This window comes from Boleophthalmus pectinirostris, unplaced genomic scaffold, assembly GCF_026225935.1.
Source record: "Boleophthalmus pectinirostris isolate CB_2022bp ecotype Guang Dong unplaced genomic scaffold, ASM2622593v1 HiC_scaffold_18, whole genome shotgun sequence".
NCBI classification, from domain to species: Eukaryota; Metazoa; Chordata; class Actinopteri; order Gobiiformes; family Gobiidae; genus Boleophthalmus; species Boleophthalmus pectinirostris.
The window spans coordinates 16,698,296-16,770,384 of record NW_026571133.1 but is presented as its reverse complement, the minus strand read 5'-3'; the positions used below and the strand labels follow the sequence as shown (position 1 = coordinate 16,770,384).

The 72,089-nt window shown below is 38.6% G+C and overlaps 1 protein-coding gene across 1 annotated transcript; it reads right to left on the bottom strand.

Moving 5' to 3' along the window:
• Nucleotides 1–42,337: 42,337 nt before the first annotated feature.
• On the bottom strand, nucleotides 42,338–47,115 carry pim3 (Pim-3 proto-oncogene, serine/threonine kinase). Its single transcript, XM_020926394.2, has 6 exons — nucleotides 46,558–47,115; nucleotides 46,222–46,331; nucleotides 46,047–46,097; nucleotides 45,538–45,901; nucleotides 44,561–44,737; nucleotides 42,338–43,969 (listed from the first exon to the last, which is right to left on the bottom strand). Exons 1-6 carry the CDS (start codon nucleotides 46,643–46,645, stop codon nucleotides 43,755–43,757), a joined length of 1,005 nt encoding a protein of 334 aa, XP_020782053.1. The 5' UTR covers nucleotides 46,646–47,115; the 3' UTR covers nucleotides 42,338–43,754.
• Nucleotides 47,116–72,089: the final 24,974 nt, after the last annotated feature.

The window sequence follows — 72,089 nt, the reverse complement described above, 5'->3', positions numbered from 1 at the left end:
CCGCTCTGACTACACATGCTGCCAAGAAGAATCTGAGCAGTTGACGTGTCCAGACTCCCAACAAGATATTCACTGGATCCTCTTCAAACTCTAGCCTCATGTGCACAAGATTTTGGAAATAAGATAGATCAAAAATGCATTTCTTGTTTTACTTCATGTTTTAGTTAATTTATCACACAATGAATCCCAATGAAAATGAATGTGTACATTGTAGACTTTTTTCTTATATTTGCTCATAGATTTTCGAGCCTCTTTACCCAATTTACCCAGGATTGTCAGCCAGAAGGTTTTTGACAAAAACAATCAAAGCTGACACATTTGTTGAGCTTTAAACTAAGTTATACTAGTTTTCTCATATCTTGAGTGGTAATCTGAGTGATTCATGCATTTTTGAGCAATTTGCTCAGAATATTTCTGTTTTAACAACCCATCTCCACTCACTGATTTAAACCTACTTACAGTTTAAAAAAAATGTCACACACATAGAATAAACAGGATCACATGGTAATTGTTCCAAAGGAAAAACAAATCCTACTACGGTGAAATACCATTATGAGAGGTGGAGCCTCTCAATTCTTCAGTTTTAAAGAGGACATTAACAGACCTGTTTCTATTATTAAGGCATTTTTAGATCTATATTGTGCTATTGTGAGGGATTATCAGACTACGTCACTTTGCGCTCTGCTGTGCATGTCTCTTGTCTGATATCATGTCAGTGTCTTGTAGGATTTCAACAGATTTCAGGCTATCCCAGCAGCTAGGCTAGTTGTATTGATCAGGTGAAATGTCCGGCTACTGAAGTTTGAGACATTTCTTCTCATCATTTACTCACTCACCTGCATTTAACACATACAAGTCATTCAGTCATATTCCACTCACTAATGTTAACTTATTTTATCACACGGTGATAAACTGTTTTAGTGCTGACAACAGCACTAGCTAATGTTTTCTGCACTCCAGTTGTGCGCACATCTGCTGTGTTGATATACAAATAATCCATCCATACATTGAAAAAAGAAAAAGAATGACTTATGTGAAATCTCTGTATCTGAAAATCTTTTAGCACATCAAAAACTTGATAAAACCTTCAATTTTCAAAGAAGTAACCGAAGTTAATTTATCAGTTGTAGAGCAAGGTGGCCCTGACATTGGTCCAAGTTTGAAATCACTTTCTCACAGAACACATTAGTCGACTTTTGGCCCACCAGTATCTCTCCTCACTGATGCTCTCCTCATTATGCAAAATGGAAAACAGTGAAAAAGTTCAAGAACACAGTGTACTGGCATTCTCACAAAAGGCAGGCTGGCATCCACTGTGACATGACATACTCCCAGCACATGACTTTACATAACTCTGAGAGAGGAAATGGCACCAAAGCCACTTTGTGAAATTGAGTTTTAACTGCACATGGCAAAAACACATTTCATTTTCCTGCTCCCTGCACTTAAACCCATAACAAATCTGACACAGTAAAATGTAAATGTAATATTTCACAACAGATGCTCATATAAAGCCACAGATGAAGGCAATGCTAACCAAAGGAGCATGAGCAAGCAGGGTTTTTGAACTGGCTTTAAAACATCCACTATATTGTCAATGCCATTGCCATTCAATGCAAATTAACATAAAATATTACATACCTTTATAGTTGTAAACCAGACTGTGTCTAACTTTAATAAATATTAGATACAACTAAAGCATGTTTTGTGTGTGTGTTGTGTTTATTTCACTGAAAAATCTAGGCAAAAATGCATCCTTGCTTGCATAGTCTTGCACTGTGTGGCATAAAAGGTATCTCCATGGAGAAAGCATGTTTTTTTAATTTATTTATTTATATATAGTATATCATATCAATTATAGTGTTATTTACCAATGGCCATCTTACCTAAAATGTATTTGCTTGGTCAAAGGGAACACATTGTTAGTCTCAAGTATTAACCACTCCAACCATATTTACTCAGAATAATGTTGTTTAGAAGTATCTTTTCATAAATTCATATAATGAAGTAACAGTAGTAGACCCAGATGCGTTCTCTCCGCTTAGTCTAGTGTGCCTTTAAAAGAATGCATTATATTTCTGTAAGGCCCTATAGATTATTTTTAATGGTCTACTTCATTCTGTCTGAGTCCAAATCTCTGAAAATGTTTAATAGTCTCTGTTTGGGGCCCTGCTTCTCTCACCTCGCTACATCACACTATTATCTAAACAAAAGGTGTCTTGTGTAGGCACTGAAAATACAGTGTCCGTTGTTTACTGAACAATTACCCTTGTATGTTACCTCCTGCACTGGGACCCCTTGGTGCAGTACATGGGGGTTCTGGTTGGTCTCTCTGGACTAAATTAATTGTGTCCTTATGCTGCTGAAAAAAAAAAAACTTATGTTGAGAATAGTTCCTGTATTCATTGTGAACTCAGGTTGAAGAGGGAACATTTATTGCATCTTGGGATTAAGTGAGCCTTAAGAGTCAGTGTAGAGTTTTTATTTCATGTTATTTAAGCTATTTTACAAAAAAGTGGGAAAAATAATAATTCATTTAATAAAAGGCTTGACACGAGTTACAACAAAACTGTATCTTGTATGTTATAAAATTATTGTATGCTCATAAATACTAAAATACTTTTACACTTGTGTGATGTTTAGTATTTTCGTGGTTGTTAGAGACTCTTTGGTTTGAGAGGGACATCCAAAAAATGCAGTTAATGCAACAAGGCTCACAAGCTATCTGTTACCGCAAGAAGAGCCATTTTAAAAGATCTTGTGACTAGTTAGGGTGACAATAATTAGTCAATATGGCGCCAAAGTCAAAGCCAAGCTCAAAAAAGCCTGCCTTTCTGATGGTTCTCACATGAGTGCCATCTGACCCTTTTGACCCCACTGATTGCCATGAGACTTCAAAGTGTGGACGACCCGCTGAGGTTAAAGCTGAGGTTAAACTGTGTGAGAATCCTCCTGCATTCACTGAGGGAGGCCTCCTGGGTAGAAAGCTGAGAGGAGAGCCCATTACAACACAGGGATTTCCAGTCAGTGTATGCAAATCCTGGGACATAGATGTAGGCAAAGAGGCAGGAGCGGCAAAAGACTGATGGAGGTATTCAAACAAATTTGCTCGCTTGCCCTGTCTGTTGTCATGGCATTCAAGTACACACATTGGCAAATATTTTTAATGTTATTTTTTGTCAATATGCATAATCATTGTGAGATTCCTGTCTCTGACCATTTGCTGAATTTCCCTCCTGCTCTTCTCTACCATTTCACACTATACGGTCATGCCATGTCTAATAAAGACCAGGGGCCAAAAATAAATAAATAAATTACATGAAACCTTTTTGAGTTTTTAACCAAAACATACACTGAGTTATATTCATGAGCCGTTTGCACTGGTTTCAGTTATTCTTTGCAAAAAGTATTTTGCCTTTGAGCATTTCCCAGGATTGTCAGACAGGTGCAGACCCTGTGCAGTTCAAGTCCATAAATCATCTCCAGACTCGTTTTAAGAATTTCTGCCCTTAAATAGCATTCATTACTAAAATGCTTACATTAATGTGTTTGGGCATGTTCCTCATTCCATAGTTTGTTTTCCAGTAGTAATTTCCACTGCTGCCAGTAGATGGTGTGTTGTGCCAGATCAGAGTATGGACACTGAAGCTGTGAAATAATTTGTTGTTCTTTAACTAGCTCTTATTTTAAATTCTAAAATATGAAAAAGCAAAGCAACGGTATAGTCAAGAGCATGTTTAAAAGCAATAACAAGACAAATGCATAATATTAGTTCTTAAATTTTTTAAATAAAATTAGATTGAGATACATTAGGCCTATGTCATTTACAGGAAGTACAGAGTACCATCCACCAGTAAAATCTGACATTTACAGCACTAATTTGAGTGTATAGTTGGATGTGACTTAAACCAGATGGTACAGACAATAGAATCAATCTGTAAGTGACCGTCAATAACATATAAAGTGCATTTTACTGACAGGAGTGCTTTACTTAGAAAGGATCTCCACTCAGATTGCAAGTGGAGGCCTGTGGGGAGAAATGTGATAGTGACAAATGGCCTCTTTCCCACTTCACTGCTGTATTATGTGAAAATACAATAGCTTGGAATGCAACCTGTATTAGACATTTGAAAAGACCAGGATGTTGCTGATGCCCATAGGATCTTTTTAGTCAACAAGCTCTGCCCCTACCCCAAGCCTATAACAAAAGAGCAATGTGCATGTCCCAGGACGATATACCCAACAAATGCCCCAAATGTGACAGTGGCACAAACATGCGGAGGGGTGCACGTGGGCATTCCTCACATGCCTGTATGTTTGTATGGGGTTCAGTGGGGTTCAGAGGGGACTGAGGGCAAAGCTGTGGATGGACAATACAACCTCACTGAACTCAAAGCCAGCAACCAAGTGGATTAAAGCAACGGATGAGACAGATGAGATGTCACTCAAGAGACATGCTATAGATGACAGGCTAACTGTCTGACTGGTAGGTTAAGGGTCCTATATTGCACAAAATTGATTCTTGTGAGATTTAAGCCATGTTAGAATGCTGTTGCCTCCTCAAAAACATACACATTTGTGAGTTGTGTTTTATTTAATTCACACAGTAATCCTTTCTTATTAGTCTGTTTGTATCTCCAAATGCTTTGTTCTACTTTATGATATAGTCATAGGTTTCATGGTAACACTTACCTTTTACCTTTTGTTCAGTAGAGATTGCAAATTCCAGGGCAGAAAATATCCAAATTATTCTAGTGAAGGTGTGCAGAGTAAAAAAAAAAACAACAACAAAAAAACAAAACAAAAAAACAGTCAGGTACTTCCTGTATTAACACATGACATCAATCACAGTGTGGAGACCTCAGCCTAAATGTGAAGAGTCTGTGTGTTAAATGTGTGTGAATGAAACAAAACACAACTTCAGGCATGTTGATGATGAGGAAACAATATTGTAGATCAGAAAATAGTATAATATGGACTCTTTAACGTAGGGTGATCACTAGAAAAGATACATTATTTATTCCAAGATAATCCAAACAGATACTCCAATGATCATTTTGTAACAATTTTCTTATACAAAAACAACAACAACAAAAAATCAACAGAAAATACAAAAATGTTAATGATGAGGGTAATTTTATAAAAAATAAATAAATAAATGATTAACACAAAACAACCACTGCTGCATTAAAAAGCAACGATTTACAGCAGCGATTAATAGTACTGTAGTCAAGAGTCAAAGATAGTTCTGACCTCAAACTTCTTGTTCTTTTATGAATGATCGAACAAACCTATAACCAATGCTGCAGTGAATGATTCAGGCTGACCTGCTCCTATGGAAAGGTCTGAAACACAAATGAACACCCCACTCACGTCGACACTGCGCATACGTCTACAGTGTAACATGTACTGTCATCACCTGCATACAATGACTCCTCACCTTGAGTCTGTCTTTTTTTCAGGTATAGCTCAAAAGTGCACATTCATTCTGTTCCTTGCATTGAAACCTATAGCTATTCATAAATGTCATAAAAAAGAAAACATATATCTTTAAAATGTATACGATGTACAATGGAACAAAGGAATACAGCCCCCATTTGTGAAGGAAGCTTGAAAATACAGATGACCTTGAACAGATATTATCTGAAGTAGTGTATAAAGAAAGCTCACATAAAGACATCTTTCTGCTGTAAACATTCATTCAGAGCAGTGCAATAGCTCAGCTTAACACTGTGTGTATGGTGAAAGAAAGGAAGCCTAAAAACACATGAGGTGGCTCAGTGGTTAGAGAACTTGTCCATCAACCCAGGATAGATTCCCACTCAGAAGGATAGATTCCCACTCAGAACAAGTTCTATTGTTGTGTCCTTAGGCAAGACACTTCATCCACTATGAGTATGGTGTATGAGTGTATGATGGTTGAAGGCTGATGGTGTAGATTGACAGCCTTGTTTGTGTCAGTCTATCCCATAACACCTGAAGAAGGAGTAGCCCTGAGTATGGACTGAATAAATTCAGAATACAGTGTATCTCTTTGGGAGGTTTGGACAAGCCTGTAAAGTACAGTAGTATTATTTTTAAATTCAAAGGCATTGGAACTGCATTTAGATGATCTATCAATACACATCAGCGGAAGAACACTCTACCAGTGAGCTACTGCCTACTGTAGGGCAGCTGCAATTGACCTAAAGTCTGTCCTAAATTATTGTTTTGCCTTGTGACCAAAACCTCATCTCGTGTGCTCATCTTAATTATTTCACAACCTAAATATAGAGCACACTTTTAATTACCATATTTCTTTTAGCAAGCAGCATTGCAAATGTGCTTTCAAATCTCACATAATTGACCAGAAATTAAATTAATCTCCCCTTTGTGCAAAGCCTGAGTCACACATTTTCTTGTAATTTACCGAAGCATCCTGTAAGCACATGTATCTTCTGTGTGATCATGTGATGTACCCCTCCCACCTCTATTAGGTCAAGAGCTGCTCATGGCTGCAGTGAGTCAACCATGACGTGAGCAGATCAGTGACGCAGAATCAGCTTCTCCTCGTCACATCCTGGAAAAGAAAGAAAACATCTAGAGAGAAAGGGAGAGTGAAAGGGCACTCCTCAGCTCTTTCCAGCTCTTGAATAATTAAAGCAATGCCAAGCAGTTCACTGGGCTCATTACTAACATAAGCAGGGCAGCATTGACTTATTATAGCAGAGGTTGTGTGTACAAGTATACATGCAAGAGAACAAATATTGAGGGGAGAAAACTGTAAATGTGTGCACAAATGTGAAATGTAAACCATGTAATAGTCTCTGTGATATGCTGATAGCAGGATCAGTTGCAGTAACATGGTATACCTCTGCCTATGGATATGAATAGGAAGTCATGAGTCTTTCACAGTGTATTTTTCAAACAATAGATTACTTTACATCCCCTTTCTTGTAAACGCTTGTAAACTCTGCAAATGTGATATCGTGTTTTAACGGTTGACAATTATCATTTCCTACTTTTGCTATGGGTTTATGATATGGTTGTTTGTTATTGTTTGTAAAGCTTTTTTGACTTTATTTATTATTATTATTATTATTATTATGCATTTTTGTTCATTGTTGCTAATGTGACCTTTTGACCTATTGTAGTCTCTCTTCTGTGTCCTAAGCTTCATCTGATCCTCTGCACCCTGCAGCCTGGTCATGGTTTAGTCCGTATTCAATAATTTATTTATCTTTTGCAAGTGGGAATCGACCTGAAGATGTCTGGTTCAGTCCCTCCTACTATAAGAGTCTTGCTCAGTCCTGTTCAGTTCCTGGTCTTGGTTCAGTCTTGCTTCAGACCTATTTAGGGTTGGTTGTGTCCTGGTCTCCTTGAGTCTCTAGTCTAGTTTAGTTAAGTCCTTGGTTCAATCTGGTTCAGTCCCTGGTTCAGTCCTGGTTCCCAGATTCCCAGACCCAGACCCTGGTTTAGTCCCTGGTTTAGTCACTGGTTTTAGTTGGTTTAGTCCCTGGTTTAGTCACTGGTTTTAGTCCCTGGTTTAGTCCCTGGTTTAGTCCCTGGTTTAGTCCTTGCTTCTTTTCCTGGTTTAGTTCCTGCTTCAGTCCCTGGTTTTGGTCCTGGTTTAGTCTCTGCTACAGTCCTTGTTTCAGTTCCTGGTTTAGTTCCTGGTTCAGTTCATGGTTTAGTCCCTGGATTAGTCCCTGAGGTAGTGCCTGGTTCATTTTCTGGTTTAGTCCCTGGTTCAGTCCATGGTTTTGTCCCTGGGTTAGTCCCTGGTTCAGTCCTTGGTTTAGTCCCTGGGTTAGTCCCTGGTTCAGTCCTTGGTTTAGTCCCTGGGTTAGTCCCTGGTTCACTTCATGGTTTAGTCCCTGGATTAGTCCCAGGTTTAGTCCATGGTTTAGTCCCTGGGTTAGTCCCTGCTTCAGTTTCTGGTTTAGTTCCTGGTTCAGTCCATGATTTAGTCCTTGGGTTAGTCCCTTGTTCAGTACATGATTTAGTCCCTGGGTTAGTTCCTGGTTCAGTTCATGGTTTTGTGCCTTCAGTCTCGGTTCAGTTTAAATTCTGGTTGAGTTCTTGCTCATGTGTTCTCGTATGTTTTATCCCCCTGGTGTTTATATTCAACAAGTGTCTGGGGTCTTTAAAATACCATGAAATCCTTTTAAGGACACTTACTGCGCCAATATGAGTATTCTAAAAGGCCAAATCATCTCTAGTCCCACTAATGCAATTCTGTGTGGTCTGCTCCCCACTGACAAAGAGCCGTGGGGTTGAGTGCTTCTGTAGGAAGTAGTAAATCAGTGTGGGAGGCAGTGATTTCCATCTAACCAAATGTATTTTAGTCCTGCTTTTACCCTCCCTGCCTCCAGGCCACTGTACTGGGCCTCAGAGGGACAGTGGTGACAGTGGCACTGGCTGACGACAGCGAGCTCATAATTAGTGGTTTTCTGATAAGGCTGAAGGGAAAGCGACTGAATGGGAGGACCGCACTAACCCCTCATTTTCACTCCCCATGCTGTCCTGTCCTGGGAATAAGCATCCAGGGCCACCACATGGAGATTTCCCCAACAAATCTAAATTCACAACATACCAAAGAATGAATAAAATATATGGAGCAAGCAGAATGTCAGAGCATCAGTATTTTCACATGAATATTTTATTGATGTGGTTCAACCAATATCAGATTTATACAGTACACAAGCCTATGGCCATACAAGCATTTTTGTTATGTAGGTAGGAATCAAATATACGCACATTATGTCTCAAGGGGCATTATTATTTTTCCCACTGGCCTTCTTCAACAGACAATTACACAGCATTACATGGCTGATATTTCACTACTGTTTAAGAAAAAACAAAGAAAAAAGTCTGTAATATTCTGTGTAATGATTGTAGATTCTTTGCTGCTCTTGTGTTCTGGTCTGCATAAATCAATATCCATCAAAAGTGCACAGGCTTAAAACTGTAGCCAACATGTAGCAGACTTACAGGATTCCCCCCCCCCAAATAAACAGTGACATGTACATTAACACATGAAACATTTACGCATTTGGATTGAATTTTTTCATGGAATGCCCCTTGATACAATACAAGTAACATGACAATTTTGCTCAATCTCCATCTGTTATCACAAAACACTGAGCATGAATCCTGCTAATGAAAGGACTGCACATCATATCAGGTTTGTCAAATTATTGTGTACAGATTTTTTAAATCATGCTTTTGTGTATTTATGGAGAATTGTCATGAATGACACACGTTTGTGAGTTGAGCATAGCACAGCACAGAATCTTACAACTAAACATAAAGAAAGTATGAACAGGGTTTAGGATAATAATTATTGATACATGCATGGATGGCATCTCTTCATGCATGTTTCTGAAGAAGAAAGAACGCTGTAGAAAGCTAAAAAAAAAAAAAAAAAAAAAAAAAAAAAAAAAAACCTCTTTAAAGGTGCACTATATAACTTTTCCGAAGAACAATCCACCACCTTGTCTCCATCGAGATGTTATTGCTTTGCCTAGATGGAATTAAACTTTTACTAAAGGCCTATTCATACTTCAAAAGAACATAAGAACTTTGGTCTTGTTCTTGAGATGGTAAGACCAAGAACAAAGTTTGTTTGGGCTCTGGCATTTCATACTTGAAAAGATGTTCTGATGCCAAACTGCCCTGCTCCCTCTCTCCTATTCGCGAACTTACCTCCATTTGAGTTGGAATGGGAGTCATATTGGTGGATGTTTCCCTGTTTGATGAAGGAGTCCAGCCACTGCAGGGAGTTATATAGCTTTTCGTCCTCCAGCACAACCACTCTTTTTTATGGTGAACTGCCTTTTGGCTTTGGCAAACTTGTTATAGAGATTATGCCAGACTATTCTACACTGATTTTCATCTCGATCTCGTGTTGTATAGATGTTTGGATTTTCTTACCATTTCTGCCTGCTGTGACTCAAAACCATCCTTTTGTTTTTCTTACTCTGCATCAGCAAGGATAAACCACACCCACATAAATAACCAATCAGAGCAAAGATGTCAGACAGCGCTGCCAAACTGCCGAACCAAGTTCTGATCAGCTGAGCTGTCAAGAACAAGCCGCAAGAACTGCCGAACAGGAACTGGCCGAACAAAATGACGTCACAAAATTCTTATGTTCTTATGAAGTATGAACATGCCTTTACATCTCCATGGCACATAACCATACCAAGTTACATGTCAGATCTATGGAGAGGCACCCTTACTCACAGTAGAATGCATTGTTTTTCAACGTATTTTAAGATATAAAACATTTTTGGATAAATGCAAAACTGTGGAGCATGACAAAGTAATGATGTTTTCATGGAGATAAGCAGGTGATGGACCATGCAACAGAAAAGTTACATGGCACACTTTTAAGACAGCAAAGTATGTCTTATTAAAAAGCTTGAATAAAAAGAAAGTGAATCTTGTATATGCTTAGTTCTTATATTCCTTTTGACTTCTCTGCCACACTCTGACAGTTACATCATCTCATATCAACACATTCTGCCCTGTCATTCCCTATTAAATGAATGTACAGCACAGCCAATAAAGTCCTTTTACATTAGTCTTTAAGTTCCTCCATACCTCTTACTTGCACTTGTTCTAATTCATGGTCAGTTGCACGATTTTCGCACATTATGAGAGTCCTGAATCAGAGATAACATGCATTAATGTAGGAACTTCCATATATGGTTAACACAATCTCCCACTCTCCCCTCCAGCATTTCCTGACCAGTCTTTGTGCTTTATGCCCTCCAGATGAACCCCCAATGCAAGGTAGAAGGGAGCAGTGGCGCCAGAGCACTCTGCATTGGCTGACTATAGCAGTGCATATATGAAGACATGCACAGATTTCATATTTATAGCTTTCTCAACAAGTCTTGAAAATGTTGCTGACCAGTATTTTTCTTTTATTGGATGTTGCGCTGCTCTCCGCTTCAGTAGCTGGTGGGATGGCCTCTGTCATATCTTGTCAGTTTGATACCAAGTCTTTTTTAAGAGTTCATGTGATGATAGGAGGAAAATGTGTATGTAATTATAAATGCATGTATGATACAGGCCTAGCTATGCATCAACAATGTTTTAACCAATATTATTATAGGTCCTATATTATGCAAGATGCTTTTTGTTTCACTCACACATGTTTAAGTAACCATTTATTATTAGTCTATCCACATCTCCAAAGCTCAAAATGCTTTGTTCCACCTTGTGATGTCATGAAGCAGTAGTCTTCAAGTTAACCTTTTGTTCAGTAACCATTGGCAATTCCAGGGTTCAGCCTGACCAAATGATTCTAGTGAAGGTGTTTTCTGTTTGAGAGAAGAACTCAGCCTAAATATGGAGGATTTCTGTGTTAAACATTGACTGAAACAAAACTAAACTCCATATATGTTTGTGATGAGGAAACAACATTATAACATAGATCAGAAAATAGTGTAATATAGGCCCTTTAGTCATACTATAATTTCAAACATTAATTCCATAGTTCCAGATTGCAGTTTTACAAAAATATTGGTTTAAAATGTAAGTTTATGTGCGAGTTAGAAGGTCAGAATTGATATCAAACCAAAACAAAACCTTCTTCATTATTTAGTTCAAATTATACCACTTCAGATGCATGCCTTCAATATATACTGTCGACAACTAGGCTACATATGGACATTATACATTCTGCCTTCATTTTGTATTAAATATTTATTCCTACAAATGCACAGTAAAGATGTAGTGGGATATTGTGGCCCTTATAGTTTAAAAAATGCTTTCTACACAGCTTGCTGATGAGGAGGTGGGCCTTTGGACCCACGGCAGCTGTTGGAGTCCCTTGGGGCGGAGGTGACGTCAGGGAGAGGATCATTTGTACGTTTGTGTGTGGCACGTTTCTGAAAGTGTGTCAACATTCATGAGTGCTCTTTTCCTGCATTCTCCTGTCACCCTCCGGCTATTACTGTGTTTACTTACTGCATAGAATACTACATTCATTTCGTATCCCACTTAAGGCAGTAGAGAGCAACATGTCAAAGCAACATTCATTTGCTCATTACTGTTAAGTTAATTGAGAGAAATGTAAAAGATCCTCATACATGGAGATACATCTGAAGTCATAGCCTGAATTTTTATTATATATTTCTATAATGCAGGTTTATTACTATAACTTACCTACAACTAACAGGCCCCACCTCTTCATAGTGATATTTCAGTGTAGCAAACAGCACATTTTCATTTTCATTTATATTTGAAAACGTATACAAGACTGAAATTTTTGAATAATCATAAATAAGTACAGAAAAATGGGTGGAGATAGGAGGTAGGTAAAAACTGAAATTTTCTGAGCTCTCAAATCTCAAATGCAGAACATTATAGGGTAACTCAAACATGGATGCACCAATCAAAATACAAACTTAACTAAGCTAATGATGAGCAACAGCGTTATGTGACAGTTAAAACTAATAAAATAGATTTTACATCGTAAGTCCTTTTAAAGATGCATTGTTTAACTTGGTGGAGGGCCTGTCAAATGCTTGTCTCCAGGGAGATTAATTTGTCTAGAATGTTTCACAATATGGCATTAAACCTTTCTATCTTCATGGAGACTAAACCAGACTAAGTTACAGGTCACATCTGTGGAGAGGCAACCCCTCTCACAGTCAGAATGCCACTTTTTCTAGGTATTTTTGAGCTATAAAACCACCTGTATTTAAGTAAATGTAAGATAGAGGTGTTTAATGTTGGAGAGGATCATTCAGTTTTGTGTGGAAAATGCCATTCTCAGTCCTCCACTTGTATCAGTTAATACCAGGTATTGGCAGATAAAGTATCGATATCAGAACAGAAAAAGCTGCATCGGTGCATCCCTCCTATTCAGTGACCAGATTATGAAGTCATGGAACTATATTTAGTCTTATTCGAAAACGAAAATCATCCCTTCTTTTTATCACCTGACAGTTGAGGTCAGTATTGTTCAGTATCTGTGATCTGCCCCTGTGTTGACTTGGTGACGTCATAGAAACAACTAGTGTGGCTCTTAAATGTCACCGTGGATAATTGCACCTGTAGTTGAAGTGCGTTTCACCTGAACGTATCTGTCCTCTACATGTGTTTACAGCAAGCACGGGTTAAGTATGTTTATTCACCATGACACAGGCCCAAAATAGAGCTGCCAAATAACAAAACAGACACCTGATACCTTAGCGCCTTTAAATTAGCTTTATCTATTGTGTTTATACTCTTGGTTGGGTTTAGTTGCTGACATCATGGCTGCTTTGGTGATGGGCAAATACAGGAAGTAAACATATGCTTGAATGAGGCTGGCACACAAGCAAGGCATTAAAATGGAGTAGATAATAGTGGAATATTATTTGACAATAGGTGATCCTAGTCAACTTTAAGTCCAGCATTTCATCAAAACTCAAAACTTTTCTTTTTCAAATGTTTCACTAAATTTCCACAGTCTGTTTAGTTGCAACCTACCAGTTGACATGCACATACTGAAGATGATGGACAAATCTAAAAAGAAACATTAATACCACAGTACTGTAAAAATGCACTAATTTCTCTGCTTCTTTCCATGGACATGTTATTGCATTACATTAAAGGCCTTTAATTTTACTAAATTGACACTTGTGAGCTTTAAGCCATGTTAGAATGTTTTGATCTCATCAAAAACATAACTGAGTTGTGTTTTGTTTCATTCACACATGTTTAAGTAATCCTGCATTAATAGGCTGTCTATAACCCCAAAGCCCAAAATCTTCCATTCCACTTGTGATGTCATGAAGAGATAGTTGTCAAGTTAACAGCTACCATTTTCACTTTGTTTAGTAGAGACAGTGGAGCACTGTCTGTATTTCCATATGACATTACAAGAGAACTCAGCCAGGGTTTGAGTGTTAAACATTCATGAATGGAACGAAACACAACTCCAGGTAAGTTTTGACGAGGGAACAATATTTTAACCAGTGGTGGGCTGTCAGGGCCTGAAAGGCCTTCTCTGTTGGCCTTAGAAATATCTGAATCACAGACTGATGTTAATTATATTATTATTAAATAATTCCAAATGGTCTGTCCGCTTCCTTTCATAGCTCTGGTTGTGCTGCTTCCAGACATGTATTTTCATATTAAAACATTTGACCAATCCCATTTTATCCCACTCATTTGACCAATGCCATCATTTGTTGCCAGGCAGGGTCAAAGACAAAGAAGTGTGCCTGAGGCCTTCACAATCTGTCCTGTAGGCCCTCAAACATAAAATAAATGTCCATGAAACTGCTGCTTCAACCAGTCAGAGTCGTGTCGCCAGGGCCTTCTAGCAGGCGTACGGCAACGTCACCGTATTCAGACCTGCTGAGTGGACAGTCAGAGAGCAAACCAGCCAAAGTAGCAAACTGCATCTGTAGAGGAAGCAGGACTAAACCAGGTCTAAATGAGGACTACACCAGGTCTAAACCAGGTCTAAATCAGGATTAAACCAGGACTAATCTTGGACTTGAGAGAGAGCGAGAGCGAACCCCGAGCCCGCAGAGCAGGATGTCCGCAAAGTGCGATCGGGCGACAGCTGCACTGAGTCCCATGCAGTGCGGAGCCCCATGCGGTGCCGAGACCAATGATATTGGAGCCGAACCCCATGTGGCACGGAGCCGAGCCCCTGTGCGGCGTGGAGCCCACCCGATAGTCTACGCTGGTGCACCTTCGGGCCCATCGCAACAAACAGTCTCGGTTTAGTTCTGGCTTAGTCCTGGTTTAGTTTTGGTTTATCACCCCTGTGCTCGTCACTTCTTCTTCATGCACCGCGTACCCCCCTCTCCTCACTTCTCTGTGCTTGGAATCTCCACAGCTCTTATAATATGTTTCTGTATAATAAGATGCTTTTATAACCATAAAATAGTTATTGAGGAGTGGATTGTTTCAGACAGAGCACTACTGAAGGCCTAGCTGTAAAATGTGTGAAAGATAAGAAAATAGTGTAATATGTAATATTTTAAAATATTCCACAGTATGCCATTAAACATATCTATCTCCATGGGGACAAGCAGGCAGTTCCACTTACTAATGCATATTCTAAGGTATTTCTTCAGCAATTAAAAATAATTGCAACACAGATACATATAAAGTCAAGCTTGCTTGACTTTAAATGTCAAACTTTTTTTTTGGTCCCTGTTTTACAATGGGATTTTTCCTGAAGGCAAAATTCTGTTACTTCTGTAATAAGAGAAAACTTGCTGTCTTTATGTTGACTAGTCCTGCATTATCTTTAAAACTATGGGTCTGTCAACAAGGATTTACGGAAACTCTCCGGAGTGGTTTCCCTGCTTTGCACGTACCTTTCACGTCAGCACTGGTTCACTGATTACCATAAGCAAATATAGAGCGCAAACATACACGCATGAATGAACTCACATCCAAACATACGTCATCTGAGAACGTGAGACCATAATGGAAAAAAAAACCTGCTAAATACACACCACAAACAAATCTCTGTCCACAACTTATATTATCTATTTATATTTAGTCAAATCTTAATCTAAAATATTTTAGCATGGTTTGTATTTCATTGTTTAATGTTGCACCATGCCAAACCAACTTCCTATGGCGATGGTAATAAAACTCTTGTGAGCGTTAAGCCATGTTATGTTACCTCCTCAAAAACATACATAGAGTTGTGTTTTGTTTCAGTGACAATGCTTGAGTAACCCTGCATTATTTGTCGGGTTACATCTCAAAAGCTCAAATTGCTATGTTATACCTTTTCACTTTTCAATTTAACAGCTCTTTTTATTCTTAGGTCAATAGGAAATTCCAGGACTGAAATCATCCCAGTGATTCTAGTGATGATGTACAGAGTTTAAAAGCACAGTCGAGCACTTCCTGTTTTACCACATGACATGACAAAGTGGTGTTTTCAGTTTCTCAGCCTAAGTCAACTCAACCTAAATATGCAGGATATGCGTACTTTTTAACGTACAAAAAAACTAAATAGTGTAATATGGGCCCTTTAAACTTTTTTTTTTCAAAGCACTGGAGCTCTTGTAGCTCTATTTTTACTCGGCCTAATCAGAGAAGTAGCATAACCATAGTAACTCAAGCGCAAACAATGATGAGATATTCCCGCTATAGCCCTGTCCGCTGATATAACCCTGTACTTCCTGTTCTTGTACTCTTACTAAACAGCGCTGGCTGTGTATCTTTGGCAGCTCATTCAGTGTTGGGTAACAGAAATGCACCTGAGCCCATGCACACTCCCACATCTTTGCTCCTCCACTCTGACTCCTGGAGACTTCTGCTGGTTTGACTTTGTTTTTAGTATCCAACAACAGAACAAGGTGATGTACAGGGGGATATTTTGGTTTTTAGATCAGCACGCACTTTTGCTTCTGGGAAAACCATACAGGATAAAATAAGTATAGCAAAAGGTGATAGTTTACTGAGAGAAATACAGATTTGCCTCCATTTTATTTGTCAATGGTTGAAATCTTTTATGGTTTGATGAATTTTATTTTTGATAATATTGTTTAGTTCACCACAGCTCAAAATATGCTACCTTTGACATACTCTGACCTAACACTATACTTAAAGACAGAGGTGGCACTACCATTAGGCAACAGTAAGCAGCCGCCTAGGGCCCGAAACCTGGAGGGGCCCCCCAACCAATTGCCCTCAGTGCCACTAATGACCGCGGCCTCAGAGCATTTTCTCTCAATATGGCATTAAATGAGAGTAGTTTACTTTTAAAAAGGAAAACATTATCAAAATAGTATCAAATCTATTTTAACTGTCAAAGCATTCCCCTTGGTTATCTAGTAGGCTGCCTAACTAATAAGACAAGTTTGCAGTCTACCCTAATTCAAAAAGAGACATGCGTGTCTTAAGAAGAATGGGGGAAAACAGACAACAAATATAAATAAATAAATAAATAAAAATAAATCAGAGCATTATAATGAGGGCCCCAAACTCAAGTTCGCCTAGAGCCCCCAAATTGCTAACTCCGCCACTGCTCAAAGAGCACATATTACATTATTGTTTTCTGATCTGTTATAATGTTCTTTCCTTAAAAACTGCATAAGCCTCCACTTGAATAATCCACTTGAAAAAGCTGTTGACTTGAAAACTACCACTGCATGCCATCACAATGTGGGACAGAGCATTTTAAGATTTGGAGATGTAGACAGACTAATAATAAAAGGTTACTCAAATGTGTGAATGAAGCAAAAACACAACCTCAGGTATGTTTTTGACAGCATTGTAACATGACTTTAAGCTCAAAAGACTCAATTTTCCAAAGAAATTAATTTGGTCTTCCTATAATTTATGTTATTAGGTTATTTTTTCAGATGAGTTTGTTTTCATACATGACAGTTTCGACTGCTCACTAGCGGTCTTCCTCAGAGTGGTCACGTGATGTTGCTGTGACATGTCTGGTCAACTGATTTATGCAGGTTTTGGCTCTGTCTTCCTACAAGTGGAGGTGGGCTGACCGCGCCATCTGCAGTCCGATTTGCTCAGGACAGTATCCGAGGTGTGTGAAAGTAAAAAAGCCCCCTCGTCCCGGTTTATAGTCCCATGGGCAAATTTCCATATTTCGATTTCCTCTTTATTTATTTAATCCAGCAACAGTGTTTGTTGTCCTCTGTCCCAATGATGTTTGCTCTGTCCTCCATCTCAAGACTCAATTTTATGTAATATAGTACCTTTAACATATTTTAATCATTAGATGATCAATATAACAGCCTCTCTTGTTATTCAATACTTGCATGTCATAAATTCAGCTTTTAGGTCCAAGGTCCATCACCTTGTTTCTTTCTATGGTGATATTATTGCTTTGCCTGGAATGTGTATTATAACAAAATGATCCACGGGTGTCATAGATTATAGCTATATAGAAGACAAGCATGACAGGTCTCCCTTAAACCAAGTAATTTATTTCATTTTGGACTTTTTCTGTCTAAGTGAAAATCTGTTGTTTATATTTTTAACACAACAACTATCCACTTGTTTCCCTTGCTTTTGTGAAAACAGTCATTTATATCTTTTCACTCACTTTCACTCAGGATACACTGTCCAAAACAAAGCTGCTTCTGTGTCAAGTGCCATATAACTTAAACAGGCCGCTTACAAGAGGCAGAAATCTAGGTCGTAATCAGCGTTCACATTTTCTCCCTTCGTCGTTGTGACACTGGCTCTGACCCAGTTCAGCCTGTCAGCTCTCACTGCAGGTTTACAGCAGTGCACTCACTGGCTCCAATAAAGCTCTGTCCACGTCACGTCTGCCTGTGGAGGACTGCAGAAGAAGAACTATCTAGAGGGAACTGTTTCTGGGCTGCAGAGGAGACAGCATCTATCTCTATCCCATCTGTATGGACCTCAAAAATGTGGTCTATCGTTCATGCAGTCATTGTATTTATATTAAAGGCATGCACACTGAACTCTCAACAATATGCAGATTTTATTTTTCAGACACACAAAGAAAGAAACAAAAACATGACCTAGAAAAAAAAAAACATACTCTAAGACAGAACGTTGTATGAGAGCTTGAGGAGGGTGTATCTTAAATATAAACTGTGTGGAGAATAGTGGAAGCTGAATGGACAAATCCATCTCACTATTCCCTCATCAGAAATCATTTTAAAACCTCTCTAACGATATGTACTGTAACCATTATAATACATTTTTTTCCCCCTCTTGCGCTATATAATTTTGTTGTCTGTGTTGTCTATTGCAACAGAATTGAATGTTAGGGTTAAAAAGGTCCAACCACAGGCATGAGTCTGTAACTAAAGAATCCACTTGTGTGTCTCCTCTTTAATAAGCAGGTTGGGGGCAGAGTTTAACAGGGTTGGTCATTTTGGTGTTTGTTTGGGTTGAGCAAAAAGCTGTAAACCAATGCCAATTAAAAGCAATTTAAAACCATTTGCCTGATTTGTCTTTTGCAGTAGATGAAGATCTGAAATCTGTTGCCCCCTTCCTTCATCTTGTTCAGGCTCATGTGATCTCTTGTCTTCTTATGTCAGGCCAAAGCTGGCACACTATCAGACAGCAGTAAAGTAGATAGCATCTAGTGGTGGAATGTGAGAATACAGCAAGGCCAGATCACCCAAACGGTAGCTTTAAAGAAGTAATTGCATATTTATTAATAATAGAATAAAAAAATAATCTGTAATCAAAAAACTGGGTCTGTGAAATGCTTTTCTCAATGGAAATGTTATTGCTTTGTCTAGAATGTTTCACAGTATGACATTAAACCTTTTTTTCTTCATGGAGACCAAATCAGACCAAGTTAGAGGTCAGATCTGTGGAGAGGCGACCCTGCTCACAGTCAGAATCTGTGTTTTTCTGGGTATTTTTGAACTATGAAATTGTTGTTACTGTAAAACTGCTGTAACTGAATAAATTTAAGGTAGAACTGTTTAATGCTATACTGTGGAACATTCCAGACAGAGCAATGACATATCCATAGAAACAAGCAGGTGACAGACCACTCACCAAAAAGTTACATAGTACATTTTAACAAATAGTGAATTGCAGAGAATATTGTGAATTGGGACAGTTTTTAAAAGTTCATGCTCTGCTCAAATAGCCAAGGTATTTTGTGCCATTCAAACAATAAAAACAACAACATTTTCAGTTCTTACCCTGCCTTTGAACTGTCTTTCTTCTTCAGTTCAAATACTTCTTTTTTCCAGACAAATACTGTATCTCTAATTGAACACCAAATTGAAAGCCTTTATTTAACCACAATGTCCCACTGAAATTCAGAATCAGATTACAAGAGAGACCCGGCCAAGGTAACAACCAACACAATACAAAATAGCAAAATCACAAAATATCAGATTATAAAACCATTTTCATCTCTCAAGAACAACCTACACGTCTCTGTCACCACACTTTTAAATTTTTTTTTAAAGGGCTCAAATTTCACTACTTTCTGATCTATGTTATAATGTTGTTTCCTCATCACAAATATACCCGGAATTGTGTTTTGTTTCATTCACACATGTTAAACACACAAAACCTGCATATACTTAGGAGTTCTTTACTCAAAAAGAAAACAGTACCGACACCAACTTGTGATGTTGTGTGGTAAATGTGTTCTTAAACTCCATACACCTTCACCAGACTCATTTGGATGATTTCAGCCCTGGAATTGCCCATCTCTACTGAATTAAAGGTCAAAGGTTGCTGTCAACTTGAATAAAACTACTGCTTGGTGACCTCACAAGGTGGAACAGAGCATTTTGACTTTGGAGATGTAGACAGACTAGTAATAAAGGATTACTTAAACATGTGTGAATGAATCAAAACACAACTTGAGTTATGTTTTTGATGAGGGAACAACATTCTAATACCTTAAAGCTTACAAGTCAATGTGAAGTAATATAGGACCTTTAAACTTATCAAGTGACACCATAGAACCACCATTGGAATTTAAGATCTTTCTGTAAATGTTTCCAAGACCATAGTGCTGAGAAGGAAAAGGCAGATTTTCCCAGCTCAGTGAGGCACAGTGAAAAGTAACTGAGAGGAGGAGCAAAGCCGGTAACTACCTGAACTAGGATAGAGTATACGAATATATGCATACAACAATGTTTTCATTACCTCACTAAACTATCAACACATTTTCAACACTAGTAGAAATCAGCCAGTTCAATTTGTATAAAAAAAACATTAATAACTGCTATGAAATGATAATCTGCCACCATCACCTTGTTTACGTAACCGCTGAGAGCAGAGTATTGTCTCATGTTTACGGTGTGTGGTTCTAGTATCAGTTGTGATCCTGTGTGTTTCTGTTGTGGGAAAGTGGTGCGTACACACTGCTGTATACACCGCGGGTGAGATGAGAGGGCCTTTTGGGAACAATGGAGGCTTATTATCAGGAGTCCCTTGCCCCCCCCCTTTCCCAGAACTGGCTGTCCTAGATGTAACATGATCACTGTGACAACCAGCGCTGCTGCTACTCCGCTCCAGGTAAACAACAAAGAGGAGGGGCTAAGAAGTATGGGGGGGGAAAGACAAGGAAGTACGAAGCTATGAATTATCTGAGAATCACTTACAACACAAAAGGTTTACAGAGAATGATTCAGGTTTACTCAGTGTAACACCCTATCTTCTAACCCCTAACCTTAACCCCTTAATTAAGTAGTTAGTAAAACTGAACGATTCTTAATAAACAAATGTTCATGTTTTATTGAGGCTAATTAAAGAGCCCATATTACTCTATTCTCTGATCTATGGTATAATGTTGTCTCCTCACCAAAAACATATCTGGAGTTGTGTTTTGTTTCTTTCACACATTTTTAACACACAAACCCTGCAAATTTTGGCTGAGTTCTCTCAAACAGAAAATTGAAAGGCAGCTTAAAAACTACCACTACATGACATCACAAGGTGGAACAGAGCATTTTGAGCTTTGGGGATGTAGACAGATTAATAATAATAATAATAAAAATAATAATAATAATAAAGGGTTACTCAAACACGTGTGAATTAAACAAAACACAACTCCAGGTTTTTGAGGAGATAACAACATTATAAGAGTCAATTTTGCATAATATAGGACCTTTAAGGTATAATTATCAGTGTGGTCCCCAATAAACTCAAGGTACTCTAGGATGATGGATAGCTTGTCATGTGCATGTCTTATGAATGTTAATGCTATGTCTGGAATGTTTCACAGTATGGCATTATGTTATGGAGAAAAGGAGCTTTTGGGGCTCTACCTAAAATGTTAAACAGTGCCCCTTTAATATGGATTCTCAGACAAACAGTAGAAATAATAAAGCTATTTTCCAATACATGCAAACTTGTTTACTTATGTTGTTTTTCTCATTACTGTACAGTCCCCTCCACATGCTGACCAAGATCACACTTTCTTTTAGCATTTTCCCCATGGCTGAATTTGTTGTGTCACGTTGCTTATACTAGTATATTCATATTTTATGGTCAGAGGGGCAAATCCATGTTGAGCGTGACTCTAAACAGAGGCATACAAGACATGTGCAAAGCAAATAAATGAAACATAGATTTCAATGACCCCTATGTTAAAATATGTTTATGTATTTTTGAAATAAGAGCCATGTGTGCCTGTTCCCAAGCATCATTCAGCTGTACTTCGTAGAAAACGGAAAACACATCTACACAGCCTGAGGGCCAGAACATATCCATAACATTTCAATGGGTTTAAAAGAAGTCTATGTTCCACACGACAAAGACATCACTCACACTTTATGTATCATCTCCAATACTGTACAAATAACAAGATCATAGGTTAAACTGATGCATCTGTTAGGTCATGCATTTGGAAAGAAGTACTGCATCTGTCCTGTATGTGATTCAGTAGTTATAAGACACAGCGGCATTTGTTGTGTCCATGCAGGAGTCACAGAATCACAATCTGGTGTTCATTTCTCAACATTGGTTTAACTACTATGTGTTATGTCTATTGTTTACAAGGTTCATTTATTTATTTTCATTTTTTCATTTTTCATTATGTATGTTTTTATTACACTGAAAAATGTAAAAAGTCTCACATCCTCCTGCTTGTTTCTATGTATTTGTTGTTCCTTTGGCTATAGTCTTCTAGCCAGGCTAGCACCACCTAGTGACTCCGCTCAAGTTAATTTCTCTCCAGCGACTAGGTCAGGAATCAGAATACACGAGACAGTTTGCAAGAACCCGGGAAACTGTAGACCGTGCATAGACCAATCAGTGAAGAGCTGTGAAGTCATGACATCAAACTCAAGCGCCTGTCTGGGTCCCTTTTGTGGTACAGCACAAAAACAAAGTAAAGTACAGTAAAAAAAAAAAGTGGTCGAGATGAATGTAGACAAAGCCATACATTCTGTGTTGGCAACGATTCCTGAGATCGAGGATTTAAAGCTGGAACAAAGAGAATGTTTAGTGAATTTTATCAAGGGGAAAGACGTTATTGCCCTTCTTTCTATGTGATTAGGGAAAAGCTTAATATATCAGTTTGCCCCGTTAGCAGCGCATTACATTCATCATGACCAAATAGCAGTGATTGGTTAAATAAAAAAAGTACCCACCTACCATCGAGCGAACGAATCCTAATGCTGTGAGGTCCGATGGTTTCCACAAAGTGAAACTGATTGATGAAGCAGGGTACCATACCACCTCTAGAAAGTTCCATATTATCACTTTAAGAACAATTTTGACTAAACTAAACATGTGATTGATTGACACAAAAAAGTGTTTTTTGCCCAGCCCTACTTTACAATCTATTTTTACATGTTTTACAGACAATCTGAACTTATAGTAAAAAAAAAAATAAACAAAAAATAATTCTGCCTTTAGTTTTAATAAAACAGCTCATGTTGATGGTGAACACTAGGGTGGAAAGACTGTTGTGTACCTTTGATAAACACAGAGTGACACGTTTGAGGACAACGGGGCATCAGCAGGTGCAGTACGTCACAGCTTCTGCTCCACTGGGGGCTGGTTCGTGACAGGATCTGCTCTGGGTCACGCTGAGTCGCAGTTGTTCCGTGATGAAGACGAAGAGGATGAAGATAATGGAGTGTTTATGAAGAGAAGGGGCAGGAGGAGTGGAGGGAGGGGGAGGAAGTTGGACGTAAAATGCTGAGTCACTTTGGGTTTTTACGCTCCAGTGCACCCAGTCTCCTTGAAGCACATCCCAGTGATGAAAACAATAACAAGACTATAGTAACATACAAGAAATGAGGTAAAAACACTATGTACATGAATATCAGCATTCCCAATTTACTGAATGAGATTTGACAGAAGGAAAGATGTTGATCAAGGGCTGCCGGTCGTGTGAACTTTGTGTGACAAAATGACCACTGCCACTGAAGAATAATGAGAAATGAAAAGAGTATAAAAACGCCTAAAATAAAATTATCAAACACATGTATACCCAGATATAAATACAATGCAATACAAAAAGTTGATTATCATTTGAGCAGGTATTTATACTGAAACAAGACAAACTTCAATAATTCGTTTACATTTTTATTGTTCTTTAGTAGTCATAAGGTAGCCAGGCTGGCACCACCTAGTGCCTCTGCTTAATTTCATTTCTCTCCAGTGACTAAGTCAGGAATCGGAATACACTAGACGGTTCACAGAAACCCCAGAGGTGTGAGTCCGGGCACCAGCCAATCAGCGAAGAGTCATACATTCTGTGTTGGCAACAATTCCCGAGATCGAGGACTTAAAGCTGGAACAAAGAGAATGCTCGGTGAATTTTATAAAGGGGAAAGACGTTATTGCCCTTCTTCCTAAGGGATTTGCGAAAAGCTTAATATACCAGTTAACCCCGTTAGCGGCGCATTACATACATCATGACCAAATAGCAGCGACTGGTTAAATGAAAAAAAGTACCCAACTACAGTCGAGTGAACAAATTCTAACGCAGCGAGGTCAGACGGTTTCTATGAAGTGAAACTGGCTGATGAATCAGGCAAGTCATAAGGTACTTCAGTAGCCACAGCCGCCCTGAAATACACAGAATCAAGGCTGCGAATCTGCACCATCAACCTATCCCACCACCACTAATCTTTCACATACTCATCACAGTCATACAAGGAAAGGGTGACGTGTCTTGCTCAAAGAAACAATGACAGGAACTGTGCTCTAGTTACTGCACTACTGTCACCACATTTTATTAGTGTTAACAATGACATGCTCTAAAAATGTGAGTATTTTACAATCCCTGTGGTATTGAAATTGGTATCAACATCAAGTTTTACATTTTAGTATCATGACAAGACTAGTGCTGAAACCGCACTAGAACCGCACTAGTTGATTACTGGAAGAGGTGACACGGAAAACCATTTGGGGGACTTTACTGACACATAATGCTTTCATAAGAGGGCTATGACACACATGTAGAAATAAAGAAACCGATTATACAACAGGAAATCAAATCAAATGTGACAAGGACTAGCAGCATTTTCTAACCCCTATCTGTATGAGATTAAATGCTTTATACAATGTGCATCTATGAAAACCCACTCGAATGCAAACCACAGTGAGTTGCTTATATAGATGAACCAAAAGCAGGCAACATGTAAATTTGCAGCTCCATTCTGCTCAATGATAATGGTGTGAATCTCTTAATCTTGTGTTTTTGTCAACTGTTTGTGTTCAGCAGGTTTCAATGAAGCACTGTCCTCCTTTATGCCCTGCTCCACATACCAGTGTCTACTTTGACCTACTATTTTCCCACGCAAATAAACAACAACTGAAATCCAAACAAAACCGAGGAACCAACCTTTGCTTTCAAACAAAACAAGGCTGAGAATTATGGCAGAAAAAAAAAAACAACATTTTGATTTTTAAAGGGACCATGTTACGCTTTTCTGCTTTAGTGCTCTACTGTGTTTTTAAACTCCATACACCTTCTAGTATCATTTGGATCATTTCAGCCCTGGAATTGCCAAACTCTAAATTAAACTAAATGTAAAGTGTAGCTGTTAACTTGCAAACTACCGCTTCATGACATCACAAGGTGGAAAAGAGCATTTTGAGCTTTGGCGATAGATAGACAAACGAATAATAAAGGATTACTCAAACATGTGTGAATGAATCAAAACACAACTCTGGGTATGTTTTTGAAGAGGTAACAGCATTACTACATGCCTTAAAGCTCACAAGAGTCAATTTTACATAATACAGGACCTTTAATTTTTTTCTTTTCAAAAGCAAAGACAATTTTTGATTTGTTGTTTTGAAATAATTGGATCTATAATATATCAAAATTTGCCTCAGGACTCTTTATGACAGTTTGTGGTGCTTTGCAGTATACTGTGCAGTGGGGGTGGGGCAGGATACATTTCCCACAAGATGCGACACAAGATTGGGCCAACAAGAATGAGACAACATTTTTACATAATATATAATTAACAAATTCTGTCACCAGCACTTAATGGTCCTGTATTGAGCAAAATTGACTCTTGTGAGCTTTAAGCCATGTTAAAATTTTGTTACCTCATCAAAGAACATACCTGGAGGTGTGTTTCATCCAAATGATTCTATTCAAAGCGGAAATGGAGTTTAAAAACACAGTGGAGCACTTCCTGAGTTACCACGGCATCACAAGGTGGAACGGTGTTTTCAGTTTGAGAGAAGTACTCCGTATAAATTTGCAGGGATGGTGAGTTAAATGTGCGAATGAAACTACACAACTCCAGCTAAGTTTTTTTTTTTTTTTCAGGGAAACAACATTATAACAGATCAGAAAATAATGTAATGCAGCCCCTTTAACCATTTGTTGCACAATTTTATCTTGTGAAATCCTATCCGTCCCTATTGTGCAAAATGTATGCACCTATGTTTTAAGGTGTTTTTAAATGTATGCATATTGAGGCCCCCTAGCCTGAACATGCATACATTTGATATCAAAAAGCCCCATAGAGTCTGTAATAAGATGTGTGTATTGACCTTTGCAACACTGTAGTTTGAGGGCTGAATCCTGTCTCTCTTTTGTCAGCAGAAAAAAGGCAGAGAGAGGAATGTGCTGGAGGTAACGCGATCCCAGTGAACTCAGCTGTGAAAGTCAGCAGGTTCGGGTCCACGCTAAACGCTTCCTCGTAATCAAAACAGTCTGTACTTAGTTATAGCCTACGTCATGAAATTCACTTCTCAATTTCTAAAGCAGGTTCTTAGAAATTCAAACAAACCCGTAATTCAGCCCTTGAAACCCTTTGTTCCTGCTAATTCCCAGACTCCTCCCAGGGCTCATGGTTTAGACAGTGAGGGAAAGTGTCGTGCCTGGTTGTATATGTGAAGATGCCTGAGGTAGAGGGGTGATTGGAGAAGGTAGTTATTTGGACACTGGCTGTTGGCTCCCATGCATTCCTAGGAGCGCGTTGACTGAAGTGGTCGGTACATACCTGTGGCAAATGCACACTCTTTAATCATCTTTATGCAGGAGATGTGGACTTTTCACTGACAAGCTGCTATAAGGGAACGGGAATGTACGGCGTTCTCACAGTTTGGGGCTGTGAACTTTGGGTGAAACTGGGCATTCATGGCAGATTTAGCTTTTTATCATTTCACTAAATTCTGACAGATGTGTTGAGCTGGAGTTTTTTTGTAGGCACACCTGCTAGTTCTATTCAGTCAGCACTTAATAGTCTTAAATTTTAATTTTGTCTGCAAACCACATTACACTGGGCAACAAAATGTGCCTATCCGTGGGTTTCAGGGTGAATTTCAAGTCTGTTTACTGAACTAAAGGTTATTAACTTGTAAACTATAACTACATGACATCACAAGGTGGAACAGAGCATTTTGAGTTTTGGAGTTGTAAACAGACTAATAATGCAGGGTTAGTTAAATGTATGTGAATGAAACAAAACACAACTCCAGGTATGTTTTTGAGGAGGTAATAACATTATAAAAAGTCTTAAAGCTCCTTTGTGTAATATAGCATTGCTCCCCAAAGACTGCTTCATGACCTTCAGGTGAGTTGCAAGAGGTTTCTTTTGGGTTGCCTTGTCACAGTCTGCATGTAGATCTGTGATATACATATACATACATCTCTGCACATCCCCCTCCTCACTTTTTCGGTAGTACCGCCTTGCCTTACCAATTTTCTGTGGGAAACATTGATTACTGTTTTTCCTTGTTTAAAACTTACCATACCGTATTTTTTGGATTATAAGGAGCACTCAAAATCCCTTAATTTTCTGAAGAATCTACAGTGCGCTTTATAATCCGGTGCCTTATGTGTTAATTCTGGTTGTGCTTACTGACCTTGAACCGATTGCCACATATGTTCCACTGAGTCATGTCCATTAGTTCAACAAAAGCTGACCACATCAGTGCACAAGGAGCAAGTTTTTTTTTTTTCAGCACTTATAGTTTATGCAAATGAGCCATGTGGTTTTAAGTGTCCTTTCTGTAAAACGTAAACAAATGTGTGCAAAGCTAAATTAAACACATTATTACTCAATGAATATTTGAGTCCTCCTCATAGGAAATAAAAAAAGTCTCAAGTCTCAAGTGTCGTCTGTTTGTTTTGCTTAATGCACCTTACAACCAGGTGTGCCTTCTGTCTGAAAAATATGGTAATACTAATTGTTCAGAGGTACGATCACTCAGTCATCAATAAAATATGGGTCCCCAGAAAAAAGTTTGGAAAACAATGTAATATAGAACCTTTAATAGCCTTAGAATTTTTAAAATGTCATAACAGTGAGTGTGAATGGTGCAATAAAAAACTAAATACAACAGGGTGTAACAAAATCCCATGCTAAATTAAATGTGTACATAAATGTGCACTATGTAACTCAGCTGTCAACTGGTGCAGCCAGAGTCCACCACCTACTTATGCAATGTTCCACAGCATGGAGGTGATGAAGCCACCAGGCCAAGTTACAAATCAGATCTGTGGAAAGGTGACCCTGCTCATAGTTAGGGTTTGCATGTTTATCAAGATATACTTCAAGTTGAGCACCAACATCACCAACAATAAGACAATATGTTGGTGGAGCTTCTACTGCAAAAGTAACTCAGTTCACCTTTAACTGACATGAAATCCGCGCTTTAAACCGAGAAGAGTTTTATCGTTCCCTGGAGTTTTGAAGCGAAACTAGTTCAAATAGTTTCACACCTCACTGTCATCTGACCCATTGTTAATTTACACAAATGCATGGTTTACGACAGCCTCAAACTATGTGAGCCCTGAAAGACCTTTTGTTGAGCAGAGACACCTCAATACAAAGAAGAGAGAGAAACTACTGATCCAAGGCCTGCTCTCATCTGGACATTCATTGTACATAAAAAAAAAAAAAAAGATAATAAAATAAAAATGATTACAATAATTAAAAATTGTTGATACTTTAAAATTTTCAAAACGCATCATGAACAAAAAAGAGAAATTTGTCCATAAATTTATTTGTTACTAGCAGTGGAACGTGTAAGAGTTTTACTGATTTCTCTTTGTATAAACTCAAGGAAAGATCCAAGCGTTGGCCCAGTTCACCTGCCCTATGAGGTCAAAGTTCACCAGAGAGTTCCCACCATGTTGAAAAAGACTCCAGCGCTCAGGCATCTGCACCTGACCTACAAGTGTGAGAGAGGAAACCTGAGCACCATGTGACCACTCCACTCCAAATACTGCACCAAGTCCCCAACAGCTCAGGTATGTTGGAGACTCAGACCCAGTTACAGGAACAATAGAGACAAGGCACGGTTTGTTTTTAAGCATCACTCCTACAGTCTCCAACCTGATCTTTTCATTTATATTTTGATTATTTTGATTATATGCTGCTTGTACACCAATAATGTTACATTGTTTTGGTAATTTTGACTGATAAATTGTTTTTGGATTTCTCAAATTAGGAACTAAAACTCATATTCAGTGGTTGGTGGTTAATCCCATCTCCAAAGCATACTGTCCCTGTATCCTGGGGCAAAACACTTCATCCACATTGTATGATTGTGGCCAGTGATAAGAGGTGGTGATAAGAGGGACCAAGAACACAAATTGCCAGTCTCGCTTCCTTTGGTCGAGCGTAGGGCAGCTGTGGCTACAGATGTACCACCAACTGTTGTTCAAAGCTGCTATTTACATCAAGCTAAAGACTATATTACTACTATTTTCTGATCTATGTTATAAATAAAGTTGTTTCCTTGTCAAAAACATACCTGGAGTTGTGTTTTGTTTCATTCACACATTAACACATAAATCCTACATGTTTCTTCTCTCAAACTGAGAGTATGTTCCACTGTGTAATGTCGCCTCTACACGCCTTGATAATTTCAGCCCTAGAATTGCTAATCTCTACTGAACGAAAGGTAAAAGGTAGCTATTAACATGAAAACTACCTCTTCATGACATCACAAGGTGAAATAGAGCATTATGAGCTTTGGAGATGTAAACAGAGTAATAATAAAGGCTTACTCAAACATGTGTAAATGAAACAAAACACAACTCCATTGTCGGGTAACCAAAGTCTCAAAAATGGATTGAACCTGACATCGCCTGCCATACTTTTTATTTCTGTTTATTTTGTTAACTGTGACCCTGAGGACCAATAATTGGAGGGTCTGCTCTTCTAGAAATATCGAGAAAATTTTTTTTGGCCATTTTAGTGTAGGTAACCTTCATTTTGTGACAGAAAATTTTGAAAAATGACAAATTTCCTCAAATCCTCAGTGGATTGGGTAAGCTGTCTACAAATACATTCCAGATGCAAAGAACACATGTGGTGACAACATTCAGTGAAAAAAATATTCACAAAACACATTTCTACATGATTTTGGCTCAATTTAATGCCAAAAAATAAGGCATTTTTTTCACTTTACCTCGTTGGCAATCAACTATTCCCCCAAGTTTTGACATCAGCCAATATGCCATTCTTTTCTTCAAACAGTATTGGGAGGGTTCTCCCTGCTCCTCCTACCCCTCCTTTCCCTGCTCCCTCTTCCCTTCTCTCACCCTATTTGGTTTTTCCTGGGCGGGCCCCCAAATCATCTCACCTGCTGAGCTCCACTCCTGATCCTCATCAGTAATCATCTCCGGCAATAAAAGACCTGCTGACCTGCTCTCCAGTGCCAGATTGTTCCGTCAACCAAGTGGTGAACTACTCAGGCTATTTGTGTTTTTGAGCGTTTTGAGGGTTTTTGTCCGTTCCCCAGTTCAACCTTTTGGGGCCAGCCTCATCCCGTTATCACCTGTTCCGCAAGCCTCTGGTCAGCCTCTTCACCTTTGCACTTCAGCCAACCTGGACCCGTCCTACCTCCCCTGGAATCAATCCCCCCATCCACGACTATTTTGTTAATAAATACTTTTTGTTACTGCGTATTTGGGTCCGACCAGTGATTCTTAACAAGTATAGTCATTCCACAGAAAAAAATAAATAAAAACCCAACCAAAATCTAATGGATCTGTGATGATTTCACTACCATCAATAGGCCCAGAACCTCAATAGAATGTTAGGCTACTCTCAACATTCCATAAGGCACACTGGATATTTAACATGGTTGTTAATGTCCACATTATTAAACATCATGGCCTAGGCATCTTTTAAATAATAATAATAATAATAATAATAATAATAATAATAATAAATATAGCCGCAAGCGGCAGTGATCGGCCCTTGCTCAAGCCTATGCCACGCCCATGCCACCACGTTGAGCTCTGCACATGCCGTGCCTCACGAATGCACCTTACTCATTGATCTAACTTCTAAATTAACACTAACCCCTAAACCTACGTGAACTCCTAACCATAGCCCTAGCCCAGGGGTCGGCAACCCAAAATCTGCAAAGAGCCATATTGGCCCAAAAAAACTAAAATCATGCCTGCCTGGAGCCGCAAAAAATTATAAGCCTAATATGAAGGCAACATAGGCTGTTAGTATATTAGCTATATAAGCCTACTATTAAAATGACTAAGTTGGCTACAAATACAAAATGAGCATTCATGATTACACAAACCCCTTTTGCGACCCTCTCATACTCGCCGTCTGTAGCCACTGAAATCAGGTGGTTAGTGTTTATTCCTTTGTCATTTAGGCCCCGTTTACACGTACACGGGTATTTTTTAAAACAGAGACATTTCCCTTCGTTTGTTCACATCGTTTACACGTTAATTCGCCTCTGAAAACAAATCTTTCTAAAAACTCCAGCTAGAGTGGAGATTTTGGAAAACTCCGGTTTCACGTTTGCGTGTAAACTGAGATAAACTGAGATTTAGGAGCTGATGAAGCTCTGAGCTCGGGCAGCAGCGCCAAACACACGGGAGCACTCAGCGCAGCTCCTCAAGACGGGGCTGGGGGTCCAGTGTTGGTCAGATTGTCCGGAGGCTTTGTCCTCCATGTCCTGGTTCCAGACGGGGGCGAGCAAGACCAGCGCGCAAAGGACTGGGTCCGAGTGCTTCAGTGCAGTCGTCTGCGCGCTGGTTCCGTGCGGGAAAAGCGAGAATGCGCTGTGGACCACAGGTCCGGGCGGGCTGCTGAGGTCCTCCGGCGCTCGGCCGCGGCTGGTTCCGAGGTGGTGCAAAGCGTCCGGACAGAAGTGTGAATCCAGTTTGGTTCGTTATGTTGTTCTGAGCGGTCCGTCTGTGCACGTGTTTTTTTGTTGTTGTTTTTTTTCGGGGAAAGCGCTTCTCAGGTGGAGGCACCGGACACCACCCCCGCTTCAGCTTATCTATTTGTTCTGCTGAAACACTTTTCATGTGTTTCATTTGCACACCGCTGATGGATCAGATCCATGACCAGAGATGAACGAGGGTTTTATCCATAAAGAAACCAGATTAAAACAACAACCAAAAAAATCATTCCTTTTCCATTTTCACTCATTTTTGAAAAAGCTCCAGGGAGCCACTAGGGGAGTGCTAAAGAGCCGCATGCGGCTCCGGAGCCGCGGGTTGCCGAACCCTGCCCTAGCCTAACCTTAACCCTAGCCCTAACCCGAACCTTACCCCTAACCTAACCCTAACCCCTGATCTTAACCGAACCCTACTATTTTTCTCAGTTTCTGTATGTGTTGATTTTTATTTATTTTTTATCCAAGATGGTGGACTTCCGGTTTGGGAGAGAGCGTGGTCACAATATACTTTATTGTTCCTATTCCCATGATGCATCTGTGTACTAAATTTGGTTTGAGTACACAAAGTTTTTGTTGGGACGTCCCCTTGGTGAAGACAGATTTTTAGCCAGTTGCCATGGCAACACGATGGGAGATGGAGTGTGGGCGTCATTGACTTTTTTCATTAAAACCAGGCCACGAATGTGTGTAGCAAATTTTACATGCCTACGACAAAGTAAAATTTTATTGTCCCATACAATCTCCCTAGGGGGCGCTATTGCATCCAGTTTAGATTTTCTTATATAAATCTATTCAGGGTCGGAGTGTCGACCAACAATTAAAGTTTGAGTGAACTTGGCCAAAGTTTGTGGGAATTATCACGCGTCGAATTTTGATGGCGAGCTGCAAAAACGAACCCGAAATTTGCACCGTTGCCACAGCAACACTGTTTTAAAAAGCTTTAAACAACTTTTAATATCTCACTCATCTAGATGATACAGAATGATTCTACTGAGTCTGGGTCAAATGCCTTAGGACGAGTTCGTTCAAATATGAGGACAAGAAAATGGCGCCGAGTCGCGCGATCAGTCCAATATGGCCGACTTCCTGTTAATATACATTTTTGACCCTATTCCCATGGTGCATCTGTGTACCAAATTTGGTTTGGCTATGCCAAAGTTTTTGTTGGGGCGTCCTATAGATGCATCAAGAATCTCAGACTTCCGGTCATTGTGCAATTCATACTGGGAAGGATTTTCCAAAAAAGTGAGCATCAAACCTCCATGTTTGTTTGCCCAGTGGGATGTGTCTATTGACAAAGCCGATCTTTTCAAGTCTTTTGAACCATATCACTTTTGTTTCTGGTTCTGATATTGTCATATTTTAGTTTTGTGATTCAGATATCGTTAATTGTGTGGTTGTTGGATCCTAAGAGCGGAAAACGACTCGAGAAATGTGTTTGTGAACTCCATAAATGCAAAAGTGAATCAGATGTGTGTGACTCAAACCTCTGTTCAAACTGTTTCTCTTCCCAACGGAATTGAAATAGTGAAAGGTGAAGGTGATGGGCAGGATTCATCCACAAGAAGAACCAAAAAGGAAACCTTTGACTGCCTAACCCATCCTGAGTTTGCAGAGAACATTTTGTATGTGGAGCACCATCAAAGTAAAATCCCGTTTGTTAAGTGAGACGTACAGAAGACAAACAGGCTGAGCTCACACTTTCTTGTTCTTGTGGTTTTACAGCAACATCACGTCTTGGTCTTTTTACAGTGGAAGGTGTTTCTTGGTGAACAGCTGGTGCCTTTCACTTTGGCGTTGACTTTTTAAATTTGTGAACAAGGTGGAGTGAGGGACCATGATGTTTAATAATGTGGACATTAACAACCATGTTAAATATCCAATGTGCCTTATGGGATGTTGAGAGGAGCCTAACATTCTATTGAGGTTCTGGGCCTGTTGATGGTAATGAAATCATCACAGATCCATTGATTTTGGTTGGATTTTTATATTTTTTTCTGTGGAATGACTATACTGTTTGAAGAAAAGAATGGCATATTGGCTGATGTCAAAACTTGGGGAATAGTTGATTGCCAATGAGGTAAAGATGAAAATACTGGAAAAAAGTGAAAAAATGCCTTATTTTTTGGCATTAAATTGAGCCAAAATCATGTAGAAATGTGTTTTATGAATAATTTTTTCACTGAATGTTGTCACCACATGTGTTCTTTGCATCTGGAATGTATTTGTAGACAGCTTACCCAATCCACTGAGGATTTGAGGAAATTTGTCATTTTTCAAAATTTTCTATCACAAAATGAAGGTTACCTACACTAAAATGGCCACAATTTTTTTTTCTTGATATTTCTGGAAGAGCAGACCCTCCAATTATTGGTCCTCAGGGTCACAGTTAACAAAAAAAATAAAATAAAATAAAAAGTATGGCAGGCGATGTCAGGTTCAACCCATTTTCTAGAGCTTTTGAGACTTTGGCTCCCTGACTACCAGGCATGTTTTTGAGGAGGTCACAATAGTAAACATGGCTTACAGCTCACAAGAGTCCATTTTGTGTAATATTACTTTAACAGTTACAGACTTCAGACATCAAATAGTTTCAGAGCTGTGGGTAAGAGTCAAGTACATGTTATATTTGTTTTGGATAATAAAAAGTATCAGGAATGCATTTAGAATTTTGGCGTGGATTTACACTGCAAAAACAAACATCCAACTAAATTAAGATGACCTGAATTAAGAAAGTTTTATCATGATTGTATAATTATCCACCAATGGAACAAGACTTTTTGTACTTAAAATTTTTTTAAAATACATCTTGCTACTGCGACAGCAACTTATAAGAAATAAGAAACACAATCTAATGTTCTTGAGATAAGAAAAACACACGTACTCAATTGGTAGACAATTGTACTTGTCCAGTTAAATCTACTCAGATAAAGTAAAATGTTCTATTTAAGTCATTTTAACTGAATTAGATATTGCTTTTTGCAGTGTAGATCGCTGTTTTGAAGATAATCTGGTTCAGTAACATAACAAGAATACAACCATATCTTCCCAGAGGTGCTTGCAATTGATACACCATTTCTTTTTATAGCTATATTGAAGCTTGTTTTGTATAAACCTATATGTAGCTATATTTTCCAATAGTCTTCTTTGTTGTTTTCAGTAAAAACTCCACTAGTAAAGACACCAGCCAGAGGGCACTTTGCTCATGAGGTCAACTTGTACTTTGATCATATTTCAAACTCACAATGATTATTATCTTATTCTTGTTGCAAACACAGACTCTGACTTCTCCAATCCCTTCTAATCTCCTCTCACCTTTCTCACTCTCACTGTATTTGTTTATATTTTCCAGTGTTTTCGAGAAGCCCTCCCTCTCTCTTTCTCCCTCTCTCTCTGTCTAAAATGGTGGGATGAATTGTTGGGACTTGATAAAGCAGCGGTCACCTCAGTTCACCTGCTCTGAGCCTTTGTTGATGTTGTGTGGGTGCTTGGCAACGATGTGGCGGCCTGATGCCTTGAGACCTTTACTATGTTAAAGGGCCAGTACAGTGTTTACTTCTCCCTCACTAATAACATTAGTATGTGTCCACATCCAACACAGTGTAGGTTTATCTTAATCTTTTATCCAATTGAGAAAACTGCAATACAGTACAGCCTTTTTGCTAATCATGTAATCCGCTGTTGACTCTGGACTGACATAAAAATAAATTTTTCAATGCAAACTTATGTGTAGTATTTACTATGGACTATGTTTTTAACTGGAGTGCCATTCGGTGGCAGTTTAGCCTTGTCAAAGCCTGACCTAGTCACATCTTGGTTAGCAGGTTTCCACCTGGTTGATACTTGGATGGGGCAGCTGTGGCTCCAGTGCAAACTGTTGTTGTGTCCTTAAATAAGACACTTCACCTACCTTGTCTAGCATGAGTGTGGTGTGTGAGTGATGGGTGGGGATTGGATGGGCCAATCACTCTGTTTGGCAGCCTCAGTCCAAAAAAGGCAGCTGTGACTAGACTAGTTTACCAACACCAAAGCTACTTGGAAAAGCCATGCAAGACTTATTTTTACCCTACATAATATACATTTAGAAACAAGAATTACTATAATCTTATTAAAGATTCTTCCATTTTTATATGGACTGTAAAGTGTATATTTATTATATGTAAAGTGTATATTTATTACTTGTGGTTTGAGTCCTGCTGAAATGGTAGAAACATTTAGATTATAAACCCCTGCATGCTTCAGGGTTGTGAAATCAACTTCCTGCTTTGACCAAACAAAAATTAAGAGTGGGAAAAATTGAGTCGCTTTTGTTGACCAAAAATCAACAAAATTCTTGCTAAACAAAACCAGTTTTAGTTCTTAACGTCTCGATCAAACACGTACTTTTACGTTTTTAATTGGGTCATATTTTGACCTATAGATGTTTTATGTGTACGCTACCTGTGCCTGTGTATGCTTCACTTGTAGATTTTATTATCCCAGTGAGTAGAACGCAAACAGTGTTGTGTGGTTCCAGAACAATGAGTTCCTTCACGATGGCGCTGACGACAGCAGATCGCCCACAGTTGCCCAGCCCAGGTACAGCTCCAGAGTCTAATGAAGCAGGACCAGACCACAGCACATCCCAGAGGAGGTGCTGTGCTCTGGGCAACCGTGTGTGGGTGCCCCCCTGGGTCACAAACCAGGTGTCCCAACTCCCACAGCAACAAACAAAGACTAACAACATGGTCAAAAACTTATAGGAAAAATGGGCAATTCAAACATCTAGATTTCTTATCTTTACAATTGTAGTATACTTATTTGTAGTAGAGCATGTGGTTGTACACATTTTTTTTAAAGCAGAAGATAGAAGTATTCCATGGTCAGTTCTAATAATATCATGAACTTCTGATTAATCACTAGGGACATCATTATGCAACAATGGAAATGACTCAAAATGGAAACATGCATTCTAATGTATCTCATTTTGTACTAAACCACTGTGTACAGAGACAATAACATGGAAACTGTTTCAACTTTGTCTTAACTGTATTGCTATTTTTTTCCACAATGTGAGTCTAATGATTTCCCAGCATTTGGCCTTAGTTGGTGTAGAGATCCAGATCTAGAGCTATTTTGAGAATTTCATCTTTACAGAAAAGACTACACTTTTTTGTTTTGGCAACTTTGCAGTTCTGTTTTTGTGTGGGAGGTTAGGTGAGTAGGAGAAACGCAAATTTACAACCAACTTGAACATATGTATACGCTAACATACTAAATATTACATAGTGAGGTCATATGACTGTAGCGTGAATACTAGTATCACTATATCTATGTCTCGGTGTTATAGCTCTAGCCTGTACCACCCACCCACCCATCTGCGCCCATGGGCCCTCAGTCCATCTGGCTCTTCCTCTGCGTCTGGCAGCTTATCACCTAAAATGGCTGCTAATTACAGTCTCATTTCGCCGTAGCACTTTTATTGTGTAAGATACCAAATACAGGAGGGAGGAGGAAGAAGACATGACCTTAACCTGAACTCAACACCCCTAACGATGAAGGTTATAGGCACTGAGCACCAATGAGTACAATTAACACGTCAGCAAATTACAGAGACAAAAGTATAGGTTTGTTTAAGGGGGGGCACGAGATGAGTATGTGATCATTACATTCTAGTTATCAACATAACATGCACTTAATATTGTAAATGATGAATTTCTGAATTAAAATACACATTAAAATACATGTAGATGGCAGTGCAGTGTGGATTTTATATAGGACCAGTCTAAAAACAGCTTGTTTTTAACTCGAGTTCAGTAGCCAGGTAGCTTGTCACACCTCAATGAGCTGGTTTGGGACTGGTTAATACTTGGAGGGGGCAGCTGTGGCTCTAGTGTAACCTGTTGTTGTGTACTTAGGCAAAACACTTGACCCACCTTGTCTAGTATGAGTGTTGCATATGAGGTATGGGTGGGGATCAGAGGGACCGATCACTCAGTTTGGCAGCCTCAGTCCCTAAAGGGTAGCTGTAGCTACAAAAGTAGCTTATTACCACCAAAGCAACTTGGAAAAGTTAGTTTCATTATTTTTTACCCTACATAATATACATTTATCTTATCTTAATAAAGGCCAAATTGTGCCATGTTTCTTAGATTTGTGCCTGGACTGTAAAGTGCATTTTTTGTGGTTTATTGTAACAATAAATACATCATATTTTGAACAAGAGATGTGCTTTCCCCCTCAATTATTAAGGAATAATACATTTTGAATACAAAAAGAAATTTTGATTTTTGTGAAAAATTATCTAAATAACGTTATGTTATCAGTGCCAGTACATTTTGTCATACATTATTCTCAGTAGTTCATATGAGTTCTGTGACAAAGTTACTAGTGTTCTTTTCAACTGTGTTGATAAACAAAACTTGATACAACCAGCAGACTCTGTTATCTTCTAAACTGTCGTCCATCTTGGTGCCTGTTGCTGCTCAGTCTAGCACCACTGATGCCACTTTCACAAAGATACAGAACAATACAAGTTGTTGCATAAGGAACAGTATGCACCTACAGAGACTGTCTGACATTTAGACTCACTTTATTTGAATCTTAACTTTCTCAGACAAGTGAAATTGGACTAATTATTATTCTACCTGAAACATTTGCATAGTGGCCACAGACAGCATTTGCCTAGGTTCAAGAAAGGGCAGCAATTCTGGTCAAATGAAAGTTTCTTAAGGAGTTGCAGAGAAAAACCTGTATGTTTTATAATTCTTCTAATGTCAGTTCTTCAGTTCTGACAGGGTTCGAACTTAAGCCATACTACAAAGTACACTACATCTAAGCTGGGACTAGACTAGGGCAATAGGACTAAAGCTGGAACTAAGCTAGAAGGACTAGAACAGGACTTTAAGTAACAACAAACCAAATCTACATCAGGACTCAATGGACTCAGATAATCCACCGTACACTCAAATCAGGCATTGTGTTTAACCTACCAACACTTTTTTTCCTCGAATCACTGCTCATTTTGTGTGGACTCCAGAAAGAAATGGCCATACATTATAAAATTTTTTCCATTTTATTCTCCAATCTGGATGCTGGTTTGTTTATTTATTTATTTATTTATTTGAGACAGGGACAGCGCACAATTTTCGCATTAACCTTGACAGGAGTCAATTGTACATCAGGTTGTAGCATCAGTGCTAATTTCCACCTGTAGTCCCTGGACAGGTTCATTGATTGATTGTATTTAACTGACCTTGACTATCAACTGTTCTGGAGACCTGTAGCATGTTTTTTTTGTTGTTGTTGGTTGTTTTCCTGTTGTGCTCTTGGGCAAAACACTTTCATCAACCACAATTGGTTGAATATTTGGTGTAGATTGCCTGAAGTAACATACTTGCACTGGTAGAGCATTTGTTTGTTAGTTTGTTTTAAAGGTGTATCTTTTCTAGTGGAGGGTCCATTACCTGCTTGTTTCTGCTCTGCCAATGTTCCACATTATGACCCTCGCAGCTCTATCTTACATTTATTCACTTATAGGTGGTTTTGTAGCTCAAAAATACCTAGAAAAAACAGACATTCTGACTGTGAATGGGGTTGTCTCTCCACAGATCTGACCTGTAACTTGGTCCGGTTTAATCTCCATGAAGATAGAAAGGTTTAATACCATACCGTGAAACATTCCAGAGCAACACCAGCTCCATGGAGAAAAGCATTTGACAGACCTTCCACCAGAAGAGTTATACAATGCACCTTAATTTTTATTTATTTTTTTTCTGTGCAGCACTTTGGAAACATTACCGTTTATAATACTTTGAAGGTAACATTGTTGACAGTCTCTTCTCATTTTACCCCAATCAAGCAGGAGTCTATAGTTATATTAAGTGTCATTGATGGATGATATTAACCAGCCTTTGGGATCCGGCTTTGCACCCTGTGAGACAACAGTGTGGCATCTGCCCCATACATTTAATGAGGATTTCACAGTAGGAGTGGATCATACCCCCCATAGTCCTGTAGTCTGAGCAGAAGGCTCATGATGAAGACAAGTTACTGGGTTATTTGCATGTCAAAAGAGCAGAGACACTGAGACAATACAGGATTACCATGCAGCCTTCTCTCCAACACAGATGCCAATGTACTGAGTTTGACAAATCATTTAGAAGACAGCTTTTTAGTCACAAATGGTAGCTGGTCTGCATGAAAGAAGTCAACTTTTCTAGTGATTAATAGCATGGACAGCGCCATATGCACTAATGATCTGATTTACAATGCTGGGACAACTTATCAAGCAGGTAATTTAATAGAAAGGCATATCTTGACATGTCTCTCCTGTCATTTAAAGTGCTAATAAAGCAATATTTACACTGATTGCTTCTTTGACGTCGTGAGCGGCTCATGTAATATGTCAAAATGATTTTGAAGAGGCAAACAATAAAAAGACACTGCTTTTCCTGCGCGTATAAATCAATGGTTTCATTCTTGAGTAAATCCAGGAGAAGATTTAAGGGCTAGCTGTCTTATTGAGTGCTCAAGTGCCATATGTCCACACTTATACGTGGAGTCAGGCAGCACGGCTTAATTAGGCATGTGCTAGTGTCTCACCAAGGCTTCATCACGTGCATTTTTATTCACATGGAAAATATTTGATGGATTTTTGGTGACGCTAAAATGCCATAAACTGACAATATTAGTAAAATGGGTAATTTAAAGTGTTACAAATGTAATGGTATGCAACTAAATATGTGTACATGTGTTAGACATTAAAACTGATATGGGGACTGGTAATTGAAAATACCACCCAGTATGTTCAATATAAGTGAGACACTGCAGGTGAATATAGGAGAAAAAAATCTTACATTTGAAACGACTTCTGTAGCTTACTCACATGTTTTCATATAAAAACAAGGCATTTTATGTGTAAAAACTGCCAAAATTGAACATATTTGGGACATTTAAAACAGTTTTTTGATATCTTATTTAGTTTTTGAGTAAACTAGATCTGACTGAAAATGGACTAAAATCTGACTAAAATCTCCAATTTTGCCTGATTTTAGAGTTAACATTTGAACTTAGATCAACAAATCCTTCTGTATGTTTTGTCAAAATGCTGTTAAGTACAAGGCTCTAAAGTCTGGTGAGTGGAGATGATCTTCATGTTCCTATGAGAGGAAATGCATTTTGAGAAAATGGTCTCTGAAGTTACAATGTTCCATGTAACTCTATGACTGCAGGTGGATGAAATTAAAAATTAAAACATATTTTGATGCAGTGTGAACAGTTTTGTTGTTCCCACATGAAATCTTGTATGCTAAGAGAGAACAATATTCAATATCAAAAAAACAAGGTTATCTTTTTGCCTGGGAGATGTTTTTTGGGGAGGTTGAATGTTATGTGATACATTTCCTGTATCTGTTGTTTACATAAATCAATATTATATACGTAGAGCCTTTATTATTTTTACACTGGATTCTTTTCACTCTCCACTTTTCATACAGAATGTGAATCACAAATCAATGCTCTGAGTCACCACCGGGGGCACCACCTCCTTATAAAACACTGCCTGCCACTGCTTACCATTGGGACCCCCTCTCACACACAGCACACAGACCAGCCACCAGCCAGTGTTAGTCACAACCTCTTATGTGATTGTACAGAAGTGGGCCGAGCTGGGGGCGTAGCATGGCAAACCAATTAGAGATATTCCACTGTACTACTGTATATGTGGTGCGGCCCTCCCTCTCCCCTCCTCATCTGTTTTTGATTAGTACTGTGGTCTCTGCAGCCTGTCATAGACTTAATGGGAGCTGATGATTCTCTTCACCCATGCAGACGGTCTAGTCACGTGTTGATATATAGTTATGGCTAAAGACAGTTACCCTCATGGTGCAATAGTTCTGGACTTATTAACATTGACAAGTCCCCTAGGGAGTTTTGAAGAAGAAAATTAGCACGGGTTTTATTACTGTGTAAAACTGTGTATACAATAGACCTCTTTAGTAGCCTATATAAACACAAAAGAATACAGTTTTTCACTGTATTGCAGGTAACTGATCCTAAAACTTACTTACTGTTTTATACTTTACTATACTATAGATAATCCATTTTATTCATCTCAGGCTTATTATAATGATTCTTCTGTAATGTATGTATGGTTATTTCTGTCATGCAAGTACGTTAAAGTCAACTTTCATAAAAATTCTTGCAATCAGTAAGTGTGTAATGAGTAGTCTAAACTATGTCTCTAAAAAACATGTGGTATTAGCTTTGTATTTTGTGTTTTTGCATGTATCACTTAAAGTAAAAGAGACAAGACAACAGCAGATGTATTTCTGTACATAAAAATGGGAGTTTAATTGAAATTCTTGTATCAAAAAATAGCAATATCCATCCTTCAGAGCCACAAGTCACACAGCAAAACAGAAAGATGTTGAGTTTGAGGCTATGTGACAACTTTGAAAGCACTTGATCTGTTGCTTTTTCCTCTGCTTTCAGGTGAATCATTTGACAGAACATAAATTAGATGGATTTTCGGATACTTTTGACATAACAGACGTATTTATTTAAAGACTATAAATAACATTCATTGCTCTCTCAAATTTAAGTAAACTGTTTTATTCTGTTCAACATCAACAACTTGCTTCAGTGCATCCGCCACATCTCAAAAAAAGTTGAATGTAAAAATAAGTTAGGAATGAAAAATAAAAGGCCAAGTAGGATATGCCAAAAAATTTAAGGGGGGTTTTAAGCATAGACAATAAATAAATAAATAGCCACAAGAGTGTGGAATGTCTACATGGTTTACAAATAAATTAAATGCAAAGGGGGAGAAATGTACACACACAAAAATAAAAACAAGCTGTACAATATTTTTTGAGTCCATGAATATTGCATTGATTGTGCATTTCTCACTCCCCCCCAAAACCTGAGGGAGGTCGGGGAGCGGGGGGCATGTAGTGTTGTAGTAGCAGTGATATGGCGGTATAGGCTTCTTTAAGAGAGTAGCAGTAAAAAGTCAAGTCAGAGAAGGAGAGAGGAGAGGGGGGGGCATTTTGTGAGGGGCGACATTTTGGAGACATTCAGAATTGACAGGATCCAGTTTCCAAAACACCTGTTCAGGCTTGAGTGAGTGAGCAGCAGTTTAAAAGATGTATTTCAAGTATTTCTCTGTAGCACGGCCCCCACTACCATCTCCTTCGTATCTCCGGTCTAATAAGCCCCTTGAATTATGGGTCGTACAATGATGGTCAAGGGCAGAACAAGTGGCCTCACCATCACTGTATAACACGACTTCACCGCCAGGCTCTGGGCTATCCACTCTAAGATCGAGTTGTTGATAAGTGGAAAGCCCCCCGAAAAGCAGCGTTCCAAAAAAAGGCACTCCAAAATCAAAATTAAAACATTTAAATAATAATAAAAGGGTTTCTCTGAGCTCTATGAGAGCAGTCATGTCTGATAGGAGGGCCTTGCCAGCTGCATATACCAGCCTAGTAACAAAACAAATATAGTTATTAAAAAGAAGAAATAATAAATATTGCTGGTAAGACCACCCAAACAGTTTAATGTTCCCCTTTAAGGAAACAATTATTTCAAAGTAAAAGAAGAGGGTACGCAAAAGTAATAAATTAGAAATTCCCTACAAAAGAGGAAAATTAAAGTACATTTTTCTCAGCCTGCAGTGGGCCGGACAGTCTTTTCAGAGTCCATTTTGAGTTCACAGGGTTCAGAGTTGGGATCCGCCCTCAGAGGCTCTCCTTGCTCGAGCTTGTGCTTGATGAAGAGTCTGTGTCAATGGTGCGTAGCCGAATGTCCCCACTCTTCACACTGGGCTCCTCTGGTGATTTGGGGGAGGACTCCACCCCTGCTGCTCTCATCCAGGGGTGGTCACAGATCTGCTCCAACGTGGGCCGATCCGAAGGGCGCAGAGCCAGGCACCACTTGATGAGTTGCTGGCACTCTGCAGAAGTAGAAAAAACAATATTAGTTCTCTTGAAGACCAAGCAAGCACTTTTGAATTAAATTATCTGCAAGTTGTTCTGTTTACAAAGACTAGAGGGCAACAGAGATTCTAAAATGAACAATATCATTACTCATAGAGTGTTATGATGAGAACAGTGAGCTATGCTAGGGTGACTCACTGCGAGTGGATTTACAATATGCTACTGTGTAGGTGGCACAGGCAGCCAGTGGAAAGACTACACATGGTTTTCACTGAGCTGTTACGCATAGTGTGTCCAGGGAGACCTAAACTGCTGTATTATGTTTTCTAAACTAATAATAGACTAGAATTTGAGCGAGGTTTCTTAGCAAAGTAAAGTGGTTGTGGATTCCTTTCAAATCAAATGTTTTTATAACTAAATAAGTCTTATGAATCATATTTAATCTACTACTGTAAAGCTTATTTTGTTCACCCAATTTGGATTTGCAAAATTTTAAAAAGAATGGGGTTTGGTAGGGCAGTGTTTATTTACAATGTGAGTTTTTCCACTTGCTAAAGCTAGAGGGCGATAGAGACTACACATTTCTGGTTGCTAGGAGTGACATTTACCTGCAGAAATCCTCCTCCTGAAGTACAGCCTGCCTCTGAGTATTTCCTCGTCTTGCTCAAATGGGATGTCTCCGCACACCATGTCATAGAGAAGCACCCCTAGTGACCACACAGTCGCCGACCGCCCATGGTATCTATGGAAGCGGATCCATTCGGGTGGACTGTAGACTCTAGTACCTGAAAAACACATAAGAGGAGGTTCATTAGTGAGGGCTGATGGGAAATGAGGCAGTAATATGCATGAGTGATTATGTAGGTGTAGTGTTACTGGGAATAATAAACAGTGGCAGGGTTTGCTACTGAACTCAGAGGTTTGGGTTTTGCAGTGAAAAAGACAAAAATAAATGTCTGTGTTTAAAAAGGCTGAGTCATGGCTGAAATGCTTTCCATCTTCTATTTGGCCACAGTACACAAACTAGCTGACCTGCTCCATCTCCTCCCCCTCTCGCCGCCCCTCCCCTCTACTCGGAAGGAGGGAACTTGGATACCAAACAAAAAAGGCAATGCGAGCCCATCACGTGAACCTCCGACTCAGGTTTCACAACAAACAGATGTTACGTGGCACTGACCTAACCGAACCAAAGGGGAGCGCGTGACACATTATTTCCCGGCAAAATGACAAAAACAAAAAAGTACCATCAATGCCTCGAGACAAGTATGGCTCACAGGCATCAAAAATAGCTATTGATAAAGTCTGAGTCATTTATCTACATCCATAACATATGCGTCATCGCGCTATAAGGCAGCTGTTTTTTCATAAAACGACATCAAATGGACGTGCGATTAGCGTAAAGGCGAGGAAACCCTCTACCCAAAACAGACACTGCGTCACAGCTCCGTGAACGCCTCCATAGCCGAATATAGCACGGGAGCATCAAGGACAAACTCAGCGCAACCCACACGACAGACTATTTTGGTCAATTGTAACAAAATAAAACCAACATGTACGTTTTTTTAATCGTAAACGTGATTCTTACCATCGAAATCCGTGTAGACCGTGTCCTTGAGAATCGCCCCCGAGCCAAAGTCAATAAGCTTGAGCTCCCCGGTGCGTAGATCCACAAGCAGGTTTTCATCTTTGATATCTCTGTGCACTACACCGCAGCTGTAGCAGTGTCTAACCGCGTCCAAAACCTGGCGGAAAAATCCTCGGGCCGTGTCCTCGTCCAGCGCGCCCTTCTCGGTGATAAAGTCGAAAAGGTCCTTGACGAGCTCCGGCCTCTCCATAACGATGAGCCAGCCATCCGGGCGCTCGTAATAGTCCAGCAATTTGATAACTCCGCGAAAAGAAGAGCTGACCTTCTTTAGCAGCAAGATCTCCAAAGGCACCATAGATCCGTTCTGCAAATAAAGCATTTCATTAAAATCAACATAAGACGCACTCAGTGGTATATTTACATTCACTCGCACTATCACATCCCCCACCCGGCTGCCATGGGAGGGAGAACCCAAACAAACCAGGCATAGCACGGGGAATACTACTTACAATTGTGCCCCACTCGGTCACTCGCTCCTTTGCGACGTGTTTTACAGCAACCTATAGAAAATAAACATACAAGTGAGCAAAAAACAGATATACGCAGCGAAAATGCTGAATATCCCAAGCGTAAAAGCGCCCGTTTTAATGGCGGCACATGGATCATCATAACACAGCCACTTACCGGCGCGCCATCAGAAATCCGGCTCCCGGCGTACACAGTGCCGAAGCCCCCGCTCCCCAGAACGGAGCCCACTTGGTAAACCTTCTCAAAAGGCTCCTTCTCCACTTTGACTGCAAAAGAAAAGCAAGGCAATTCGTGGTTACTAAATGGGCTTAAGGACGAGTCGAGTCCTATTCCCACAATAGCCTGCTTAGCGCGAGCGAGGTCAGGTTGAGTAACGTTGCGCCACCAAGCTTTACGAGTCGGTCTGACTGAAATCTAAACTAGTCTAGAAATACGTGATTTTTAAGCAAAACGAAAAGCATCTGAAAGTGTAACTCTGTGCCATAGACCTACCCGGCTGGAGCTGTATCTTCACTGGTAGGTGGTCCATACTTGAAGGATTGCAAATATGCGAAAATGAACCAAACTTTGACAGCAACATATTCAAAGTGAAAAGCCGGTGAAGTCAAATCCTATCCCGTCAGATGACAGTATTGACGACAAAAAGGTATCCACTCGTAGTATGATACTGTATATTGGGGCGCGGACCTTCTTGAGTGAAAGCTAGTAATATATCCAGTCCAACAGTGCGGCAACTCCGCCGCACCGCCCCGTCAGACGTGGGTCACGACCGTAAAGTTGAACAACATTTCCCCCAAAAATGTATCAAAGAGGTCTTCCTGGTCTCGACTCAAGTGTCTGAGATAGAAACAGTCCCACAAAGTGTCCGAAGAGCGATTTTAGAGGTGCGCGCAGCAGCTGAAGCGGAGGTAAAGTGTGTGAAGAGCCCCTCTGCAGTGGCTGAAGTCTCCAAGAGTCGCCGCTGTCTGAGCTTTGGCGCGGTCTCCACTAGGCAATATTTTGACGCGGAGCGTGATACAGATATCCCTCCGCCTCCAATACAACTCGACCGTTTATTACAAACATACAAAAGACACATGAAAACCCATCATTAACGAGTTTATATTTGAACAATCATTGGGAATCACCATTTTAACCTTACATTTATTGGCAAATTTTCACGTAAAGTGTGTGCGCATAACGGACTATTTTTTCATAGTACAGACGCCCATGGATCTCTTGTCTGGAAGCTCTGCGCTGTGTTCCACTACAGTCGGGTGCAGCAACCAATGAGCTGTCTTATATAAATACCGTATTTCTCATTTGGACCAATCCTGACTAAGTTGTTATAATAAAACATGCATTTAAGCGCACATGGCGGTAATACTAGACCACAACAGACCTGGGTTTGAGAGGAGGAGTCATGTTTTTAAACAGACCCGTGACATTGTTCACTTGCTCTACCGTCTATAGTGGCTCTACAGACATGTATGAGGCTAGGCCTGTATGATAACTTGCCAAAAGATTTGTTTAAAAAAAGCAAATTCTTTTTTAGACTTTTAGCACTTGAAAAACTGAATGAATTATGGACTCTATTAGACAATGATTATTTGAGGATATAAAAAAATATATATATACAGGCACATTTTTCATAATAGGTTGATATGGCATTTTTTAAAAAATATATATTTAAGTAAATTATTAAAATACTGAATCTTTACTGAACCCAGATATTACCCTGCACCTTAGCATATCAACAAACATTAAGCAGGCACAATCCAAACAACGGGTCCTATTGAAACACATTATGTGCATTAGAAAAACAAGATACAACTTGTACAAGGTAATACATTGTCACTGATATAACAACACAATAACAACACAATAACAGCATGCAGTCAGTGAGTGCATAAAATAGAGGTGAATAAAGCAGTAAAATGTTTTTAAAATAACTTCAAAATGTTAAAATAACATATACAAGGATCTTTCAATAACCTTATGAGTACTATTTTGTTAAGTAAATACACAAGTATCATAATGGGTTAACTATAAGCTCTCAAAGCAGTAGTTGTTACTTTAGGCTAGTGCCATCTGTCCATTTTCAAAGGGTACTGTTTTGAGGGTTTACTGTTAATCATCTGACACGACCTTGGCTTTTTCTGTGAAGTTTCCCCTTTTTATCTTCTGCTCTTTTCGATAAGTGCATCTGTGTGTGTGCGTCTGTGTGTGGGTGTGTGTTTCACTACTAACCAAACACACCGTCAGAGACTTCCACAGAACCTTATCTCACCACAGGCCGGCCAACTGCAAAGTTATGTAAATTTGCAGCCTACATAGAATGCATGATATTGCCAGAGAGCCTTGGGGAAAACCTAGAGTCATGCTTGAGACTAAAGAGAAATTACTATTACAACCTTTTCTTTGACTAAACAAACAAATATTGACTTATACACAGAGCTTGCCATAAAATGATTATTTATTATTTTGGACAAACAACCAATATTTTTGTGTTCATCAAGTAAAAATCATGAATGTTGCCTTATTTGCATTTAGGGACAGATGAGTAAAGAGCACATTTTGTGGGTGTATATATGAACCCCGAGGCCTGATTTCCTTATATCTTACTCAACATTTGCATAAAAGGAGTTATTGGCTTGCGCTTCAAAGAGACATGTGCATGAATGTTGCCCTACTCTACTCCCTTCTCTGCTCCCTGAAGAGATGCCCACCTCCACCCATACTCTTGATCACTCTACGATCATGTGCCTACACTGACCTTTGCTAGTTATTTTTAAAACACACTGTCAGTAATGCTATTTCAAAACTCGTTTATTTATTTATTTATTTAAGGTGAGACACTGCAAGTCAATAGGAAAAAAATGGTAAATTTAAAGATATCCTTTTGAATTTTCTCCTGTAGTTTACTCACATGTGTGTAAGAAAAAAAATATAGTTATAAATAAGTTAGTTATTCATCATGTAATGTTCTCATATAAAAATAAGGCATATTAAACATAAAACCAGCCACAATTTAGCCAATTTCTTGCTTCTTTTTGTTGAAATATTAGATACAAAAATATACAGAGGGGATTTTGGCTATCTTATTTAGTATTTGAGTAAATTAGATTTGACTGAAATTGTGCCAAAATTTAATTTGACCTTTTTTTAGTTAAAACTTAGCTCAGGCATGGCTGTTGAAGTTACAATGTCCCATATGGAGACGAGTTAAAACAAAGTCACTACAAATGATACAAAATAAAATAAAATAAAATAAAAAATTAAGTTTACAGCAGAAGTGTGTGATTGTTTGTGTGATGACGTCATGATTCACCTTAGTTTGCCCAGACTAAATATGTAATGTAGTATCTGGGCCACATGTCAACAGTGATAAGGCATCCGATGGAGAGATAAGTCAAACCTAAACAATAATAACAACAAGTTTAGCTGAGGTTAAACAGGACACACAAACCCAGAATACCAGAGAAATTATATAATTCTTTTGAATTATAAGATGACTTTATAATGTAGTTATGTTGAATAGTTGTTTCACTTGTATTATTATTAAAAACAGCCAGTAAAGTGTTGTAGTTCAGTGACGTGAAAAATTACACTGAAAAACGTCTGACCAAGTTTCAAGAATTCTGCCTTATAGCCATTTCCTTTTTAAGCGATACAAGCAGCGGTTAACATAAGAGTCCCACTGGTTTTAGGAACTTGATGTTGAACTTTATCCGTCATCTCCCCTGAGACTACTGTTTTGTTTTGCAATTGTTGCATCATATTACTGTTCTATTTTGTAAATATTCCGGTCACAGGTTCATAAACCAGACAGACTCGTTATGACTTAATATAACCCTTTATGACCTCAGTGCTCCCAGTAGGTCACAAGCATTTTTAGAATTGAAAGAAAAACTATGTTGTCATGAACAACAAAAACATCAAAATATTATTGACAGTGGTGAAACGCAGCAAAGTAAAAGTAGTAAGTGCTGTACTTAAGTATACATTTCAGTTATCTGTACTTTACTTAAGTAGATTTAAAAATTACTACATTACATTTGAGAGCATGTATCTGTACTTTCTACTCCATTACATTTTTGAAAAGGACTGAAAAGTAAAAGAGACCAAATTAAACTTACTTGTTTCAAAACTCATCTCAAATCGTTATGAATATCAGTACATTTGAAGCTTTTTTAAACCTCAAAATCTGCACAACATACTCTACTTTTTACTCTTTAAATAAAATTTTAAACAAATTTTACTCAAGTAGATGTTTTCTTGTGATACTTTTACTTATTTCTTTTGCTCTGGTATCTGTACTTTCACTACAAGTAAATACACTGAGCACGTATTCAGTGAGTATTGATATAGTGAATAAAGTAATTATCTACTTGTATCTTTTGGCTTTGGTACATCGCACATTACTGCCATAAGCACAGAAGGTAATTTAAACAGAATGTACTAGGAAACGGTGAACACCCAAACATGAGAAGTGCTTTGGTCACCTGCTGAACGGAATAGCTCTTTACTGTTTGTTCTGAGACAGGGATAGTATGAGTGCTCCTCGTGAAAGTACAGGCTGCTCCTCTGGTGTTTACTGCCTTTCAACAAGTGCACGCTATGAGACACTGAGCACTGGACTCTATCTGAGTTATCTTAGCACAGTGATTGTTCTAGTTTTAACCTTTGTTTATTCAAAATATATAGAATACAGTATGTTATTACAGGTCAGATCTGTGGAAAGGCAACCACACTCACAATCAGTCAATTTGTCTCGGAAATTTTGAGCTATAAAACCACCTGTAAATTAATAAATGTAAGGTACAGCTGTTTATTGTCATACTGTGGAACATTCCAAGTGGATCAGTGACATATCCATAGAAACCACAGGCAACAGACCTCCCACCAAAAAGTTATATAGTGCACCTTTAAATAGATCATAAATTCAGATGGAGGAACGCTTGAGCTGCCCTCACTGCAGAACTGCGTATAAGTAACTTTTTGGCCATACTGAGTTTTCTTTCTGTCTTATTTCTATCTCTCCAAATCCTATGGCTGTTATTGGTTCTGTCCTTGACCAATCAAAAAGATTTTTGCTGCCAAAAACCCCAAACACAAACAGCCCCAGTCACCTTATTGACATTGGCAGTTTATTTTAGAATTTCCCTGAAAACCTTCAAAACTTACTTAAGCCATTATGCTAATTAACTCTAACTGTTATCTGTTTTTGTTTTTTCTGTGGATAGACCCAGTAATTACAGAGATAGCAATCAGGACAAACATGTGTATACTCACAATTTTAAAGAGGGTATTCTGAAAAGTTCTTATACTGTATAAATTATCACATGAATACAAATTCTTTCTGTTCCTTTTTTATCATAGGGGTTTAAGTGTTTTACCTATGCATGACTATGTCTACTTTGAACACTTCAGTTTTGCTTTACCGAAAAATGAAAACAGCTGTGACATTAAAGGTGCACTGCACATGGATGGGTAAGTCACCTGCTTGTGTCCATGGAAATGTTATTGCTTTGTTTGAAATGTTCCATTGTGACATTAAACATATTCATCTAGCATTTATTCATTATGGGTGTTTCTATCATTCAAAAATGAAATTATTCTCTTTGTGAATAGGGTTGCCTCTCCACAGATCTGACCTGCAATGTAGCCTACAGTCGCTCCTTTGAGATTGATGTTTAATTTATACCGTGGAACATTCTAGACAAAGCAATAACATCTCCATGAAGACAAGCAGGTGACGGACCCTCTCCCAGAAAAGCTGCGCAATACACCTTTAACAATAATTTGATATGCAACTATAGTTTGATTTTAATAATCTCAGACAGTAACTTCTCGCCCATTGCCTTGCTTGACTTTTTGTCCAGTTCCGTGTGGTCTTGGCTACAGCTCTGCTCCCTTATAACCCTGTAAAAACACTATAATGCCTCTTAATAGATGTTCATTCTTTATGGCACATGGGTCGACCAACTGTTTTCCTTTATCCACTATATAACACCCTTAATCTCCACTATAGATTTTGCAACTGTAAAACCAGGACTATTTGATCTGAGTACAGATAAATCCAGTGTTTACAAGGCTTTACTGTCGACGGTGAGCGGTGAAGTTATGAAGTATTCATGATTGTAATCGTTTTTTCCCCTCCTCAGCGAGTAGCTCAAACACATAGCCGGGCAGTTGGCCAGCATGGTGGTTGACAGCTCTGGTTGGACAGCTGTTTTGCCGAGGTCGTATATAAATGTGTGGTATGCAGTGGTTCACAGCTCTCCGGGGAAATCATCATCACCACTTTTATTTATGTGCAGCACGCCTTTGATTCTGAGATGTATGGCTTTGCAGCTTGGGTGTAGCTTGCATGGTTTCATCCATATATGCACATTTTGTAGACTATTGCATCAAAAACAAATGTGAACTACTAAAAATAATAAGTCTCCACCCAATATTAAAGTTATATTAAGTCTTATTTTAAGCAAAATTGATGCTTGTGAGTTTTAAACCATGTTAGAATGTTCCTACTTCATCAAAAAATTTACCCAGAATTGTGTTTATTTCATCAATACATATTCGAGTAACCCCGCATTATTAGTCTGTTTACATCTCCATAGCTCAAAATGCTCTTACACCTTGTGATGTCATGAAGTGGTAATCTTCAAGTTAACAGCTACTTTCTAATTTTTGTTCAGTTCAGCCTAAACAGGATTTGTGTATTAAAACATAAATCAGAAAATAGTGTAATATGGGCTGTTTAAGAATGAATGTTGCCACCATACTAAAATTTCAAACTCAGTTTTGACAGTAAGGAAACTCGAAAATAGTTTCAATATTACAATAATTATATTTTACAATACAATGCGCTTTTTACAGTAGTAAGTAAGTAATAACTAATCTCTAAACATTTTCAAAATAATACAATACCCATAAGAAAATATGGATAGCTATTTTGGCAAATTGGGAAATGAGCAATGACTTTAGGATAACTTGTGGCCTGCGATAACCCATCTTCTCATTTTGAACTAGTTTCTTCTGCTTTTTCATCTTGTCCACATGCCGTAGATGCCACTCTCTGTAATAAGTGCCTATGTAAACTGTCAGCCATCTTTGGGGACACTTAAAAGCAGATGCAGCGGGGGGCAAGTGACCACATCACACAACCATGGGGTCAGCTCCAGTATTTTTAGCTCAACACGATGCAGTCCGGTGGCAGCCACATTGCTCTGGTAAGCCACCCATTGAAATCCATCCATCTCGGCTCTCAGCAGAGGCAAGCCTAAGGGATTGAATTTGTCATGTCCAATGCTTGGGTTAAGTTTAATGTGTCCATAGGGAATACATGCCTAGGCTGCACCATCCACATGTGCTCTCTTTGTAAGTGGTGACCAGATTGGATTGGTCTGGCGTGATTTAAAAGGGAAAATCAAGCTCAGAAGTTGGTCCAAACCAAAACATAACATATATATCTCTTGTCACATGGTTCATTGCGTTGTCCTCATGTGTTGTGTTTACTACAGACCTTAGTGTTATTGTCACTCCTCATGCTGTTATCCATAATTTATGAGGTTTTGCCACTTGAGCTTGCAGGCCTTTGTACTGAATTTCAATCTATTTTGGACACATGTATACAGCTAGTACAAGCATCACATCTAGGATTGTTTTTTACTATAAAGGAAGAACGATATATTTATATTTTGTTGACAGAAGGGAGCAAGATGCCTTTTAAGGGCTGTATAGAAAGCAAATTATAAAACAGTTTGTATGGTCATTAACAAAGATTCTGATTCTGATGCATGCTACTACAAATGTACTATAGAAAAGTTTATTTATTTTATAAGACAGGGACAGTGCACATAATAGCATTTCCTTTGCCAGTGATAACCTTTTCAGGACTGAGAGAGTTTTGGCAGAGAGTGGGGGCAAAAGAATCAACAGAATTATGAATTTTATGTATGAACAGTCTGCTTATAAAAAACTAAATAAATGAAATTGAATCTACACTGTGCAGTAAACAAATAATTATTAAAATAAAAACACTGATCAGATTTAAGATTAGACAGGAAAACTTTTGTTGTAGCACAAAATAAGTGGCGAGCGTTATGATTTCAGAAAATGTAATGAAAAGCTAAAGTACTTTACAAGTTTTTTCAAATTGGCCATGGTTCAAGGAAGGAGCATTACTAACTAAGGTGTTGCAGGGATGGGCAGTGAAGGCTGGCCTTTAGTAAAATATATACAGTATGTACCAATAAGAGTATGAGCAGGTGTCCATATATATACTTGATAAATATTGCTATCCCTCACCTCTGCCTCTCATTCACCTGCATGAGGAGTCAGGCCGGTCATTATAGATTACTGTCTGGACTCCATTATGTAACCACATGCACCAGCAACCTCCGCAGCCTGTTAATCTGGACGCTACATTGCATAACTCTCCATTGGCTATTTCTACACCTTCCTTCACACATTTTTACCGAGCCTGTATCTCTAATGCTCTAATGAACATTTATACAGGAAATACTGGCCTCTTTTGAAGGTTTGATAGATGTTTGGACAGTGTGGGCGATCGCTAAGTGAATAGGTGTGTACGTGTGTTTTATATTAGTCATCAGGAGTGCTCACGAAAATGTAAGCCATTATTTTTACAGCGAGTCTAAGTGGAAGGTTTATCTGAGGACATTTATGACAGTAATGATTTTAAGTATCTCTTTTAGCACATTCTATAAACACCGGCAAATACAGCTCATATGTGATTGATATGAGGGGAGCCGAGAAAACAAAATTACTTTGCAGTGACATCATGCTGTGGTGGTCTACACGCATCTCTAATGGTGGAACAAAGAGCGTCAAAAAAAGTTTTAAAATCGTCTGAAAACTGAATATAAACAGCACATTTTCTGGAGCCTGTGATCGATACAAGAATTCATGGTCCTGTTTAGGAGTTTGTAACAAAAGTGAGAGTGACTAACTGAAAAACTGTTGGCTAACTGTAATTTTATGTATGTAAGTTCCTACTAAATCAGTTTTTATGGTCAGATTGCATTAAAATAAAGCATAGATAAGTTTAATAAAGCGTCAGATAGAGCAGAGCATTTAGTTAGCTTCACACCTCCAGGTAATGTTGGAGGATTATATACTGTATTGTATTTACTGATAGGGAAATGAAATTGAGATCCATTCAATGTCATGAGCTTTGTTTCCATTGGTTAGAGTTTCCAGTGTCTAAAGAGAACAGTACCCACACTATAATATAATGTAATTAAACTACAATTTCCATTTTATTTATTAAAAAAAGCAAACAAACAAAAAAAGGATTAGTAATGTTTTGGTGACATCAGTTGCTCATGTAAAACAGTCTCCTGAATGCTATGCCAGGAGTATGGGGACACAGTTCACCATTAATCCTAACTGCGCCCAAGAGCTCCTAGGTGAACCAATCCGGGTACCAGAGACAGTCCAAATGTGCCCATGGACTTCCTGAAAAACACTCTCACTTGAATGCTCCCTGCTTGCTGTCTGCAGACCTTTGCTTCTGTCTCCTCTGAGCGTTCACATGGGCAGCCTGTGTTTACATTGGCTACAGGAGGGGACAGAACAGGCTGCGGGGCTGGTGTAGCACATTTCATCCAAACAAATCCTACTCTCATCATTTGGACAAAACAAGCTTTTATCAGGTTAGATCAGGTTTTGTGGTGCAACGTATTTATTTGTGTATTTTTTGCCAATCAGGTGATGCGTTATGATCAGGCGTTAGGCGTCTGTGATCATCTGTCCCAGCTTAAAGGGCCTATATTACACAATTTTCAGATCTATGTTGTAATGTTGTTTCTTCATTACAAACATACACTGAAAAAACGGTCCGAGAGGGGTTGCTCAAATTGCAAAAACAAATTTGACAACAATAACATCACTTTTTTACGTTTCTCTGTCAAGCATGTTTAAATCTTACAAACATCGCTTGATTGTGGCCAATGTTAGACCTGCATGTTTTAATCAGGTTGAGGAAACATGACTTTATTATAATTTCTGGTGAGGCTCCTCCCTCTGGAATTCTCCTCCCCAAAACTTTTGGAGGGAAAATTCAAATGTAACAGGACACAGGACAGTTAGATGAGCAGAGGACACACAGTGTGGAGCAGGAGGATTATGAGAGCTGATCTGGAGGTAAGACTTTTCAAAGATTTTATTATGTGCTTCTCCGGCCTAGAATGTCGTCATTGTTAAAACATGTTTGTGGTGTTTTATTTGAAATTAGAGTTAATGTAAGGACTCCTTGAAACAAATAGTTTTTGACTGTCCATCTACAAGAGTGTGACACTTGTACTAAGATTTGAATGTGTTGCTTCCAGAGTCGTCTACAAAGAGTGACGTCCAGAGCTCTGCTGGAGCTGTGGGGAAGTTCATGAATGTTATAGTTGATGTTTCAGAAAAAAAGGAAGATGTTTGAGAACCAACAAACCACAGACCACAGATGAACAAAGTAAGTAAACCAACTAAAATTATTTTAAAATTTTTCAAAATGAACTTCCTATTGAAACTGTTATCGTACTTGTACAAGGTGATGTGGCATTAGGAGGACTTTATACCAGATGCCCTCCCTGTTACTGTGTTTAGAGGAAGAAAAGCAGCACATGGTGAGTTTTGTTTCTGCAGATACAGTTCTAATGTTCTTGTGATTCTGTTCTGGTCCATTATTGTAGTAATAATTGCTATAAGTGTATTTAAACATGTACAACAGAGTAGATCATCAGAATGTGATCATCATGTGTTATTCGTGTGTCCACAGGCAGAGACCAGAGCTTCTTCACTTGGCAATAAATCTTCACACTGTCCAGCTCCAAACTGTGTGTCTCTGTCCCTGTGCTCTCTTTGTGTTTGATTCTGTTTAAGACAATACAGAACTGTGGAAAACTAAAGACTGTTTTTGTATTCTTTTACAGAATTAGATCAATTAAATTTAATTATACATACTTATACATTTCATGATAAGGTACCATAAGATAAATATGCATATTCAGCATGATTTGTTCAAATTTCATCAACATGAAAAAGTGATGTTCATGTTCCGAGAAAAATATGTGTAGAGGGGTTCGAAAAAAGTTTCAAAGCCTAAACATAACTTTATTGCGTGCAACCGCTGTCCATAACTTTTTTACGCAAATCCAGCAACCTTTTTTTTTCAGTGTACCTGGATTTGTGTTTTGTTTTATTCACACATGCTTAACGCTCAAATCCTGCATATTTAGGCAGAGTTTTTCTCTCAAACTGAAAAAAATAACTGTTCCACCTTGTCATGTGTGTCATGTGGTAAAGCAGAAAGTGGTCCACTGTGTTCTGAAACTCCACACACCTTCACTAAAATCATCTGGATAATTTCAGCCCTGGAATTGCCAATATCTACTGAACGAAAGGTAAAATGTATCTGTTAACTTGAACATTACCACTACATGACATCACAAGGTGAAACAGAGCACTTTGAGCTTTGGAGATTTAGACAGACTAATAATGCAGGATTACTCAGACATGTGTGAATGAAACAAAACACAGCTCCAGGTATGTTTTTGATGAGGTAACAACATGCTAACAAGAATAACATTTCAATCTTTAACATCTTAACAACCATCAAATCATGCACTTGCACAGCACATATTTGTACAGTGTCTTGCCAAAAGACTAAACAAAGTACACAGCTATATTTGAACCGTCAATCTTCTGGTTATAAGTCTATACCACCTGACTCACTATCCTCATGAACTTGACCTATCAGTGGTCAGTGCTGTTTAGCTGTTACCAACTCATGACTATAAGTGTAACAAAATACTTGTTGCCATTGCCACTTCATTTATTTGACTTATATGTTTGTTAACACATATTCGAAAGCATAAATGGTTTACATTGTTCACAGCTCCACAAGGTGATTGTTATTCACTAGTCAATAATCACTTTCAAACAGTGTGTCAGAAATCCTCCCCCCAGCAGCTGTTCCGTTCCCGTAATCCCAGGTACCAAAGTGGCCATGCCATTCACATACATACATGAAAGTTGGGACTAAGAGCCATACTTCCCTCCAGTGAGTTGATCCATTTAACTGCCCATCCCAGCCTTAAGAGGATACAGAGACCAAGCTGTAATCCCCACGGCCTGGACTGTCTCTGGGGAGGGCCTCTGCAACAAGGAGCTGGGATTGTGCACTGCATGCTCCAATTAGGACACAACAAGAAAGAGATAAAAATGAATTTTCTACATTAAAAGTATTATTATACATTTACAGATACCAGATGGACTGACTGTAAAACATATTAACACATTAAAGAGGCAGTATGTGATTTTGATTTTAAATTTCATAAACTTGAACTCTTTCTCATACAGTGTAGACATGTTCAAGTTGCATTACATTACACATACTCTGATTTGTACCCCTGCAGCCACCATTAATCAGCGCTAGTGCAGCTTCTGCAGCTCAGTGAGTTAATTCTGGAGGTTCACAAGGCATGGCCTGTTCATATACTGAGAATGAGAAAATCTGTATGTGTCCTCCATATACAGGTTATAGTGTAGGCTACATGCAGCTCCTTTAAGCCCATTTTAAAGGAAAACATGTTGACAGACATTTATACAACTCATCACAAATTAGGTCCTGAAACTTACTGTTTTAATAAATTAAATGCATTTGTACAATTTCCACCATGGTTAAATAAATGAATTGATATTTTATATGTGGCCAGCCTCAAATTAGAAATAAAATAATATATAATTTTCCTTCTTGAATAGGAAATGTCACTCTGTAACAATAGCCTGTGCGTGCCTGGTCTCCATTGTAAGCTGCCTGTGTTTGTGCCACTGTGGGGGCTGCAGTTATACTCTTCCACAAAAGCTGCTGTCTCCACAATTGGCTGCTCTCTGGCCTTTGGCTCGGCTCTGACAGCTCTGATTGGTCGGTGGCTGTGACAGGGTTTGTGCTGACTCTGTGTCTGTGGAGCTGTGGCACGAGCTGCCTGGTCAGCAGAGTGGACCCACACGTGCCCAAACACATTCAATTTACAACCAAATTCCACAGCAATTATAAAAATCCATTAGGAATAACTATGCACATCTCTTCTTTGGTGTTTACCGTCAACACCTTTAATTATTTAGTGGTGAGTCTAATAGCCATAAATACAAAGCATGGGCCCATTGTGTAGAAATGTAAGCCTTCAAAGGCACTAATCCATAGGTCCTGCTGTTATGACATGGACACAATAGGAGGTGAAGCAGCTGCAGTCTCCTCTGTGCACACCTCTGGCACCAGGACAATACAAAGGTGGATCAGGTCTGCCCTCCATGCTCCAAGCGTTCACACCTGAGTGCCTGTATTCAGCCCACGTAAACAGCATCTATAGGCACAGGGACATAGCATTACAGAGCATCTCTCCATTGTTAAGTCCTATAGGAGCAGCAGGTAATTAAAAGGTAGAAAGTACACGAAAGATTGGCACGACTCCACCTTTGCTTCTGAAGGCTGATTAGTGGATTACGCCACAGTGAGACTGAGCCTAAATGAACCATATGTGTGACATAAGAAGCGTTTGGATAGACACTGTAAAACACTGAAATGAAATATAATAAAAATCATCTATTATCCATTATTACTGCACACACAAATCGCATCTCCACAGAGGCAAGCAGTTGGCAGGCCTTTTACCAGAAAAGTTACTTGACTTGGACTTTTAACTTCAGATGTTGAGTTAAGGGTTACTTGTTACTTGTACTTGTTGTTTATTTATTTATTTATATAACATGTTATTTACATTTTATATCAATTTATAAACCATACCATTAGTGCAAACCAAATCAGGTGATGTTGTTTGAAAACGGATGAGATACATGTGGTTTATATGGCAAAAGGACCCCTACACAAATATTTAAAATTATTACCCGCTATAATAAATTCATCACAGAAAATATTTAAATAATAATTAATATTAAATTACAGTCACAACTATCCAATAAGCTAAATAATTACACTTGCAAGGTTACATGTAGGCACCGTCTTTTTTTCTTAATACCTAATAGCTCTATATGACCTTTACATGAAAAACCCTGTACCATAACATACTACCTCATCACACACACACTCACGCACACCCACGCACACCCATGCACACACACACACACACACACATGTGCACACACACACGGGAGGTAATGAGAATTAATCAAGCCGCGTCAGTGATGAAATGTCTCTTAACGATGGACCCTCTAATTGTATGTCAATAGGCTTTGCACGCTCAGCAGTGGAACACAATCCAGCCGCACTGTGTTATAATTGGTTAGCTTTATAATCACCACAACACCGGCTGGAGCAGTGCTTGTATGAGATAGCACATTGAGCTTATTGAATAATTATCTGCTCCATGTCCAATTATATCTGGCAAATACAGTCATGCTCACGTGCAGTGTCAATATTGGCAAGTGTAATGTCCTTATCATTGTTTTATGAGAACTATTTATCTCTTTGACAATGACTAGTGAAGCAACATGGGGCTGAAAATATATCAACATATCAATATATAATGTATTTACTGAGTACACACACTAAGGTAATATCAATAAGCAATAAATGAACAAAGGGAATTATTTACTTTGTGGTTGTAGTTATCTTTTGATTATAGGATAAATGGAATATTCATTTTTCATTTCATTAGTGGTCATACTTGCTTTTAGTACGGAATGCATCGATCCAGCTTTTTTAGTTCTAATACTAATTTCGATACTACGGCTTTAAGAATCTGCCGATACTCAAAATCAACTAATAACAGTGCAGAGACTGAAAGCAATAACTGTATTTCCAAAAACAACATAAGACGTTTGGATCAGTTTTGTCTTATGTAACTGTTATTTATCTCTGAAGTAACTATTAGTGAGTGTGGGAACAAGCTCAATAAGTACATCAAGGACCAGGCCTCTACAGATGACATGCTCAAAGAATGTCTCAGACAGTAGGGCTCAGAGGAAGAGGTGCTAGAGGGACCATCATGGCACAAGGACAAGCCCCTACATAGGGCATACCACTGAAACATAACTGACGTGGTTGATATTAAGAAATGCTACCAAAGGCTTAAGAGGGCTGGTCTGAAGGACAGCACAGAGGCACTCATCCTGGCTGCACAGGAGCAGGCCCTGAGCACCCAAGTAATAGATGCACAAATCTACCACACCAGACAAGACCCACGGTGTAGACTGTGCAAAGAGGCTCCTGAGACAGTCCAGCACATAACTGCAGGGTGTAAGATACTGGCAGGGACAGCATACATGGAGCAACATAATCAAGGGTCGGGTAGTGTACAGAAACATCTGTGCAGAGTACGTCCTAGAGACCCCAGGGTCAAGGTGGGAAACACCTCCAAAGGTTGTGGAGAACGACTGAGCCAAGATCTTGTGGGACTTCCAGATACAGAGTGACAGGATGGTGATGGCGAACCAACCAGACACTGTGGGGGTGGATAAGAAACAGACCAGAGCCGTGGTGGTGGACATCGCAATACAAAGCGATGGCAAAATATATATATATATATATATATATATATATATATATATATATATATATATATATATATATATATATATATATATATATATATATATATATATATATATATATATATATATATATATATTATTTTATTTACACTATATTAAACTATAAAAGGCTAAATTTCAAACCTGGCATGGTTCAGACTGCTTCAGACCGGTTCACTGTGACTTGTAGAAACAGCCTCAAACCGGCCCCATCCTCACAGTGCTGCCTCAGCTTAAGCTGACCCCCCTTTGACTTCACAGCTAAACAAACTGTTTTTGTCAATGACTTGTTTATTTGCAGAGGAAGGTCTCTGAATGTGACAGAGACAGCTGAAATGTGAAAGTAAAGAAAAAGAGAGTCTTGTGACTTTGTTAATGAAACAATAGATTTGACCAAAGACAATCTATTTACACTGCCCATGCTACACCACACAGTAGGAAATTGGGACTTATTGTGTAAAATCAATATTTTAGAGCTTTTAATTGTGTTATAATGGTGTTTTCTCATTGTCATCTACTCAGAGTTGAATTTCAATTAGTTAATGCATGTTTGAGTATAACTTGAGTATAATATACAAAAAAATATTGATTATATGGTGAGCCAATAAGATAGTAACATCTTGCCAGTAATTATCAATCAATAATGTCATATTTATTACAGTGTAATAATGCTTTTTCTCACTATAGTATCCAAGCTTCTTCAGGTGGTACTTCAGCTCTTCAGTTTGTTCTTTTAATCTACTTTTTTGTCCTACAATTTCTTGTTTAGAAATACAAAAGAAATTATGCAGTCCACTTTTAGACCCGGTTTAGCCCTAGATTAGATTAGACCTACAATAGTCCTGTTATAAACCTGGTTTAGATCTAGGGGTCCTCAGAAAGCCACATTTTTTCTTTGGTGGTACTTGGTGTGAAATGTGTGAGTGCCATTGACTTACAATACATTATGGGCAAAATGTGATTACATTATTGTCCTGTTATTACATTATGGACTTATTACATTCAAACTTGGTCAAAATTATGACATTATTGGCATATAGCATTACCTTACATTTATTCAACTAGAGGTGGTTTTATTGCTCAAAAATACCTTAAAAAAAAGACATTTTGACTGTGAGCTCTGTCACCTCACCACAGATCTGGACTGTAATTTGGTCTGGTTTGGTCTCCATGATCTTAGAAAAGTGTAATTCCACACTGTGAAACATTCCAGACAAAGCAACAACGCTTACATGGGAAAAAGCATTTGACAGACCTTCCACCCAAAAGGTCACACAATGCACCTATCAGTTATCAGTTGTTATTCCATTCATTCTCATCAGTTGCTAGAAGGCTTCATGGTATATGCAAACTAGGGTGTTGCAGTGTTTAAACTTGACAGCTCAGGTATTTGAACAGTGCCGCAGGCCTCTGTCACATTCTTCACAAAGACAGCTCCTATCTTAAGTTCAGACCGTCGAAACAGACAATATGCAAATACCGATACTGCTCCCATTCCCATACTCCTCCTCGCTGCACCTCATACCTCCATGATGTTTCTTCTCTTTCTCAAAGTGATGCAGATGGATTGTGGGTAATTACGGACAGCTCTTAAAGTGTGTGTAATTACAGGAGGAATGCTGGCAGCTGAGAGCCGAGTGAGAGCCTTCTGTAGGCATGGAAACGGCAAAGGTGTTAATTATTTTCCCCCTTAAAGGCGAGGAGAGACCCCTGCTTCAAAGATCAGAAACACCTGTAAGTGCTACAGTATTCCCCGTTGCCTTTAAATCCACTGACATCACTTTGCTTCCAGGCCTCACCATCCTTTTGTTATTGTTAACGTGAATGCAACAATATGTATTTTGTGTATTTCTGGACAATCCAAACAATGGCAAAGGGACTGAGAATAAGAAGAGATACACTCGAGGTTACATAGGCTGTTTCTTAATTGAGAACAAATTAGGAAAGGTGATGTAATGCTATTATTTCTCTCCAACTGTCAAATTAAGTCAAGTTAAACAGAATACCAAAAGTCATTATCATTGCTAAACATGAATCAGCCTTAATTTTGTTTAGTGTGTGTCCCTCCAATTTTTACTGAATCACCATTGTTCCATCTCTGACAAGCTGCACAATTTATCATAAACAAACTAAAATGGCAATGAGTGCAATTATACAATACAAACAATAGAATGTCTTCTGCATAGAACAAAATATACAGTACTCTTTTAGAAAAATCTTGTCAAGCATGTTCTGAAATTGATGGAATTCTATTGGTACTTTGCAGTGCCCTGTGACACACTGGGAGTGTGCACACATGAGCAAACACAGTCAAAAAAGTTTTAAGGGATCAGTAAAACCGTTAACGGTCCTGTTAGGTGTTTGATTTTCAACAAAAAATGCGAGAGTGACTAACAGAACTAAGCTAAGTTGTGACTGTAATGTTATTTGAGAGGGACTTGTTTAACGACACAGATTATTGCAGTTCTAAAGAAGTCAGCCCTTTCTGGTCAGATTGTGTTAAAGTGGTTAAAGTGCTTTCAGTTAGCTCCACACCTCCAGGGAATGTTGATCAAGTTTATTAGTTCATATTTCAATCTTTTTTCAAATGTTAATGTTCCTGGATTTGTTTACAATGTGCATATGAACAGAATCCTAACAATCTAAATCTAATCACAGTCACAGGACTTTTTTTTTTTTTTTTTTCAAATTTTGCAGCCCTATTTTATTAGTGAACTTTTATGCTATGCAGTTGTAAAATCAGGACTGGGGGCATACAGACCCCAAAGGACAGCTGAAAATGGCGGAGAGTGAAGTGACAACCAGATTAGGGAAGTGGGGCTCATTAGCGGAGGATTAGGACCTGAGGGCAGCACTCTTTTACACAAAACCTATTATGGCTTTCTTATTGACTCTGTAGTACATATTCTTAAGCATATGGCTTCAGTGTTACTACACTGTACAGTAAAATAATTATTCATAGTAAGAGAAACAATTTAAGTAATGACAACAAAGTGGCAACATAGGGCGCATTTCCTCTAGTTTTTCAATTTAAGCATTATAAAGCAAACAAATGTATGTATATAGCGCATAGCCTAAACAAAACAAGTGCTGCACATTACAGATAAAAAATAGAATGGGAATATTAATTAAAGCTTTATTTAACTAGTCTTCATTAAGGCAGTATAATAAAAATCAAATAATAGCAAAAATACCAATAAATAAAAATAGAAGAACACAGAGGGCTAGTATACAAGGGTACACAATATATGGATGAAAACAAAATACAAATGTTGATTTGTATTCAATAAGAATTGTTTTATTGCATTGTGACATTACTTTTTTCATATGTTGTTAGCTGTAATATTATAGTTTAGGGCTGCAACCAACGGATGTTTTAGTATAGTCAACAGTCATTATTAATTTTTTTTTATTGGTTGGCCAGTCAAACGATAATTTCTCATGTACATTAAGATTCAACTACATTTTCAACTTACAAAGGTAGAAATATAGTATATTAATATAAAATATAAAATGGTTTATTCTCTTTTTGACATTCTGATGTAATAAAGCTGCTGTCTTTGTGATAAAAAGTGGTGTTTGGTATGTGTTGGTATGTGTGTAGACCAGAGCAATTATCAAAATATGATTATTTAATAGGCGCCTAGTCACGATTATGCCACTAAATCTTTGCAGCCGTATTATAGTCAATGCCTGACCAATTATTAATTTAGCATCTCAGTGTAAAAATAGAAATGCATGTGCCAAAAACAAACCCCCAAAGGGTAAAAGCACACGTTTCTTTCATTAAAACATGATTTGATGTTCATTCATTCAGACATGTATTATTTCAACACACTTCTAATGTGCTCATCATCCATCGTGTGAATCCACTTCCTGTAACATTCACAGTGCTCAAATACAAGACTTCATAATAACATCGCCATTATTTTTCCACCACTTGCCATTTCTAATAGAAGTGAAGAGCAAAGCATGCTGGGCCACTGTGTCCTCCCCCATTCTTCTTGCTTTTTAATTGGTTCGTCAACATGGACCCCTACCACTATTTGCCCGGGACCCTGGACTCACACTTTCGCATGCAAACTCAAGGACAGCCACGCACACATGCGACTGGGCAAGCACAAACCCACCAGACTCAGGAGGGCAGCTGCAGCAAGGCCACTGTCATTTGTAATTGTCCATCTGTTCACTGCTTCTTTATAAAGTAACTCTACCTCAAGTTCTAGTACCTAAGAATATATATTTACAAAAAAAAAAAAAAAAAACATGACAAAAATTTGCTGAATGCAGTGGTCCCCAACATTTTTTTTTTCATATAAGGAACAGTACAAACATTTTTTTTCAGGGAGTGTGGCCAGTGAAAAGGCAAAATGCATGCAATTCCTTAACTAGTTTTAAAAGAACTGTCTTTTTTGTGTTTGAGATTTACTGGGTTAATTTACATTATATTTCCAGAGTAAAACATGCAAATAATGAAATAAAACAGAAATAAGATAAATGTATTAAAGAAGTTTTATTTTCCTCTGCAGCCCTGGTTTTGGGCCCCAGTCCGGTGGCTGGTAGCCCTGGCCTAATGGGAACAATAGGATAAAAGCTTACAACTGCTTTTTCTGTATTTTACCTCTACTCTATATTCTAAAGACAAATAAACAGAAACAAATCTGGTACCACACAAAACCATAAGAAAGGACTAAACTCAATATTCACTGGGACCAAAACAAGCAAAAACATGATGTAAACCCATTCTCTGTTGTGCAAAATGACCATCAGAAGAAGTCTACAACTGTTACCTGCACCACCCCTGTTCTTTTCCATTGGGACCCTCTTGGCTGATTTGGAAAGTCTGATTATCACAGACTTTCCACACAGGAGCATTTCTCTAGGACAGTGTTTCAGTGTAAACAGGCAACTTGTGTATGTTCTTTACATTTTCCATAGTTACAGAACAGTCTGTGCTGAAAACCTTGACTGGGTGGTGTAAATGAAAACTTATAAGAGAACTCCAGTGTTTGTTTTTTTTTTAATATGAAGCTTTAAATATAGATGAGTTCTTTTCAACAGCTTTCTTTGAGAAAATGACCATGGACCTTTTTATTTATAATAATTATATTATAATTATAATATTTATAATTTGATTAAAGGAATGCTTAATATTCAGTCAAATGTATTCAGTAGTATGGTATAATTGGACAAGCTGCAGTAAGCCAGCAGTGACTAAAAAGGGTAAAATCACATGTAAAGTTTACGCTCCTAGTAAATAATAAAAGTGAGGAATGCAATGCAATGCAAAAGTGGGCAAATTGCACCACATGTGTTTAACACATGTGATTTCAAATGTGACCTGTTTAGCATATTTAACATTACTACAGTATGTAAATGAGTCTTTCCTATTCATTTGGGTTTGGGCAGACAGAATATACATGAGCAAACGGCAGTCACAAGACTGACCCCAACTGTGAATTCATTCTTTCTTACAAACTCAGTCACCATACATATCAAAGAACTCCTGAGAGAACCCCCAGCAAGAAAATGTTTCACCCATACCAGCTCACTCATTACAAGCAAACAAAAGTGATGAGACTCATTCATAGTAATCTTGATCAACAAAGTCATTTCAATAATGTCTTAATTATACTGCACTTGGGCTGTAAACTTTCACTCTCTAAAGCTTCACCTGCCTTCCTGCTGATTGACACAGACATGACTATCATTCCACCTGGAAGGCCCGTCTGACCACCGGCAAAACTCACATACCACTGTGTCAGTTAAGTTTCTTGCCCATGGACACAACAGTATGAACTGGTTAGTATGAACTTTTGCTTATACAACGTCAGTAACTTTCCCTTGATAGACTAAAAGTAATTGCATACAACTTTGTCATTCATTTATTGCTGTATGGCCCACATGGGCTCTCACTTTTTGAGCTGTCTTCCTGTGTGATTAAAGGAACAGTATGTCACCTGCTCTCTTTCTGTTTTAATAAAAACATACAATCACAACTGTGCCTTCACCTGCAGATAGAGTGCATGTGTACAGTGCCTCATGTGAAAGCTCTGAACCTCCAGAATTCACTCACTGAGCTGCAGAGGCTGCACTAGCACAGACTAATGATTGGCTGCAGGTGCTGGGCTTTAGGCAGTGACCATTCATAAACCAAGTAGATTTCAGCATGGGAACTGGCGACCCAAATGAGAGACCCATTTACACTGCTTTCTGATTGAATAATCATCTTGAGAACCATAACACAAAGTTATAATATAAACAACATGGCCATCAGTATTAAAATTATCATCAGTAAAAATTATTTGATTCCACTGTGTCTGTCTCATATCTGGAGACACAGATGGGTTATGTTTTTATCATACTGTCCCTTTAAGGGTATTGTATTTACTACATAATGTACTGATTATATGACTCTCGACAGTCTTATCTGACACCTAATTCTGAACAATGGGTGTATACAGCCAGTCTATTTTGAACAGAAAAGAAAAAGAGAAACCAAATGTGATGAATTGGTGACCAATCATTGACTTTGAAAGAGAGACTGAAAACCTGTTGATTTAAGCTCATTGTTGTCACAAAACTAATCTTTCTGAGTATGATAGTATTGTGTGTATATTTATTCTTGTTTGACCCAAAGTTTGGTAAATGTTACACAGTCCCCCCCTCTTCTTATCAGTGGGTTTATTATGACCTGATTAAGATAAGCTGTGACTTTCCACTGTTTGACCACACAGAGCTCAAGGTGACACTGCACGGCTGATTTGTGCCGCTGTGTTTCTCTGATGTTATTTTTGACTGGGAACAGCCACCACTTGTGACCTGCATCAACTCTTTCAAGTCAATTTACTCACTGCTTATCAAACTGTGATGCAAGTACAGATGATAGTGTATAGGCCTCCTTTTTAGTTCTCTGATGTCCAGTGGTGAAACATAACAAAGTAAAAGTAGTAAAGTACTTCCCATAAGTAAAAAAAAAAAAAAAAGTATCTGTATATGTACTTTACTTAAGACGATTGGACATGTTTTACTTTTACTTTACTACATTTGAGTAGTATTTTTATTTTTGTGTGAGACCTGCTGAAAACTCTTCAGGGTTTATTTAAAAAAAAAAGTTGAACATTTCAAAAATGTACAAATGAAAACAGCTAGGAAAATATATTGTGTCTGTCAATACATCTTAAGCTTTATTGGATCTCAAACTTTGCACAAAATGCTTTGCTCTTTCCAAGTGTTTTTTTTTTTTTTTTTTTTTTGAAGGTACTATAAAACGTTTACTTAAGTTTATTTTTTAATATGTTTACTTAATTAACAAAATTCCACCACTGCTGATGTCCTGTACAGCTACTTTCAAGGCATTTAATGACATTCTGTTGAAGGTTTCAGGCAAAGGCACAATGATCCATGAAAACAAACAGGTGATCATCAGAAAAGTTACATAGTGTGCCTTTAACTATATCCAAGTGTTCATGGGGTTTTGTTGATTGTGGGCTTTAGTTGTTTAGTTGTTGTTTTGTGCACATTAATAATACCTGATTCAGTTCTGCTTTAAACATGCTTATTTCCTTTTATAGTCTTCAACAGTTCAGTTTGAATCTTGAATGAAAAATATTTCTGAGTGTTTAAATGTAAAATCTGGCATTTTTCAGAGTGTGTTTTTCCTTTGGTATGTTGTTCCTTTTGTTGAACTAATCATTGACAGACCTTTTGTTTGACGCAATGTTACCTGGGGACAAAAAGAATTCACAACTTTTGGAAAGATCACAAGTTTCTAAAGAGCTTATCTGACAAAAGTGAGTGGAAAATTACTAGACCTTTTCCACTCTGATGGTAACAGGAAGCACTGGAACATACCTTAGTAGGATTAGGTTAATATTAATATCGGTTGTGTGGACTTACTGGAATTGTTTTTAAAAATGCATGCATGGTTACTTCAAGCAATTCAGCATACTATAATGTAGTAAATAGTTAAAATTAATACATTATTAAAATATGAATAAATGACCATATATGTTGGTACTATAGGTAAACAATTAAAATGAAAATACATACATAAAAATTTAAATTAAACAGGACATATTCTCTCACTGCAGTGTGGAGTACAACAGCATGTGTGTATTGTTAATAAAGATTCTCCTAAAGGGGGAAAATAGAAGCTTGAATAAAAATAATTCATGATTAAAAATGAGAGGGGATTGGTTCTGGGGTATTACCATTTTAATTAATTAGAACATATTAGTAATGTCCTTTATTATTTCTGTAAGCATAAACACAATCAAAATAATAGCAATCTGCATTACAACATGTTTCTTAATGTTTCAAAGGAAAGGTGGCTCTCTTGTGCTCTTATATGTGATACTGTCTTCACACATGTGTATAGGGGCTTTTATGAGCTCGTTCTTCTCTCTCAGAATGGACCCTCTCCTCCTCTCCCCCGACTCTAGCCCTCTCTCCCTCTGTTTCATACCTCTGCCTATCTCTCCATGTTTCCCTCTCTCTCCTCTTCTCCCCCAGCTCTTCTCCTCTCACTCTCTCCTTCTCCCCTTTTACCTGTGTCTTCTATCTACAACTCCCTTCTCCTCTCTCAGCTATGCCTTCTTTTTTTCTTTTTTCTCTCTCTCCCTCCCTCTCTCCTCTTGTGCTGTCTCCCCCTCTCTCTCTATCTGTCTCCCTCTCTCCTTTCATGCTGTCCCTCTCTCTCCTCTCGTGCTGTCCCTCTCTCTCCCTCCCTCTGTCCCCTCTGCCATCTCCCTCTCTCTCTTTCTCATGCTATCCCTCTCTCTCCCTCCCACTCTCCTCTCCTGCTGTCCCTCTCTCTCCCTCCCTCTGTCCCCTCTGCCCTCTCTCTCTTTCTCATGCTATCCCTCTCTCTCCCTCCCACTCTCCTCTCCTGCTGTCCCTCTTTCTCCTTCCCTCTGTCCCCTCTGCCCTCTCTCTCTTTCTCTCTCTTTCCCTCCTGCTCTCCTCTCGTGCTGTCCCTCTCTCTCCCTCCCTCTGCCCCCTCTCCCTTTCCCTCTCTCTTTCTCTTCCTCTCCCTCTCTCTCCTCTCATGCTATCCCTCTCTTTCCCTCTCATGTTTTCCCTCTCTTTCTCTCTCACCCTCTCTCATCTCGTGCTGTCCTCTCTCTCCCCCCGTCCCCTTTCCCTCTCTCCCTTTCTCTCTCTCCCTTTCCCTCTCTCTCCTCTCATGCTGTCGTTCTCTTTCCCTCTCGTACTGTCTCTCTTTTTTTCTCTCCCTTCTACTCTCCTCTCATGCTGTCCCTCTCTCTCCTTCACTCTGTCCCCCTCACGCCTCCAGGGTTTTCTCCACATGATCAAAGCCGTGCCATGCCAGAGCACTGTTTGATGCTGGGCCACAATAGGGCCTAATAATGTTTGAGGTTTGGATTTCTCCATCTATTCAGAGGAACAATGGAGCCCAGAGCCGAGCAGTGAGCACTGGGCAGTGGGCAGGACCCTGGCCTGTGTGAGCTGGTCTGGTCTGTGCCAGTGGCAACTGTACATGGTACAAATGGACTTACATAATGAGTGAGTCATGATATTGTCTTTTCATATGGCACATTTCGAAAACAAACAAAAACACTCTCATGGTAGAGACACAAAAAACTGGCAAAACTGTAATTGCGCTGCTCATAATTGACTTAATCACTGATGTAACAAACATAATGTGTCATATTACATGATATTTTGCATTTCAACATGACTAATGCTTGCTTACACAAGCTTTTGGCTTTGGGACCAACAACACAGCAGTACAATGTGTGAGTGGATAGGACTCATTTCTCTCATAAGGTCACATGATTGAGTGAAGTTTGCATGTTCTTCGTCTGTCTAGGTGGGTTTTCTTAGACACTTCACTCTAAGCGTTGTTCCTTAATCTGTAAATATAGCCTGTTTATTTAATTTTTGAGATACTCTGACTCAATGAGGCAACATGTTTAATGTAGAAAGTCAAGCATATTTTTTCTATCACCACATTCAAACTTGTTGAGGCACTTGTGTATTCACAGATAAAATGTTATGTGTTTATTGGTTATTTATTGGCATTACTCAAAACAAACACACCTGGTTATGTTTGAAATAAAGTTATTGACACAAACGCCAGTGAACTGAATGAAAGCGTTTTTGTTTTCTCCACAGCAGTGTACTGTTTTAGTCTTTTTTAAGCATTAATCTGAACCAGTGCAGTTCCTCGTGTTGTCAAAAGTTAACTCACAGCTTATTGTTGTTACACACATGACAGAGTATCACGTTTCCCTCTTCAGACACATTACGAGTGAGTAGCTGGAGCACATTTAGTTAACACTAGAGCCTCTTTGTATTATTCATGCTTCTAGTACAGACTGCATGCCTTGTTTTAGACACAAGGAGCTCACCCAACACCAGTTCAATTCGAGAAGTTCAAATCAATGTTTTTACAGTTTGTGAATGAAACATGTTGTTCTAATCCTGTGTGAAAAAAAAAATGGAAATTGCTT

Excerpts from the sequence above, each read along its gene's own strand:
- pim3 (XM_020926394.2), bottom strand. The coding sequence starts at position 46,645 with ATGTTGCTGTCAAAGTTTGGTTCATTTTCGCATATTTGCAATCCTTCA. Across the intron at positions 44,738-45,537 it reads GGTCTACACGGATTTCGATG|GTACTAGAGTCTACAGTCCA; the intron begins GTAAGAATCACG and ends TGTGTTTTTCAG. Across the intron at positions 43,970-44,560 it reads CAGGAGGAGGATTTCTGCAG|AGTGCCAGCAACTCATCAAG; the intron begins GTAAATGTCACT and ends CTACTTCTGCAG.